We start from the raw sequence: 62,316 nt of genomic DNA, 5'->3' as shown, positions 1-62,316 counted from the left end.
GGTACACACATGCATATGGGCACACATGGGCACATGCACACACAGAGGCACATGCACACAGACACACACACTTGCACACGGGCACACACACCTGCACACGGGCACACATGGGCACATACACACAGACACACACCTGCACACAGACACACACCTGCACACGGGCACACACACCTACATACAGACACACACCCCCCTGCACAAGCACACACAACTGCACACACACACACGGGCACATGCACACAGGCACATGCACACACAGGCATATGCACACAGATACACACACTTGCACACAAACACACCTGCACATGGGCATACACACGGGTACATGCACACAGACACACACCTGCACACGGGCACACACACAAAGGTGTGCACACACAGGCACATGTGCACACACACACTCCCCTGTGGGTTTTGGTTTGCACACGTGGAATCCTGAAAGACACGTTACTCTGCAACTTGCGTCATGCCCCTCAAACCTAACCGGGACACATCCTCCAGCAGCCTGCACTCCTGAGTTGCTGATGGCCCCAGCTGCACCATTGAGTGGGACAGAAGCACATTGGTAGACTTGAAATTCCAATGCTGCAGACATGACCCACCACGCGCATCCATGCGGAGCGCACTTGGGTGTGCTGTGCACACGGCCCCTGCCATGTTCCCTACCCCAGGGCCGAAGCTACAGGCCGGACCACTGGGCACCTTTGGTTTGGATCCATTGGTTTGGATCATCACCACCGCTGTGGTCACCGTTGCTGTTTTTGCTTGGCTTGTACTTCACAACGAAGACTTGAGGCCAAGAGCACCACACACCGGGGTCCTCAGTGTTTCCCCTGAACCTGACTCCACCCGGGGCCCGTCCTAGCTGAAGGGCACTGAGTGAGGAAGAAGATGCCATCCCTACAAGGCCATGCCGAGGATGCTGGAGGAGCTGCTCTCCGAGCCAGGAGAGGAAAACAGAAACACGAGGGAGATTGGGAAAAAGCAAAGACTTTCAAGAAGGCTTTGCCCAGCCAGGCCTGGCCGGTGGCATCTGGAGTTGGGGGACACCTGTGGGAAGAGCCCCGACTGGGGATTGTGAACGGGCGCAGACTTGTGGCCCCTTTGTGGAGCTGACAGCTGTTCACTAGCACGATGTCTGTGGCATCCTGGGGCAGCCATGGGGCTCTCGGGCCCTCTGCCTGCCCCACTGGCCCTACCACTGCCCCCAGGCACAGCTGTCCTCAGTGCTGGCCTCTGATTCACCATTTTCCAAGAACCCTGACCCAGGAGGTGCTCCTGCCACTGGCTGCCAGCCTGGACCCGACCCAGGCCCCTCCCACCTGAGGCCCTGCCAGGAACTGCCCGGCCTGGACACAGAGGAGGTTCCCGGGTGGACATAGGGAAGAGCCTCCCATTGTCCCAGTGGAGGAAGCTGCCCACAGGCCAAGGATGAGTCATGGGTTCGAGGAATCGCATGGCGAGGCTGTGGGCAGGGCTCTTGTCTGCCCTCCTCCTACATAAGGCCCCCGGAGCCCACACTGCCTCAGCATCCCTCTCGCTCCAGACCTCAGAGCCAACCACAGCCGCAGCCATGCAGTGCCTCCTGCTCACCCTGGGCGTGGCCCTAATCTGTGGTGTCCAGGCCATCGAAAGCCCCCAGATCATGCAGGACATGGAGCTCCCAAAGGTTTGAGGCTGGGGGAGCGGGCGCTTTACTGTGGGAGGTCTGGGGCGGGTAGGGGCTGTGGGAAGCCGGTGAGCCCAGGATCTAGAAGGCCGAGGGTCGACAGAGGAGGCTGTGATGTTAGGGCCCCTGTGAGCTTCCCAGGGCTGGCCTCCCGCAGGTTGCAGCCCGAACAACAGAGCTGAATCTCACAGTCCTGGAGGCTGCAAGTTCGAGATCAAAATGTCGGCAGGACTGGCTCTCCTCCAGGCTCCTCTCCTTGCCTTGTAGACGCCGTCTTCCGACTGTATCCTCACAGGGCCGTCCCTCCGGGTGTTCCTGTCCTAATCTCCTCCTCTAAGGACCCCTATCAGACTGGGTCAGGGCCACCCTAATGGCCTCAGTTTAACTTCATCACTTCCTAAACCTTTCTAGCTCACATTTGGAGGCGCTGCGGTCAGGACTTCAATATATGAATCTTGGGGGCACAATTCAGCCCCTAGCAGGGCCTCTCTGTCCCCCAACCTCCCTCCAGCCCCAACCACATGGCTCCCCAGGATCCAAATATTCCCCTGACTCAAGGAGATGGGCTCAGCCAGGTGCTTTTTCGGGCTCAAATGAGTTCAACTGGAACATTTCTGGGGCAGCAGAGTCAGGTCCACAGCCGTGTGAGGCCCCCTCTGACATCTGTCCCACGCAGCAGCCTGATGAGTCCAGTCCAACTCCTGCAGTGGCCTGAGGGAGATGGGGACAGGTGGGACTCAGCCTCACCTGCACGGGGCACAATAAGAGCCATGGTGGCCTGGGGACCCCTGTGCAGCTCCAGGTTCCTTCAGTTGGCAGGGACTTGGCACTCCATGGCCATGGCGGCCAGTGACTTCTCCCTCCTGGAGACCAGGGAGGCCCCTCTGAGGATCTACATCAGCTCGCTGCAGCCCACCCCCGAGGGCAACCTGGAGATTACCCTGCACAGATGGTGGGTTCCTCGTCATCGGGGCTGTGGCTGGCGGGGCTCACTCTCCCGCAGCAGAGGTCCAGGACTGCGAGGGGTGGGCAGAGCCAGGGCCGCCCCCAGGCATTTCCTGATGGTCCAGGGGCTTCACTGTGGGCCCTCCACGGTGCCAAGTGGGGTGGGGAATGAAGCTCAGGAGGTTGTCTGTCCCTTCAGAGCCCCTGCCCGGGGACTCTGGGCCAACAAATGACCACACATCGCAGCCCGGGTCAGTCTGCGGAGAAGGCCGGTGTGGAGGCCAGGCTGGGCTGCTGTGGTCTGTGGTCTCCTGGGACCAGGCAGTTCCTGTGAGGATTGCCTGCCCCCAGAGTCACGGCTGGGGGAGATGAGGACCTGAACCCCATGATTGCTGCATGAACCCCGGGACCACTGCTACCCACGATCATGGCCCCTGACCTCGGGGGCCCAGGGCACTCACTGGCTCCCTCTGGCCTCTTCTGCCTGGTCCCGGGCTACACGTTAGGGGTTTCCCGAGAGCAGTGCTTGTCCTGGTGACCAGCACTAGTGGCCTGGAAGCCCCTCTCTCCTCAGTCCTCGGAGTCTGGCCCCTGCCCCCCTCTCCAGGGCTGCAGATTGGCCACCATAGCGTTTGTGCACACAGGTCACAGAAACTAAGCCCTCTCATAGACAGCAACCAATGTGTTGAGGAGAAGATCATTGCAGAGAAAACCGAGAACCCCATCGAGTTCAAGATCAACTGTAAGTGCCAGCCACAGCCCAGGCAGCTCTGGGGACACTGGCCAGGTTCCCAAGGGGTGGGACAGTGGAGCCTGGCCTCTGGCCTGGCTGTGCTAAGGCAAGCGCAGGTCACGATGGTGACGGCAACTGCAGGGAGCATCACCGCCTTCTGGGTCCCCTCTGGGCTGGTCTAACTCCCTGCAGTGACACTGGGTCGCTTGGGCTCAGCTCAGGCAGCGGCGGTGACCCCCTTAGCCAGCAGCCTGTCTCCACTCTCCCTGCACCGTCCGCATGGCTCCCAACTGCACTCCGCCAGCCGTCTGCTAAGAGTCAGGGCCCCTGTGACCACCGGATTGGAGGCTGCATCTCCTTGGCTCTGTATTTGTTCATCACTAATTCGAGATGCCAGAGAGCCATGAGGGCTCTTTCTCACCAGGCCTCCCCTCCCCAACCTGGAGCAGGGAGTTCCCCGGGAACCACATCCTGCCTTCTGGCACCCCTACTCTCCCCTCCATGTGACTTCCCCCACAGCTGCACACCACAACCACTGAGGCACTTGAAAGGACTCCTGTGCCAGGGCGCCCGCCCAGGGTCTCCGGCATCCCCTGCTTGCAGCTGGGTGGAGACGCTGGCATTTTCCATAGAAGCCACCCTGGTGACACAGCTCTGCCCTGGTGGTGCCACTGGACTAAGTCGGGGGAGCCCACCTCACTCAGCCCCCATCTGAGTGTCTTCGCTTCCCCGCCGCCCTGGCATGTGGTGGTGACTCTCAGGACTCACCTTTGCTGCCACAGCTGGGTGTCGGTCTCACCCCCATCAGAGTAGAGACCCCGTTTCTTAGCCTCACTGGGCCACAGTGTTGACGGTGGCTCGCCCAGGTCGTCATCTGGGTGTGATGGTGAGGGAGGGAATCCCGAGCCAGGGGACGGTCTGTGTCTCCGTGGAGGGTCACAGTTAACAGCCAGGCCTCTCCCAGCCCCGTTTGCCCCTTGGTGTTACTTGTGAGCTGTGCTGGGAGCTCTCTGATGGGAAAGTCACACCATGCCGGGGTCCAGGGGGACACTGGCCCCAAAGGAAGTTCCCAAGGGGGGCCCGCTGTGGGGTAGCTCTGCACAGCCTGGAGTGTGGTGGGAGAGAAATGGGAGGGAGACGCTGGGCATCGGGGCGGACGCGTCCCTCACGGGAAGTCCAGCTGGACCACAGGAGACCGACCAGCACTCCCCTTCCCGCTGCAGCAAAGCGCCCAGAATTCATTTCCGCTCCTGTCTTGTTCTCTTTCTAGATCTGGATGAGAACAGGATCTACCTGCTCAACACCGACGGCAGCAAATATTTGTTCCTCTGCCTGGAGAGCACCCCCAAGCAGAACCTGGCCTGCCAGTACCTGGGTGCGTGCCTGGGCCCCCAGGGTTCCCGTGGGAAATGGACGTAGAATGAGACGCTCAGATCGGTCCTCGAGTGAACGGAAGGCGGGCCCGTGAGGGAACCGTTGGCTCGGCCCTCCCCCAGCCTGCCTTCCCAAGGAGCCCAGGAGCCCCATGGAAGAGGGAGGAGGGGGAGGGGGGTCCTAGTGTTGCATCAGAAACAAGGGAAGTGTTGCACACAGGGACTTGAGGGACAGACACAGACCCCGAGGACAGCAGAGGCCACTGTGGACGCTGGGAAGGAGGTGTCCCTGCAGGTCAGCTGCAAGGGCAGGTGACTTTGACCATCTCTGTGTGGTCAACAGGTGGCTATAAATCCCACAGCCTTCCTGAATGGAGATTTTCAATTATTTTGTCAAATAAGAAGCCAGATACTAAAATGTCTTTCAAACAATCATGTTTGGAAAATGCATATAAGGTGACATTTTCCGCGTCACACCCGCAGTGCTGTTGGGAGTTCCCAGGGCCACTAAATGGACCATTGGCTTTGGGCTGTAGAGACGCCCCTGCTCTACAAATCACCTGTCCTGGGCTGTGGGAGGGCAGCCCAACACGGCGGGGGAGGCGGACACTGTGCTCTCCTCCCGTGACCCTGTAGACACCATCCCGAGCTCTGCGGGCCCCAGTGCTGCTTAGGGTAGATGAGGAGCGGGCCCAGCCAAGGAGCAGGGCTTGGGGACAGGGAGCCTGCAGGCCCGGTGGCCAAACCCTGGAGACCAGTCTGAGAACCTGCTCCAGACCAAACTCTGCCCAACCTCAGAGCACCAGGGCCTCCTTCCCTGCCCTCCCTCCCCAGGCAGGGCCCTTGGAGCTCCCAGGGCCCAGGACTGAGCCAACGTCCCCCACAGCCAGGACCCTGGAGGCGGACGACAAGGTCATGGCGGAATTCATCAACTTTCTCAAGACTCTGAGAGTGCAAATGCAGATCTTCCTGGACATGACCCAGGCAGAAGGTGAGCTGCCCCCAGGACAGGCCCAGCCTTGGCTGGAGGAGAAGCCGCCACTGTCCCGGCCTCTGTAGGACTCAGGGCAGCACCCATCACTCCTCATTGGCCCCTCCCACATTCTCCGCAGGGCTTCCCTGGGGGTGCAGAGGCACCCTGAGGTGGGGTCCCGTCTCCCTCCCGTCATCCCCCAACCTCTGGCCCTGGGGCTGCTGTGTCTCCAGCTAAGTCTCCCCTCCCACTGACACCCCCACTGCCCCCTCTCCTCCCACAGAACAGTGCCGCGTCTAGATAAGCTCCTGCTCGGTCCTGCCTCCTGGGTAATGTACCAGCCCCGCCCATAGCCTGAGGTCACCTCTCTGGGTCCCTGGAACAGACCCCACTGAGTCCATTCCCCAGGGCTGACCCTGAGCAATGGGCTGGAATCCTGGGGTCTTTGGAAAAGCCCAGCGGGCCACGTGCCTGTGTCTCTGGGGTTGGCCACTCCAGATGCCATTTCCTGTGTCCTGGGCACAGGATGAGACCCTCTCCTTCAGGGTGGGGGTGAGTGGCGGGGGCACTCAGGGGAGGGCAGGCCTGGGATCACAAGACCCTCCAGCCTGAGGCTGGGGGTGAGGTGGGGCTCCCCTCACACAAGCAGGGGTCCTACACCCCTAGCCTGGGAGGGGACGCCCCCTGCCCTGCAGGGTTCTAGAGTCACAGCAGAGCCCCTTTGTTCACATCAGTTCCCAGAGCCTCGGCCCCCGTGTGGACGGAGAGGATGTCGCCTTCCTGGGAGGGACGAGGAGGCTGATGACCAAGGCACATTTCCTGGGACCCTGGGACCTCCTGGGCCTCAGCCTGGGGTCTCCTGTCCTAAGTTGTCCCTCTTTGAGCAATAAATAACCTCATCCCCTGACTCTGTGCTGGCTGGCATGTGGGGATGCAGCTGAGAGCGGGTTGGGGGGCTGGGGGACTTGGGGACTGGCAGACTCAGAGGCTGGGGGACTCAGGGACTGGGGGACTCGGGGGCTGGGAGACTCAGAGGCTGGGGGTCTCAGGGGCTGGGGGACTTGGAGGCTGGGGGACTCGGGGGCTGGGGGACTCAGAGCTGGGGGACTTGGAGGCTGGGGGACTCGGGGGCTGGGGGACTGGGGGGCGGGGGGGCTGAGGGAACTGAGTTCATGGTTTCTGTATTGTAGGCCCCATCATATTTGGGGATCAAGACATTATAAGAGACTTTAAAATTTTCAGGAACTAGATAAGAGTGCTCCTGAGATGGCCAGAGCTTGCCATTCATGTTGGAGGTCCAGGTCACACAAAGGACAAAATATGAAAAATCACAGACCCATTCACCAAATAAATATTCCTATGAAAACTTAAATGAGTTATTTACAAATCAAATTCTGCACTATTTAAAAAACACAAACCGCATGACCTCCAGGGCATCACTCAGGAGCATAAGGGAAGTTGCTACCAGGAAGAGCTTTGCTATCAACCTTCATCTGCTCATAAACGCCATTGATCTTTTCTGGGCTAATGTGAAATAAAGAGATTTACCCTGGACTGAGGAACTGAACAAAAGAGGTGAGACATGGGAGAGGAACTTGTTTTTCATTATAAAATATTTTGAACATCACAAAAGGGAGAAGAATATGCAACAACAGAAATAGATTTGCCAATAATAATAACATGCATAACTTTAAATTTTCAAAATATAGATGTTTCTGATAAAACATCAATTACCAATATTGGCTCAAAAAGTAGAGGAAAACTTAGAAAGACCAATCATCGTAGAAAAAAACAGAATACTTCCAGATCTTCTGTCTATGGATGAGAATAAAAAACCTTTATGTGATAGTTCCTGGCTCATACAATCCATTCCAGGGCATAGAAAAAGATGGAAAGTTGCTTACTTCCCTGATAACAAAACTGAATAAGGAAGATGCAGGAAAAGGAGAGTTGTCAGCTTTCAGAATCAAGACACAAATATTTCAATACCTTATTAGCAGATTGAATCTAACAAATGTATTTAATACATCATGATTTAGCCCAAAAAACAAAGGATGTTTAAATATTAGAAAATGTGTCCATAAAAGCTGGGTGTGGTGGCTCACACCTGTAATCCCAGCACTTTGGGAGGCCAAGACAGGCAGATCGCCTGAGGCCAGGAGTTCAAGACCAGCCTGACCAACACAGTGAAACCCCATCTCTACTAAAATTACAAAAATTAGCTGGGCGTGGTGGCAGGCACCTGTAATCCCAGTTACTCGGGAGGCTGAGGTGGGGGAATCGCTTGAACCTGGGAGGTGGACATTGCAGTGATCCATGATCATGTCACTGCACTCCAGCCTAGGTGACAGAATGAGAGTCTATCTCAAATGTATCAATAAAATTAACTAACTTAAGACTAAGGGAGAAGTGCCATATAAGAATCTTTAATTAATTTTTAAAAAGGTTTCAAAAAATATAATATTCCATTCATGAAGGAGATCTTGCACATCAAGAGTGTCATTCAACATTAAATAGCATATGCTGTGCTTATAAGTAACCCTGAAACCCTGAAATGAATGAACCAATCACTGAAAGCACCAAAGAGTTCTTTCTTACTTATACAAAATTTCCTTTGTGGCTTAGCAGGAGAGTCGACTCCTCATGGTCACTCAACAATCCAAGCGATCAAATAGCCACTACCCATGGTGTTGCTGGCCACCATGCCAGAGGGAAAACATAGGCATCAGGGGGCTTCAGACTGTCCATTCAGTGCCCTATCCTGAAAGGGACACCTATTACCTCCCTAGAAGGGGGCTGAAAGTCCAATCCTACCTAGGTTTCCTACCAAAGAATAGAAGGGAACATCCCTAAACTGATGATTTAAAAGAAAAAAAACAAAAAAAAACACCTAACTGCAACTAGTGCTTTATGTAAACATTCAGCTAGACTGAATGCTTTCCCCCTAAGATTGAGAATAAAGCAAGGTCGTCCTTTCTCATTGCTCTTATTCAACACATACTGAAAGCTCCAGTGCGATAAGACAATTAAAAGAAACAAAAAGCATAAACATTGGAAAGGAAACATGTAGTATAACAAAGAAAAAGAGAGAAGACACACATCACTAACACCAGGAATGAATGAGGAGACATCACTACTGACCCTATAGATATCAAAATGATAATAAGAGAATACTGTGAACAACTCTACACGTATAGATTTTACAATTTATTTGAAATGGACCAATTCTTTGAAAAATACAACCTATCACAATTCATTCAATATGAACTACATAATTTTTTTCTTTCTTTTTTTTTTTTGAGACGGAGTCTTGCTCAGTCGCCCAGGCTGGAGTGCGGTGGTGCGATCTTAGCTTACTACAAGCTCTGCCTCCCGGTGAACTACATAATTTTAATAGCCCTTACGACTATTAAGGAAATTGAGTTTTTAATTTAAAAACTTCCATAAAAAGATATCTCAGGGCCCAGATAGTGTCACAGGGTATTTACACCAAATGCTTAAAGAATTAGCACTAATGCCACACAATCTGTTGCATAAGATAGAAGAGGCAGTAACACTTCCCAGTTCATTTTATGAAGCTATTATTATTACCCTGATATCAAAACCATGCAAACCCAGTAATAAAAAGATGGGGTAGGGTGACTACCACCTAGTTTTCCTCATGATTATAGATGTGACAATCCTTAACAAAATATTAGCAAATAGATTTCAGCAATATGTAACAATAATTGTACGCCATGAATAAGAAGGGTTTACACCAGGGAGGAGAAATTGGTTCAACATTTGAAAATTAATCCATGTAACCCACCATATTATCAGGCTATCAAAGGAAAACTATATGATCATATCAATCAATACGGAAAAAGCATTTCACAAAATTCAATATCTGCTCATAAGTTTTTTCAAAAACTCAGAAAAGTAAGAATACACAGGAGCTTCCTTAACTTGATAATGAACATCTACAAAAAAACTTACAATGAATACTATACTCAACTGTAAACAACTGAATGTGTTCCCTCTGTCTTAGTCAGTTCCAGCTGCTGTAACAAAATATGACACACTGGGTTGCTTAAACAACACTTTATTTCTTACAGTTCTGGGAATGATAAGAAAAGGAGCACAGTGCTGGCATATTTCACCTCTGGTGAGGGCTCTCTTCCTGGTTTGCAGATGGCCACCTTCTTGCTGTATCCTCATGTGGTAGAGAGAAAGGTCTCATCTCTCTTCTTTTTATAATGGCATTTGGGAAATAAAAATGAAGCCCTAAGCTCCTCAACTGGCTGAACGAACTCCCTCTTGGCCAAGCAGACCCCAAAGTAACCTTGAAAATTGAGTTCTAAGCCATGACAGGATGTGGGAGATCACACACTCCTCCTTATTACCCCCACCCCCTGCACACACACTTACTGCCATTAGACTTTTCCCTAAGGGCTACATAGAAACCAGTCCTTTCAAAAGACTCCACTGCTGATATCAATCAAGCACCTGACACTGCTTCTCCCTTTTTTTGGTTTCAGCACAATTGTCCAGCATTCCTTCCTGATAAAAGACCACTGACCACAGAGTGGTTCTAGCTGGTCTATGTGTGACAGCAGGAAGCTCCATTGCCCATGTGCATGTTTCTCCTTTCCTAACTCTTCCTATAGCTTATTACATATGCATATTCAGCCATTCTACTGAGCATAAATTCCTGCTCCTACTCCTTTTTCCTCTCTGTGGAAATCTCTGTTTCTGGCTTCTGACCCAAGGCTACACTTCTCAGTCTGTCAGAATGGCCACGTTGCAGGCTGAAACCCCTTATGAGAAGCAAAACTCTCCTTTCCAAATGTATGAACCTCATCATTCTTCAGTTGACATGATTCTTCAGATCCCATGAAGATGGGATCTGCAGAGAGCCCCAGGTTCTCCCAGCATGATTGGAAGTCAATGCACCAAGGTCTTTGGCTCAGCTGTCTCCCCAGCTGACCACACAGGGAAGAAGCCAGGTAAAGTCCACTGGATCTGAGATCTCCTGCTTTTAGATTGAAGACTTTAGAGACTTTTATTTCTCTCCACCCCTTCCCTTTATGTCTTCCTGTTTCCTCCCCAGTCCCTGTCCTGGTTCCCTCCATCTAGACTCCGGAGGGAATGTCTTTGTTGGCCTGGGTTTAGGAGGGGACCTTCCCAGTCCAGTCAGACTCAGCTGTTCCATAAGATTTTATGAGGACTCTCACGCTAAGAACACTCCAACGGACCCTTCCTAAGGTGAGCGTCATTACAGAGAACCCGAGTGCTAGGCAAGAACCTTAGTTCTAAGAGGAAAGCATAGAGAGCCTTAGTTCTAAGAGAACAGACTCTGATTAGCCACCGTAAGAGACCCCAGAGGCTTCCATGTTTAAAAATGATGGGGTGATTGGATTTCCTTTTTAAAAAGGAAACATGATAGTGTCATGGCTAGCCTTAAAAATTCTCTTGAAGAAATGAAAGAGAAAAATCTGACCTAAAACAAAGCCAAAATCTTGGAGGCTCAAACTCCTTACTTCAGATGGCCTGAGGGAATAACAAAAGCCACTGTTCTTTGCAGTCTAATAGTTAAAATTCTGCAATTTCACTGCCATGGCTTGGGTTTGATTCCTGGTCAGGGAACTCTTTTGGTTTGATATTTGTGTGACTTTTCCCAGTTATTAATGCTTTTCCATTCCATTGACAGCTTTTGATTTCTTGTCTTCTGCTTGTGCAGGCATACAGGGATTTAAGGCCTTTGTGTGTAGACCATCAGCTGGGAAGCTAAGACACTAGTAAACATAGCCAGATAGAAATGTGGGTTGTGCCCCATTTGTGGCAAGTGAAACTTTCTTTTCTTGGAGCTGTGATATGGTTTGGCTGTGTCACCACCCAAAGCTCATCTTGTAGATCCCATAATTCCCACGTGTTGTGGGAGGGACCTGGTGGGAAACGACTGAATCATGGGGGCGGGTCTTTCCCTTGCTGTTCTCATGATGGTGAATGGGCCTCACAAGATCTGATGATTTTAAATACGGGAGTTTCTCCACACAGGCTTCTCTCTTTGCCTGCTGCCATTCGCGTAAGATGTGACTTGCTCCTCCTTGCCTTCCACCATGATTGTGAGGCCTCCCCAGCCACATGGAACTGTGAGTCCAATTAAGCCTCTTTCTTTTGTAAATTACCCAGTCTCAGGTGTGTCTTTATTAGCAGCATGAAAACAGACTAATACAAGCTGTCATTTGGGTGATTCTGGATCTTGTGGCGACTGCCTTTCACCTGTTTTGAGATGTTTCATGTATCCTTGGTTAAGTCATAACCTTTGTTAAGGCTTGTTGGTTTCACTTGGAAAGTTACCTTTGGTAAAGAAGTTCAAAAGCCAGAAATATAAGCTGTTTGTCCTGGCTAAAATCTGTTAATAAGATATTTGAATGGATTTTTTTTTTCTTTTAAAGAATTCCAAGGTTAGAAGTCAGATTAATTAAAAGCTGATTGCAAGCTATAATTATATTTTTTTAAAAGTCTTTATGCTGGCCGGGTGTGGTGGCTCATGCTTGTAATCCCAGCACTTTGGGAGGCCAAGGTGGGCAGATCACAAGGTCAGGAGATCGAGACCATCCTGGCCAACATGGTGAAACCCCATATCTACTAAAATACAAAAAATTAGTTGGGAGTGGTGGTGCACACCTGTAGTCCCAGCTGCTCAAGAGGCTGAGTCAGGGGAATTGCTTGAACCCAGGAGGCAGAGATTGCAGTGAGCCGAGATCGTGCCTCTGCACTCCAGCCTAGTAACAGAGTCAGGCTCTGTCTGAAAAAAAAAAAAAGAAAAAGCTTTTAGGGTTTTTCCTTTTTGAATCCTGTTTCTGAAAAATAAAAATTATTCTCAGTCAACTGATTTTTGTCTGTTTCTCCATTTATTTGTGTCTGTACCTCCTTCGTCTTACCACCCCTAATGCTCACATGAGAGGACCTGAGATAGTTTCTAATAGCCTACAGAGTTGAAAGGATAAAATAGAATGATGTCTATTTGCATGTGGCATGGCTGTTCACATAGAAAATCTCAAGGAATCTACAAAAAACAGACAAACAAAGTCCTAAAATAAATGAGTTTACCAAGGTGGCAGGATACAAGATAAAGACACAAAAATCTGTTGCCTTTTTCTACATACTAGCAATGCACAGATTGACAATGAAATGTAAAATACAATGCCAGTTACAATCACTCAGAAAAAAGGTGGAATGCTTAGGTATAAACTGTATGAAATGTACACGATTTGTATGCTGAAAATAATGTTGATGAAAAATCAAGAAAACTCTAAATAAACGGAGAGACTTATTTTGTTAATGGACTAGAAGACTTAACATAGTAAAGATGTCAATTCTCCCAAATTGATAAACAAGCTTAACGCAATTGTCATCGAAATTCCAGCAATCTTTTTGGTAGACACAGGTAAGATTATTCTAAGATGTATGGGGAAAAAGTGAAGGAACACAGCACCCTGGAAATGCTGATTGTCGCATCTCATGTAACTGTCGCAGCTGCTCCCGTAAACACTGTGCTCCCCGTCCCCCGATGGGGACCCCCGTGACCTGGGACAGCCGCCCCACTCCAGCCTGACGTGGCCCCGGCTCCACTAGGCTTCAGCATGATTTTTTTCCCCGTTGACCCCCATCCCTAAACAACCACATAGATGATGAGTCATAGATTCCGCAGCCTCTGGACCCCCTCCCTCTGCAGCTGCTTCTTTCCCAGGCTCGGGGGCCGCATGGACTCCAAATCTCACACAGGCCAGCCCACACCCTGCTGATGGGTTCAGAGTTACCCCCTCCACGGATGGCAGACCTGCCTCCAGGGTTTCCACAACTTAATTCCACTGCACAAATCCAGGGAGGTTTGTTCATTCTTTCCTTTCTTTCTTTCTTTTTTTTTTTTTGGAGACCGAGTTTCACTCTAGTCACCCAGGCTGGAGTGCAGTGGCAGGATCTCAGTTCAGTGCAACCTCTGCCTCCCAGGTTCGAGCAACTCTCCTGTCTCAGCCTCCTGAGTAGTTGGGACTACAGGTGTGTGCCACCACGCCCAGCTAGTTTTCATATTTTTAGTAGAAACGGGGTTTGACCACGTTGGTCAGGCTGGTCTCGAACTCCTGACCTCGAGTGATCCTCCCGCCTCGGCCTTCAGGGGTGTTCTAACTCTGGCGCTGATCCCTACAGAAGAGTGGGGAACGCAGTGACGAATTAGAAGCAAGTCCAACATTGCAGGCAGCTGGAGCTCCCGGGGCTGGAGCGTGGACAGAAAGGACGCCGAGCCCACAGGCAGCCCCTGAGGAGTTTGTCACCTTGAATCTGGAAGGATTTAACTCATACAAAATTCGCCTCACCAGAGGATGCGAGGCCCCGGCCGCTGACGTCCCCACGATGGCCACTGGGTGGAGCCTGAGTCCTCTGATTGTGTGGAAGGGCCCTGGGAAAAATCGGACCAAAGTTTACAGAAATTTTGGTGGAAAATGTGACCCAAGAAATTCAGCCCATCCTGCTTTCATCTGTGTGTGTGACAACCCGGGGGACAGCAACTGTCGGGCAAGACTCGGAAGCCCCACTGAGTGGACCACGTGGACTTTTACCAGGAGTCTTTCAGTGGCTCTAACCCTCGTTCTGAGACACCTGCCATGCCTAGGCCACCCGTCGCTCGCTCTGCAGCCTGAGTCGCAGTTAACTAAACCGGATTCTTCCAAGGTAGGCTTTGCTGTCACCGTGAGACGGATGTTCACTGGGTCTACCGAGCCGCCCACCAAGACACGGTGACCATCACCGTGTGAGCTGTGCACGGGGAGCCCGGCCTCGGAGGCCGAGAAGCTGAGACTCACACGGCTGCCTCCCTGTCCACTGCAGCGTGCTCAGACCCCGCAAGGGCCTGGGGTGCCTCCGTGGGGATACCTCTGAGATCCCAAAGCACATCCCTGGCTGTGTGTGGGGGACACTCTCCTCATGAGGTGGGGGTGTTTGGTAGGGATTCCTGGGGGTGCCCTGTGGGTCAAGCTAATTTGGAAACGCTGCCACGGCACTGGCCTCCCCATGTCCGTGATGGTGCATTGAAGAAAGGCAGCTTCACTTTCGGACACAGGTGGGCGTCATGACCATGACAACCAGCAAGCCGAGGGGGCGTTCGGGACAAGAGGGATGGTGGACGTAGGAGGGCACCTCAGGCTCAGCCCCCCGCAGGCCCACAGCACACAGCGGCCAGGTGGGTCTCAGCCTCCAGGCTGTTGCTGACTTGCTGAGGAGGAAGGAGGGAAGCGGGGGGGGGGGCGGGAGGGAGAGGGGAGGGAGAGAACTGCCGAGCACACCTGCAAGGCAGGAGGCGTTGAAGGAGAATCCTGTCAGCCCCAGGTCCCGCCTCCCTTCTGGTTCCTTCCAGGGGTGACCTGCACAGTGGGGTCCCGGCTCCCTTCCCGTGCCTTTCGGGGGTGGCTGGTGCGTCCCAGTGCGGTGCTTGCTGTCTCGGCAGAATTCTTTTCAGTTTGTGTATTTTTTCCCACTTGTTTTCAGAAAGGAGTTCCAGCCCGGGGTTTCCAGGCCTGTTTGCTATGGAAGAGCAGGCTCCTGGAGCACCGCCAAGGCCTGTTGCCTGGATGGAGGCAGTTTCCACGCGGCACATTTGGGTGGAAACGCCCAGAGGGAGAATCTGCAGGATCTGGGGGCACCTGACACCGGACGCTTCTCGGGCCTTCCGCCGGTGCGGCCGGGCTTGGGCCCTGACTGTCTCCCAGGTGACCTCCATCTCTGCCCCACCAGCCTGGCTCTGGTGACTGAGAGTGGGGTCCCCAGGGGACCATGGGTGTCTCCAACACTGCCTGGGCCATGCTGGCTCCTACCCTTCACACCTGGGATGTGGGCCAGTGGCCCACCATGGCTCCTGATCAGCTCTTGTGTCTCAGGCAGGGTCGCCGGTGGCAGTGTCAGCTGGGGACATCGGTGTGGCAGGGGAAGGTGATCGGGAACTGTTGGGCCTGTGGCTCCTTGATGAGTGGACCCGGCTCCCTCTGCTCAGAGCCTGTTTCCCCTCCGGCCTCCTGCTGTCCCCTTGGGATTCCCTGGGTGGAAGAGGCAGGACCTGATGGCATAGGCTGGGCACGGGAGCTGACACCTGACATCCTGGCTATTTGGGAAGCTGAAGCAGGAGGATTGCTTGAGCCGAGGAGTCAAAGACCAGCCTGGGCAAAATAGGGAGACCCCATCGCTATGTAAAAAATTTTAAAAGACAGAATCTGATGCCACTGCTTTTTTTTTTTTTTTTTTTTTTTTTTTTGTTTTTTTTTCTGGGGAGATGGAGTCTCACTCTGTCACCCAGGCTGGAGTGCAGTGGCACGATCTCAGCTCACTGCAGCTTCTGCCTCCCAGGTTCAAGCGATTCTCCTGCCTCAGCCTCCTGAGTAGCTGGGATTACAGGTGCAGCTGGGATTACAGGCACACATCACCACACCTGGCTAATTTTTGTATTTTTAGTAGAGATGGGGTTTCACCATGTTGGCCAGGCTGGTCTTGAACTCCTGACCTCAAGTGATCTGCCTGCCTCAGACTCCCGAAGAGCTGGGATTACAGGTGTGAGCCAGCACGCCTGGCCTGCTAGTTGTTTTCAGTGAACGTGTGTTCTCTCCAGGCCACAAGGGAGTCACCGTTCTGAGGCTGGAGGTGGCAGCCTCACAGGGTCCCCGTGGAACGGCTCCCAGCTGGCTCCCAACTGGCCGGGAAGGTGTGCAGACGGGGTGGGAGGGGCCACAGCAGAGCAGTGGGGCTTCAGGGACTGGCTGCGGCCCCCACCCCACAGGCAGGCACAGGTCCTAGAGGACACACCTGGGTTTTCTCCTCCTCCACCAGGACCCTGGCCTGCAGAAGGCCCCTCACCACACCGACAGGGGCCTGTAAAACGCAAACCCAGCTGTATCCACCAACTGCTTCCACCACGCAGGTGAAGCTGCCTTCTGCCCAGGGCCAGGAGCTCACGGGGCCTGGTCCGGCCACCTCGGCGACTTCATGGAGCACCACCCACCTTCACTGAGTCCCCACAGCCCTGCGCCTTGGGGACCCACGCCGGCGGGACTCACTCCAGGCGGGGGCTGGGCTGTCGCTGGCTCCACTGGGCACCTCACACATGCTGTTCCCACCTCTGGAACACCGTTCCTGACTACTCCCGTCACCTCCCCCAACTCACTTGGAAAGGCGGGCGCCCGTCACAGCCCCACCCCCACCTGTGTAGCTCTGTGTGGGGCCCTGGCCCCGCTGTAAGTTCCAGAAGCCTCTGTGGACCGCGCGGGTGGCCATCTCTCCCCATGCCCAGCGCAGTAGCCAGCACACCCTGGAGGTGCACGCAGTGTGTGCCAGGTGAGCTGATGTCTACAGAGCTGCCACCTGCCACTCTGCCGTCCGCCTGCATTATCGAGTTTCTGGGCCTTTCCTCCCATTCATCCTTCAGATGAACACAGTCGCTCTCCTCCTTCCTGCTTTTTCTCTACTCCGAAAGCCGCCTTGCTTCAGTGTCCAGGATCTGATGGGTAAAGTCTGATTTCACACTCAGTCCTCTGTGGTGCCACGGACCGTCCAGGGCCTGGCCAGGTGGGAAGACCCTACTGCAGACCGAGGAAGACCCTACTCTCTCTACCCAGGTGTGCAGGGCTCACAGGGCAGGTGGGGACCCTCCCAGAAGCTCCCACTGAGGTCTCAGGAAGAGCCAAAGCCTCCTCCCACCCCAGATGGCATGAAACTGGCACCCAGTCTTGGTGCCCCGTTCCTTGTCTCCAGTCACCCCTCTGTCTGCCCCCTGCACACACAGCCCTGCACACATATACACTTGTGCACTCACACACCCCTGCACACACACCCTGACCTCACACTTGTACACACACCTCTGCACTCACACATCTGCATTCACACTCCTGATCTCACACTTGCACACACACCTGCACACACACATATGTACACTCACACATGCACACCCCTGCACTCACCCCCTCCACTCACACACACCTGCATACACACCCCTTCTCACACACCCCTGCACTCACACTCCTGACTTCACACTTGCACAGACACATCTGCACTCACACCTGCACACACATATACACACGCACCAGCACTCACACACTTGCACACACCCTGAATTCACACTCATGCACTCACACTCCTGACCTCACACTTGCACACACATCTGAACATACACACGTGCACACTCACACACTTACACATGCACACCCCTGCACTCACACACACCTGCATACACACACCCCTCCACTCACACACCTGGATACACACACCCCTGCCCTCACACACACCTGCATACACACACCCCTCCACTTTCACACACCTGCACACGCACACCCCTGCACTCACACACACCTGCATACACACACCCCTCCACTCACACACACCTGCATACGCACACCCCTCCACTTTCACACACCTGCACACACACACCCCTCCACTCACACACCCCTGCACACGCACACCCCTGCACACACATACACTTGCACACTCATCCTTGCACACAGATCTCAGGCCAGCACCTGGCCACCAGGGAGGTTGGGAAGTAGAGGAAGGTGCCCAGAGGCAGAAATCATAGACCCAGGGCAGCAGCTGGGCCCTGGAAGGTCCACAGGGAGCGCTAGGACCCCCTAAGGCCCAACCAAACGGCAAACTTGAGGTTGAGCGTGGCTGCTGCTGAGTGACATCCTGCACCCAGAAGGAGGAAGAGGGATGGAGGCCAGACGCTGCCACCCTGCACTGAGCCCTGCCTGGCCCTGGCCCCTTCTGGAACCTGCATGTGGGTGGGGCCTTCCCAGGGCGCAGGGGCTGTGGGTGGGGTGCGAGATGCTGTATTGGTCCCTGGCCCCTTGACTCAGGCACGGCCAGCTCAGCGTTGGAGGGTGTGTGGGAGCCCAGACTGAGTCAGCCATGGGTGACAGCTGCTCTGTCTTCCAGGACATAGGGGACAGGCCCGAGGTCTCCTCAGGCCCACCTGAGTCCCTGTGTCTGCGGCCAGGGGTGGGGAATGAGACTTCATCTTCTAGCCTGGCCGTTCCCAAGGCTGACCTGAGAGAGCTGCCTCACCCTGGCCTGCTGATGGAAGCCTCCAGAAAGACCCTGCAAATCAGGCCAGGCCCTCCCCAGCCCGGGCTTTGGAGCCTCCCCGATGGGCTGGGGGCGTTTCATGCAAACTTAACCGGACCCTTGGCAGGACCTTTGGCCGGGAGCTGACTTCACAGTGAGCTTATGAGGGGCAGGCACTCAACTAAGCTCTTTTCTTTATTACCTGACTCCGTCCTCAGAGCACCCTGCACAGACCGTGTCATCCCTGCCCCCTCTCCATCTTTGGAGAGAAAACAAGCTCAGTGGGTTGAACTTGGGACTGCCCACATCCCATGGTGGGGGGTGGGGTGCGTCACTCCTAGAGTTAACCCTGCAGCACCAGCCCAGAGTAACCCCCTAGTGTGTATCTAAGAACCCTGGGGCCAAGCCAGTGGTCACCCTGAGGCCAGCGGTTCTCCTCAAACCAGAGCCCAGACTCCCTGGAAGCTGGAACGTATGGGGGCCGGGCAGCCTCTCCTCAGCCCCATGCAGCCCCAGGTAGGGAGGAGGGAGGGCAGGGCGGGCGTGGGGTACAGAGGCAGGTGCCACATTCAAGGGCTGGCAGGCATCTCTGCAGCTGCAGCAGGGAAGGAGGGAGTGGGGCCTGGAGATCCACACTTAATCCAGATGGCAAAGGAGGATCCAAGGTGGGTGAGCAGGGAGCACCTGACCTGACCCCACACTGGCCTCTGGACACATGAGGGCAGGAGGATGGGGCAAGAGAGAGGCTCATGGCCTGGGCTGGGAGTGGCTCCAGGGTTGGAGAGAGGTGGCTGGTGGGAGACATTTGCTGTAAGCAGGAACAAGGGGCAGACGCCCCGTGAGGGCTCAGTGCCCAGCACGTGCCGAGTGCCATCCCAGGGCTCGTCTGTGTCACCCCCTCCACCCTCCCCACACCCAGGCAGGCCCCACCCCCTCCACCCTCCCCACACGCAGGCAGGCCCCACCCCCTCCACCCTCCCCACACCCAGGCAGGCTCAACGTGAGCAGGAGGTGAACAGGGATGTGAGCGTGATCCTGGCATTCGTGGCCCCAGCAGCCGGTGGACAAACACACCGGGCACCAGGGGGCCTGGGGAGGAGGGGCTGCAGGCCTGAAAGAGCCCACATCCTCCTCTGCCCTCTTCCCAGCCCCCCTCAGGCCACAGGCCTCATCCCAGAATCCAGGACAGACGTGCAATGCAGTTAAACTGCCCCGACAGCCACTCCACACCCAGTCCACACAACAGCTTCCCATCACTTTAGACACGGGGCGGTGCCGGGGAGGCGGCGTCATTCCTGGGGTAGGGTTGCAGAACTTGGAACTTTTAGGTGGCCTGTGGGAAGGTGGGGTGGGTCTGGGCAGCACAGAGGAGGGAGCTGGTTGGGGGCACTCTCCCTTCCCCGGAGTCATGGCCCTGGAGAAAGGCCCTCTCCTGCTGCTGGCCCTCGGCCTGGGCCTGGCGGGTGCCCAGAAGGCTCTGGAAGAAGTGCCGGTACAGCCGGACTTTGACGCGCAGAAGGTAAGTGTCCTGGGTCCAGTCCCCAGACTCAGGCTTGGAACACGGGCTGGGGATGACACGAGTGTCACATTGAGGAGGTGCAGGGGGTGGGGGCAGGTGGGCGGGGGCTGGGGTTTGGGCCCTGCCTGACCCTGCAGCAGCTCTGGAGGGTGAGCTGCACCTGGGCCTGGGTCCAACCCAGGCAGGAACGGGCTCTGTCCTCCTGCACAGCCGGAACCAGCGGCCACTGATTAACCTCGGGGCCCTTCCCTCTCTCCTGGCTGTGGAAGCCGGGGCACAACAGCAGTCTCAGGAGAAGGCTGCAGGGCAGCGTCCAGTGAAGCAGAGCACCCAGACGCTGGGCCCAGGCAGGGAGCAGGGGAGGGGTTCACCCTGGGTGACATGAAGAGGCCAGCCCCGGGTGCAGGGAGGGTCCCAGTTCCTCCTCCCTGTGTGGCCCCTGGGGTCCTGGTGCTGCTGGTGGGAGTGCAGGGATGGAGGGACGCCCAGCACAGAGCCAGACCCTCCCCTCTACCCTCCCTGGCCAGGGGAACAGAGCTTGGATCAGGCAGGGGCAGGGGTGCAGGGCTGAGGGAAGTGAGGGTAGCAAATGTGGAAAGGGATTGGACAGAGATCTGAGAGAAGGGGACGGGAGGTGGCTCTTCCCAAAAAGGAAGCACGGCTTATCCTCCACCTGGATCCACAGATGGGCATTTGCCAATATAGACCAGGAAGAGGGAACGTTTGCCAATGCAGCCCCCTGGGAGGGGCACGACCACCTGCTGACCATGCTCAGTGCTAAAGCTGGGGCCTGAGAGCTCAGAGGGTAGCCTACTGGTGCCCACAGCCAGGCACTAGCCGGCCTCTCCCGCCCCAGTCCGCACCCCTGCAGGTGGTGGGGTGCCACACGACTGGGCACTAGCCAGCCTCTCCTGCCCTGGCCCACACCCCTGCAGGTGGAGGGGCGCTGGCTCACCCTGCAGCTGGCAGCCAGCCATGCAAACCTGGTCTCTCCGGCCGACCCTCTGAGGCTTGCTCTCCACTCCATCCAGACCAGGGACGGTGGGGACATGGACTTCGTGCTGTTCTGGAAGTAAGCACGGCTCCTGCCACCCCTCTCAGGCGCTCCTTCTCAGACCCAGGGACCCCCAAGGGACAGTGACACTGTTCCGAGGCAGAGGAACACATCACACCAAGCTGAGGCCCAAGACCCCGCTCCAAGAGGGGTAAACTCGGAAGCTGCCAGAGGCAGGCGGGCAGGAAACACCAGCCCAGCCCCGGAGGCCACGTCCAGTCCCAGCAGACATGCCCACTGGGCCATGGGCCTGTGTTCCAGCTGTGGAGGAAGCCGGGGTCTGGCGTTTTAAATGTGCGATCTCCAGCGTTTGAAAGTTGCCTAATTCCCAACAACCCTCTCCCAAGGACCACAGCCACCCGGGTCCACGCCCCTTTCGGCCCCGACGTAAGTCAGGGAATCCCAAGGACAGCTGCGCTGTCAGCAAAAGAAAATCGGCCCTGGGGACAAGCTGCGCTGAGCCCAGTGACACCGACAACAAGCTTACATTATTCCACCTGCACCCACAGCTCTGAAGGCAGTGAGACCCACATCCTAGTAGCCACTCAGTCATAGACACACCGTGCGGGGGCCTGCAGAGTCCCAGGGGTTGGCGGGTACCCACCCCAGATGAGAAACTGAAGACCCCAGAGCAAAGGGCATGGGAGTGAGGGGGCCTCTGTGCACAAAGGCAGGAGCGTGGGGGTGAGGGGCCTCTGTCTACACACAGAGGCAGGAGCATGGGGGTGAGGGGCCTCTGTGCACAGAGCCAGAGCAAGTGGGGACAGGCAGGACAGTCAGGGTCCCAGCCCCCAAGACCTGGAGTTCAGAGCCAAGGCCAGACTGGGACCAACCCACTTCAGGAGGTTTGGTGTCATCCCAGAAATGAGGACGACCCCACTTCCTCACTCCGACCCCATCCCCAGCACCCCCTGGGCATCGCCTCCTCCTGGCTGCATGACCCTGGTGCCTGTGCCAGGACAAGGCTGACCTTGAGCCTGGGAAGCTGACCCCCCAGGGAGGACAGGAGGGCTCTCAGCTGGTGGCAGCCCCAGTGTCCCCTGGTGGAGAGCCCTGAGAGGGCCACAATATCTTGGGGCAAGACAACAGGACAGAGTTGGAGGCTGACCAGGCCCTGGTTCCCTTCTCCTTTCCCAGGGGAGAAGGGGTGTGTAAAGAAGCAAACATCACCATCCATCCAACCCAGTTGCAAGGCCAGTACCAAGGCTCCTGTGAGTGCCCCTGTCCGGGATCCAGGCTGGGCTCTGAGTGGGGAGGGGCGAGCAAGGGACGCTCGGACGCCCAGTCCTGGCCGCAACACTCAGGGGGGGCTGTCGGCTTTGGGAGAAGAACAGGTGCTGGAAGGAGGCCGTGCATCCTCTTGGTAGCACTGCACTGTCCACAGGGCATGGGGGGGTCCAGGGCCTGGGGGACAGAGGAGTGAGGCATCGTGTATCACCCGGCCCCGGGGTCTCCCACAGTTGAGGGCGGCAGCCTGCACGTACGCTTCGTCAGCACCGACTACAGCAACCTCATTCTTTACGTGCGCTTTGAGGATGACGAGATCACCAGCCTGTGGGTGCTGCTGGGTAAGTGGCCAGCTCTCCCCAGCACTGGCCGGTGCAGTGCCCCGGTCCCCAGACAGAAGGGAGGAGCTGCCGGACACTCCTGGGTCTGTGCGGAGACTTGCCATCCTGTCTGGGAGGGGGCCTTCTGTGCAGGGTGTTCTGAAGGCACAGGCAGCCTCGGGCTGAGCTGCAGCTGAGCGCACCCTCAGGGAGGGTGTCCCCACGCAGGACGTGCACTGCGGGTCGGCTACGAGGTGGGCCCGGCTCTGGGCACTGCACTGGGAGCTTGAATTATCTGTAGATGGAACTGAGAAAATCCCTTCCTTGTCTTCCTCCTTATCAAGCAATGTCTCGGGGTCCTGTGGGTCTGAAAGTAAAAGCACCATGAAAGAAAGGCTCAAAGGGCACAGGGGACAGAGTCGGGGGCATCGAGGGGCTGCAGTGTCCTGAAGACGAGGTGGAGATAGATGGGCCTGGGGGCATTTCAGGGTGGAGGATCAGCCGGAGCCCAAGCCCAGGATGGGGTGGGGGAGCGGGACAGCAGCAGTCAAGAGGCCCCAGGGCTGAGAAGGTCGAGGGGGTGGGAAGGGTGGCGCCAGGCCGGAACTCAGGACCCTCTGGAGATCTCCACTGAGGTGGGCCAGGCCTGACTCCCTCCTTCCAGGGGCACTTTACCTGCCGAGCTCAGAACAGACCTGTGTTTAGAGAAGACAAGGTTGGGGCAACTGCAATCAGAGCTGGCCAGGCCCGGGAGGTCGCAGAGAGGGTGCTGCCGTGGTCCGACGAGCCCCCAGCCCATGGCAACTTAGTGGTGGGCTGGCAGGTGCCCAGGGCCTCTGCCTCCCCATTGTTCTCCGCAGAGGAGGAGGGCAGAAAAGACAGAGGCTCCAGGCCTCAGTCCCTCACTGTCAGCTCCTCTGATTCCAGCCAGAAGACTGCTGGAGGACCCCAAATGGATGGGAAGATACTTGGAGTACGTGGAGAAATTCCACCTACAGAAAGCCGCGGTCTTCAACATAGATGGTGAGCACTGCCCCCCAGCCACGTCCCGGAGCTGGACGGGAGGAAGACTCAAGGGTCTGGGGCCTGGTCTTCCCAGCCAGCACCACAGAGGGTGTAGCCCATCCCCACTCCCCTTACGGCCAGGCCTGTGCGGGCTGCTTCAGCGGCTGCTGGATCTCACCAGCGCCCCCTGACACAATGATATAGGCCTGATGCCGTCTCCACTCTACAGATGTGGCTCAGACATGTTCAGTAACAAGGCCAAGTTGCACAGCCAGGAGGAGGAGCTAGAAGGGATCCAGATCTCATGCCTCCTGAGCCAAGTGCCCAGCCAGCCTCTCCCCTCTGCAGCCTCCCAACACATCATTCAGTCAATCAACAAACACATGGGCCAGGCCTGTTCTGGGAGTTTGGGATTCACTTAGAACAAGACAGATGCATCATCTAGCCCTAGTGCAGGTTACATTGTAGCAAGCATTGTAATTACCTGATTTGTTAGAGGCAAGGGCTACAGGGGTGGGAGTGGGGGCTAGAGCAGGGTTTGGAGAGCCTGACCATGCTGTGTGAGTACAGGCAGCCAGAGTGGGTGGCCCTGAGATGGGATGAGGTGAGGAAGGCTCCCTGGAAGAGGGGTCATTGCAGATGGAACAGGAGTCGAGCAGAGGAGGGCAGGGATGAGCTCCAAGGCTGAGTGGGGCAGTGGTGGGGCCTCGTGGGCCCCCAAGGGAACTGGGTTTCCACAGAGCACAGGGCCCTGGCAGGACACAGCCAACATGCGGAGGCAGAAGGCCAGGTGACGCCACTGAGGGACGGCTGTTTTGTGCTATATGATTGATTGATTGATTTCAAAATGAATGAGTGAAGTCCTCAGAATCACCAACTTTTTCTTTTCTGCTCCACAGGCCCTTGTCCCCCACCCCAAGCCTAGGTCCGGTGGCTCTGGAGTCTTCCTGCCTGGGCCCCTTACCCCTCTGTTGCCCTCAGCCCCCCTTCCACCTCCTTCACCTTGGTTTGTGGCCTAGATTTCCCCAGATCCCCGCTGGAAGCCCTTTTGCATCTCAGGGACCCAAGGAAGCTCCCCAGCCTGGGGCCCAACCCTGCCTGTCTCTTGGTCCCCTCCCCTGCTGGGAAGGCGTCTTCCTTCTGTGGGTCTCCAGGTCCTACCAACCAACAGCATGGGCCAACAGCCAAGGGCCACCTGCCAACCAACAGCCATGGGCCAACAGCATGCCCCAGCCTGGCCTGTGGGCTTGGCGCACACCCAGGGTGGTGAGGACGGGACACATGGCCCCGTGAGCTCCTGCCCACAGCGCCAGATGCCTCCAAAACATATACAATGAGGGGAACACTGTAGCCCCAGGCGCCTCCGATGCGCCCCCCGAGAGCTGCTGGGGTGGCCCCCACGTGTCCTTCAGGAACTTGACCCCACGGAGGCTGTTCTCAGACTCCAGCTCCTCTCCACTCTGACCCGCCTCACCTGGGTCTGCTGGGGACCCTCTAGAGAGGCGGCCTCCACGCTCCATGAGCAAACACATATGTCCCTACCGAGGTCTGAGAACCCTGAGTGAGCCCAGCTGCAGACCCTGCTCTCCGTAGGAGTCCAGCGGGGCCGCCAGGTAAACAAGGAGTCCATCACCGCCAGGTGTGGCAGGTGAGACCGGCCAACGCCCACTCCTCCGAGCCCAGGATTCTGAAGGGCAGCACCTGCTTCTGCTCCCGGCGAGCCAGGGCCGCCCATCGGCAGGGCAGGCTCTGAGGAAACTGGGTCAAGGACTTGATACTTGTCGTCTGGAACTCCCGAGACAGGTATGGCCAGAGGCTGCCCTGAAAACGCCTCCAGTGAGGCCTCCCCCTTATCCCCCTTCTCCCCCTTCTCCCACTTCTCCCCGACGTGGGATAAACACAACGGAACGAAACCCCCAGAGCTGGTGGTGAAGCTGATGATGAAGCCCCACGGTTCTCCTGAAAATCAACAAGCCCGGCTGGAAAAACACAAGGAAAAACGACACTCACAAAGCACACGTGTAACAAGAGGTTTATGGAATTTGTAAGATCATAAAAAATAGCTTTTTCTGGGGCCCTAAAATGAGGGATAAATAGTGACGCGAGAGTGCTGCGTGTCTCTCAGCACCGTTGAGTTGATAACCTCAGGTTCACCCACACACTTCAGCAATTCCATTACTCTTCCAGTGGGATTTTTCCCCAAGCTGCAGATCTGTATCTAAAATTGACGTGAAGGAATAAAAGTTTGGAAACATTTTTAAAAGAAGCATCATGCATGGCCGGGCGCAGTGGCTCAAGCCTGTAATCCCAGCACTTTGGGAGGCCGAGACGGGCGGATCACGAGGTCAGGAGATCGAGACCATCCTGGCTAACATGGTGAAACCCCGTCTCTACTAAAAAATACAAAAATCTAGCCGGGTGAGGTGGCGGGCGCCTGTAGTCCCAGCTACTCGGGAGGCTGAGGCAGGAGAATGGCGTAAACCCGGGAGGCGGATCTTGCAGTGAGCTGAGATCCGGCCACTGCACTCCAGCCCGGGCGACAGAACGAGACTCCGTCTCAAAAAAAAAAAAAAAAGAAGCATCATGCAGATGGCTCTACCATTGTATCCTAATATCCAACAGCAGTGATGAGAAGCGTGTGACATTAGCTCAGGGCAAAAGAACAGCAAGAAACTGGGTATCAAGTCAAGGAATGAACCCGAATGTATACCACACCTTCAGAGATGGTACAAATGGCCTGTCCTAAAAAAGCGTTATTTATTCAATAAATAGTGTTGAGGGAAATGGGCAAGACAGATAGGGGGAAATAAGATGGGCTATCTCACCTACACATTATCTTAAAATTCGTTCCTGATCAATTCTGAATAAAAGGAAGGAAATCTTGAGACTTCTATACTTTCTATAACTTGCGGATGGGGTGCCTACCCGGACAGTATCAACACCAGGGGAAAGGTTGAGCGCTTTAAACTCGGCACATCAAAGACATCTTCAACACTATCAAAATGGAAAGAACAATCTGAAATTAACATTTGCAGCAAAAGTGACGAAGGGTTCATATCACATATGTAAATACATATGTAAATCAGAACTCCTTAAAGGGCCGGGCGTGGTGGCGCATGCCTGTAATCCCATCACTGTGGAAGGCTGGGGGCCAAACGATAGCTTGAGCCCAGGAGTTTGAGACCAGCCTGGGCAACATAACAAGACCCTGTCTCTAAAAAAAAAAAAAGTTTTTAAAAAAGCAGTCCCAAATAAAAAAAAGAAAAAAAAAAATAGCTGTGCATTGTGATATGTGTCTATAGTTGCAGCTACTTGGGAGGCTAAGGCTGGCAGATCCCTCCAGCTCAGGAGTTTGAGGCTGCAGTAAGCCATGATATCACACCACTGCACTCCAGCTTGGGCAACAGAGTGAGATCCTGTCTCTGAAAGAAAAAAAAAGAAAAGAAAAAGCACTGAGCAAAAGATAGAAAAGGCTATTTGCATAGATCAAAAGGCTGATTAAAAGGTTTGACTTCAGCCCGGTGCAGTGGCTCATGCCTATAATCTCAGCACTTTGGGAGGCCGAGGTGGGCAGATCATGAGGTCAGGAGATCGAGACCATCCTGGTTAACATGGTGAAACCCCGTCTCTACTAAAAATACAAAAAATTAGCCAGATGTGGTGGCGGGCACCTGCAGTCCCAGCTACTCGGGAGGCTGAGGCAGGAGAATGGCGTAAACCTGGGAGGTGGAGCTTGCAGTGAGCCGAGTCTGGACTCCAGTCTGGGTGATAGAGCAAGACTCCATCTCAAAAAAAAAAAAAAAAAAAAAAGGTTGACTTCATAAGTAATCAAATAAAAAAGAGAGGCCATTTATTATTGCTCATCAAATTGGCAAAATTAAACTACTTCTAGAAATCAATTTAGCACCCACCGTGAGGGAGGCACAAGCTGGCTGGTGGGGACAGACGTTGGCTTTTCTGAGTGACCGGGTTTCTAAGCCTCCTAAGCAGGCTTGCCCTGGCACCTGGAAATTCTAAACATTCGCAAGCTTACCTGTTGTTCTGCCATGCAAATCAAGAAATTTGCAATGCTTTAATATTGATTCCACAATTTTTAAAAATAAAACTTCAGAAGCCTTCTCAGTAAGTCTTCTAGCCTCATCCATAAATTGGCAGGAAAAAAAAAGAAGTTTTGTTTAGTTCAGTACACCCCACCCTTTCCAGATCTGGCCCAAGTAATTACTAAAACTGTATATATAGGGTTTGTGGCTAATGTAATATCTATTTTCACCCTTTTGAAACTTTCATAGATTTTTTTTTTTTAATATGAGAGCTACTGTGTGAGATGCAAGAATGAGTCACCAAAAAGATCACCTTCTTTTAGTCAAAGGAGACAGCAGCAAAAAAGAGGGAGGGTGAGCTAAGGCTTGACAGACAGGTTGTTTAAGACGGTCCCTGTCATGAACAGGGCATGACGGGGAGGCCGGGTGACATAACGAAGGGGACCCTGAGGTGGTAGCCCCAGGTCTAATTATGAACCCAGGGAGGCTTTCCTCAGGCTCTATCTTCCATCCCAGGAAACGGTGGTCACCACTCCTTGCAATCCAGTGTTTGAACTGCCATTATTTTTGGGACACCTACTGGATTAGTTTGCTCAGGCCACTAAGTTAGTGTCCACACATACATGTTCGTAAGCTAGTCTCCCAAACAAAGGAACATGTGTGACATCCATTTGCCAAAGAGAATTGGGTTCCAGTCCTTGAGGATTAACTCCTCCTGTAAAAGATGAGGAATGCACCATTTGGCAAGTTGGGCATTGCTGGATAGTAGCTTTAGCTTCTTTCCAGGTAATGCTGTATCTGCATTTGAGACCAGAGGCATTCACTTGGGTCAAATTGTGAAAGTGTCGAGCATTAGATATTGCAGTAGCATCTAGGCGATCAGGCATTTGATTCCCTTCAGTCAAAGGTCCTGGAAGAGGTGTATGAGCTCTAATGTGAGTGATGTAAAAATACATTCTACTCCTAACTGCTGTTTGCAATTGGGTAGATAAACTCAACAGTTGTTCATTTGTATGAAATCATAACTGAGCATTTTCAATTAACTGGGTGGAGTGAACCACGTATGAAGAATCAGAAATCACATTAATAGGCATATCAAAAGCAGTCAATGTTTCAGTTACAGCTACAAGTTCCGCTTTTTGAGCTGAAGTACAGGACGTCTGAAAAACTTTACCTTTTGAGCCGGAATAAGAAGCTTTACCATTACTAGACCCATCTGTGAAAACATTTTCAGCACCTTCAATTGGTTTAAATTTAGTTATTTTAGGGATAATCCAATTAGTTAATTTCAAAAACTGAAACAGTTTTGTTTTAGGAAAATGATTATCGAGAATACCCGCAAAGTCAGCTAAATGGGTTTGTCAAGTAGACTATTTATAAAAGCTTGCTGTATTTGTGCCTTCGTGAGAGGGACAATAATTTTTCCAGGATCATATCCACGTAATGTAATAATCCAAGTTCTCCCATTTCCTATCATGGCAGCGATTTGATCCAAACAAGGAGTTAGAGTCTGTGAATTAGTATGTGGAAGAAAAAGCCACTCTCCTAAGTCCTGTTCTTGGACAACAACACCAGTAGGTGAACGCTGAGTTGAAAAAATTAGCAAATCTAGAATCTTCTCTGGATCTATTCTATTTATCTGAGCTTTATGGACTTGCTTCTCAATCAGTTATAACTCGACCTCAGCCTCCTTTGTTAATTGCCGAGGGCTAGTGAGACTAGGATTTCCTCTAAGGATAGAAAACAGATTACTCATGGCATAGGTAGGAATGCCTAGAGCGGGTCGTATCCAATTAATATCTCCTAGTAATTTTTGAAAATCATTTACTGTTTTTAATTATCCCTACGTATGGTTACTTTCTGTGGCACAATGGTAGTGTCATTTACTAAGGTCCCCAAGTAGGAGTAAGGAGTAGTAATCTGAATTTTGTCAGGAGCTATAATTAAACCAGCACGAGAAATTGAATTTTGCGAGTGATCACAACATTGGCTAATAGTTCTCAAGTGGGGGTAGCACAAAGTATATCATCCACATAGTGAATAATGTAATTGCTTGTCCCACATACGTCTGGCAAATTGTTGAGCTGTTTGACATGCCCTGTGGCAACACTTTCCAGTGACAATGCTTAGCAGGCTGCAGGTTGTTTACTGCAGGAATTGTAAATGCAAACCGTTCAGTCTTGCTCAGCTAAAGGGATAGTAAAGAAACAGTCTTTTAAATCTATGACTATTAAAAGCCAATTTTTTGGAATTATAGCAGGAGAAGGCAACCCTGGCTGTTATGCTCCCATAGGTTGTATAACTGAATTGATGGCTCTTAAGTCAGTTAACATTCTCCATTTACCTGATTTTTTCTTAATTATGAAAACTGGAGAATTCCAAGGAGAAAATGTTGGAGCTATGTGCCCATTTTCTAATTGTTCCGCAACTAATTTCTCTAAAGCCTCCAGTTTTTCTTTACTTAGCGGCCATTGCTGTATCCAAATTGGCTTATCTGTTAACCATTTTAAAGGTATAGGTTCTGGAGGCTTAACAATGGCCACCATCAAAAATGATATCCTAATCTTTGGCGGGAACTTTTTCCATTTGAAGCGGTTCTTTCAAACCTTGCAAATTTTTTTCTAGTCCCATACCAGGGACATACCCCATTTCATGCATTGTATGTTGACTTTGAGGGCTATATGATTGTTCTGGAATTAGAACTTGTGCTCCCCACTGTTGTAATAAATCTCTTCCCCATAAATTTATAGGTACAGAAGTTATAATTGGTTGAATAGTCCCAGGTTGTCGTCGGGCCCCTCACAATGCAAAATATAACTACTTTGATATACTTCAGGGGCTTTACCAACTCCAACTGTGTTAGATTGAGTAGGTTGAATTGGCTACGTGGACGGCCAGTGCTGTAGAGAAATGATTGAAATGTCCACTCCTGTATCTACAAAACCTTTAAATTTCTTTCCTTGAATAGTTATTTTACAGGTAGGATGTTTATCAGTAATTTGACTTACCCAATAAGCTCCTTCGCCTTGTTTCTTTGTGCTTCCAAATCCTCCCGTTCATTTAATTTCACTTTTTCCCATTCCCACATATGGCACAATCAGGAGTTGTGCTATGCGCTCTCCTGGCTCTGCTTTCCAGGGAACAGAAGCAGATACAACAACTTGAATTTCCCCATTGTAATCTGAATCAATGATTCCTGTATGTATTTGTACGCCTTTTAAACGTAAACGAGGCCTTCCTAAAAGTAATCCTATTGTCCCTGCTGGCAAGGGTCCACAGACTCCTGTTGGGACCTTTTGCGGGGGTTCCCCAGGCAGAAGGCTCACAGCTTTTGTGCAGCATAAATCTACTGTGGCACTGCCAGCTGTGGTGGGAGACAGACATTGTACAGGGGTGAGGGAATGGCCTGAGCTGGAAATGCCCCGGTTTAGAACAGGGCCCGGGACGGGCCCCTCATGGCGTTTCCCGAAATCGGGTTCCCTTCTTTATCAAACTTAGAGTGACTCTGACCAGCCCAGTGTTTTCCTTTTTTACATTTTGGACATATTTCAGGCTCAGCAGTTTTCTTTTTTCCCCTCTCTGGCAGCCTGACTTGCTGAATTTTTCTACATTCTTTTTTAGTGTGACCATGCTTCCCACAGTCAAAACAAGCTCCAGGAAATGGAGTATTTCCTTTATCCACTCTCAGTCCTGCCATTGCCTGTGCCAACAAAGTAGCTTTATGCAGATTACCTCTGATACCATCACAGGCCTTGATATAATCAACTAAATGTGCTTTCCCTCTGATAGGTTGCAGAGCAGCCTGGCAATCGGGATTAGCGTTGTCGAAAGCTAATAACTGCAACCCTATATCCTGAGCAGCCGAATCTGCAATCATCTTTTTAAAGAGACTCCTGTAACAGAGCTATAAAATCCACATATGGTTCCCTTGGTCCCTGTTTTATAGCACTAAAGGAAGGGTATTGTTCTCCACCTGAAGTGATTTTTTCCCAAGCTCTAATGCACACTCCTCTAAGCTGTTCTATGGCATCATCCTGCATGACGACTTGTGCATCTAAACCAGCCCAGCCACCAACCCCCAAAAGTTGGTCTGCAGTTATATTAATTTGAGGTTGGGCCTGGGCATTGTGAGCAGCCTGAATGGAAGCTTCATGTACCCACCAAGTTTTAAATTGTAAGAACTGAGCAGGAGTTAGACAAGCTCAAGTAAGAGTGTCCCAGTCAGCAGGAATCAGGAATCATCTGACAACACTAACATTCTTTAACAGTCCCATTACAAAAGGAGAACCTGGTCCATACTGATTTATTGCTTCTTTTAATTCTTTGAATAATTTAAAAGGAAAAGGCTCAAATGTAGCTGTAATATTTCCCTGTTGATCTGGGGGGTGTATTCTAACAGGGAACTGCCAAGCCTCTAAATCACCCTCTCGTCTAGCTTGCTGCATTCCTGCCTGAATAGAACTAAGAGCCGTCACTCGAGGCGCTGCTCCAAGTCACTGGGGCAACTACTTTTTGCCCAGTGTCCTCCGGAAAAGAAAGATCTGGGGGGCGATTTTCTTCAAAATAATAATGAGGGGGTGCAGAAGGGTAGGGATAAACCTCTCCTTCCTTTGCCACTTTAGCTTCAGCTGGCAAATAAACATGCTCTGTAACCTCTTCAGTTACTTCACTATACTCTTGTTCCTCCTCATTATCAGTGTGAAAAAGTTCCAAGGTGAAAAGAACCAGACCCCATATCTGTCCCATTGTTACCCTGACGCTTCTGAGCTCCCCTTCTTACTCACCACGGGGACTGCTTTAAGAGTACTCGGGTATCCTCCAGCTAGTTTTCCATTCCAACTGTCGCTCTGGTGACCCTTCGACCTGGATTCCAGCCCCCACGATGGACGCCACTTGCTGAGACCAGCTCAGCTGGGGAGACCCTAACCCAGCGGCGCTAGAGGAATTAAAGATGCACACACAGAAAAATAGAGGTGTGAAGTGGGAAATGAGGGGTCTCACAGCTTTCAGAGCTGACAGCCCTGAGCAGAGATTTACCCACATATTTATTAACAGCAAACCAGTCATCAGCATGGTTTCTATAGATATTAAATTAACTAAACGTATCCCTTATGGGAAACAAAGGAATGGGCTGAATTAAATGAATAGGTTGGGCTAGTTAACTGCAGCAGGAACACACCCTTAAAACACAGATCGCTCATGCTATTGTTTGTGGCTTAAGAATGCCTTTAAGCGGTTTTCTGCCCTGGGTGGATCAGGTGTTCCTTGCCCTCAATTCCTGTAAACCCACAACCTTCCAGCTTGGGCATTAGGGCCATTATGAATATGTCACAGTGCTGCAGAGATTTTATGGCCAGTTTTGGGGCCAGTTTATGGCCAGATTTTGGGGGACTTGCTCCCAACACTCCCTGTGTCCTCACAGTCATCCCTCTATGTGCCTGTGTCCTAATCTCTTAATAAGGACCTGTGGGATTAGGGCCCACCTCAGTGACCTCATTTTACCTTAATGACCTCTTTAACGGCCCTATCTCCAGCAGACACAGTCACATTCTGAGGTACGGAGTTAGGACTTCAGCATAGTAATGGGGTGAGCCATGACACTTACTAAAGCTGTTCATAGCTGCCGCCACTGCCCCCGGACTTAGGAACACTCTCGCTCTGTGACACACAAAGCGTCTCGTGGAGGTGTTGACTCCCTGACCACCACAGAGCTCAGGTGACCATCTTCCTTGTCACTTTTAGTACCCTGAACATGTACTCTTAGCACACAGCCTCAACCCCTGCTAGACTGTGGGCTGCCAGGGACACAGGTGTTCCAAACTGTCTTCTATTCCTGTCTGCATCTGGCAGAGCACCTTTACCACTGAGCTCAGTAAATATCTTTTTAAAAAAATAAAATACCTACAGTTTTTTTTTTTTATTTTGAGACGGAGTTTCACCCTTGCCGCCCAGGCTGGAGTGCAATGGCGCAATCTCACCTCCACCTCCCAGGTTCAAGCAATTCTCCTGTCTCAGCCTCCTGAGTAGCTGGGATTACAGGCACATGCCACCACACCCAGCTAATTTTCTGTGTTTTTAGTAGAAATGGGGTTTCACTATGCTAGCCAGGCTGGCTGGTCTCGAACTCCTGACCTCAGGTGATCCACTTGCCTTGGCCTCCCAAAGTGCTGGGATTACAGGCATGAGTTACCACAACAGGCCAATACCTACAGCCTTTTAACAAAAGGAACTGAATATCTCACTTTGAAACCATAATAGTAAGACATGGCTTTGGCTGGATTCCTCTAGCTCACCTGTGTCAAATCACACACTGGACAGACTGAGACAGTACGCGAGGTTGACCACAAGCCACATGTATCCCAGTGTGGAAAAACACAGTGAAGACTTAATGAGTGGCCTGGCATTTATTTTTTCCTTTGCATGAGCTACTTTTCCATTTTATGAGTGTCTTTTCTCAACTAGAGTCTTTCTCCATTAAAAAAAATCATTCTATATCAAATGCATTTTCACATTATCTACAATACATAGATAATGACATTACTGTGTATTCATATTAAGTAATTATCCTTTTATTCTTTATCCTATATTAGCCAAATAAGATGGCTCAAAATGGCAAGAAGAAACATTTATTTGGGAAGGATGTAAATTTGTATGTCTCTAAAAATTGGAGGGTTTTAAGACTTCCCTCATTTATAAGAAATTGCCATGATTCGTTTATTCGACATAAACCTAATGGCGTAATTCATAATTTCCTCTGGGAATCATGTGCAACCTTGACGTATTGGATCTGTGGAGGAGGAGAAAATGTAAGATCCCAGCTGTATTCTGGTGATAACAGCTTGGTGGGTTTATTGAGGTAAAAATACTTGTTCAGATGCTTTTCATAGGTGCTATTGAGTCCATTTTTGATGTCATGAATAACTCCGTTCAGATATTCTTCGATGAAGTCTAAAACATTATGGGGCGTGCCACCAACCATCAAGCTGCCATAATAGAAATCCCCCTGTCCAAACGGGATGCAAGCTGCTGAGGTCGGCCTCCTCTCGTAAGGGAAGTTCTTGGTGTTTCTGAAATACCACCAGGCATGGAGCTGGGCCACCAACGGGCCCAGCGTCTCCACCCCGAACTCATTCTGGAAGACCTGGTTGACCGCCATGCTGAAGAGGAAGTCCACCTCATCCTGGATGTGACTGGTGATATGTTCACCCAGACTCTTCATGTGCATGAGGGAGCCGTCGAGCCACCACCTCTCGGTGTCCACTTCAAATGCTTTGAACGTTCGAAGAGGACTGGGCTCTATGTCAGGCAGCTGGAGGAAGGCGTCCACCATGATGTAGAAGATCACTCGGTAGCCTGTCATGAAGTGCTTATTCGCGGAGTGTAGGAACAGCCTCAGGTACTCCTCTGCAAACCTAGGTAACACACACCGGAGAAAAGACTTACTTTTCTTTTTTTTTTTTGAGATGGAGTCTTGCTCTGATGCCCAGGCTGGAGTGCAGTGGTGTGATCTCGACTCACTGCAACCTCCGCCTCCCAGATTCAAGTGATTCTCCTGCCTCAGCCTCCCAAGTAGCTGGGATTACAGGCACCCGCCACCACGCCTGGCTAATTTTGTGTGTGTGTGTGTGTGTGTTTTTAGTAGAGATGGGGTTTCACCATGTTGGCCAGGCTGGTCTCAAATTCCTGACCTCAGGTGATCCACTCGCCTCAGTCTCCCAAAGTGCTGGGATTACAGGCATGAGCCACCATGCCCGGCCAACACTTACTTTCTAAACATGATCAGGAGAAGAGGTGGCTGAATGCACTAACATGGGTGTCCTCTGATGCTAAGGAACTCGGGATGTATAAGCGTGGAAGAGTCGGGCCCACAGCTTCAGCTGAGTCGGTGAGTGGGAAGGAATGTCCTGACTCGGAGGGCCTGAAAAGCCACCGTGTTTTGGAATGGCTGTTGTGAAGAAAGGGAGCAGGAGCTAAATGGATATAAGTCAAAAGATTCCCACTGGTGTTAAGGACTCGGCCATCGACAGAGAAACCTAGCACACCTTTTGTACAGGCCAGCCAGAAATTGAAGGAAATCATATCTACAATAGTCCATTTCCAAGACAAAGGGCCTTAAATCGGCTTAGGTCAGCAAACTACAAAAGAAACAGGATATACTAGGCCCCTGCTTATATAGCCAATGCCTGCTTGTTGGCCTCCCACCTTAGTTGCCCTCACCCAAACCAAAAAACTTTAGTCAAAAAAGTTTAAAAAGATAAAACTTTACTAGTCTGCAAAATAGCTTGCTTTGTCTGTTCTTATCAGCCCGCTCAGCTACTTAGGTCCTAAGTCAGATACTTGAAGAGCCCCTGAGCTGACCATGATTGCAATGCATTGTGGGCTGCAACAAAATGCAGCAACACCACCCTAAAGAAAACACCTAAAACCCCTGCCCAACAACCAATAGGTGACGTCTGGGAAGATTGTGAGCCCGCCCCCTCCCACAGTACTCAGCCTATGAGCAACTGGGGGAGGGGCCTGCGCACTAGGGGGTAAACGGTTTGTTGAAGCTGTGCTGGGTGTGCCTGCCCATCAGACACCCGATCTTTCAAGACTGTCATTAAAAGTTTCACTTTCACTGTTCTCCAGGTCTCTGAGTCCATTCTTTGGTTTTGGAAGGGTGAGTTCGTTTCTCACAGAAATCATGGCTATTGTTATCGTTAATTATGCTTAATTATGGTTGGCTCTTTGGAGGTCAAAGACCCGTGAACGCTGATCCACATTTTCCCAAAATAAAAAAGGGCAAAGGTGAGTGGCACCTACCTGCCAGTAGCAAAGACAGCCAGGCCCACGGTGATATTCCGCCTTCTGTAATGTTTTTCCAGGACCTGCCTGTCGAAAGTCCCTTCCCATACGATGGGAGCAAGCCAGTCTGTTTTCGTTATAACATCAGGGCGTTTTCTGTGGAACAAGAATCAAATTAAAACAGGGCTTGCTTTACGGAGGCGCCGGCAGCAGGTACCGAGCAGTAATGACTAATGCTTAGAAAGCACCAACCACACGCCCGGCTCTGTGTTTGAGTGCATTATCCCACTGGATTCATCTTTGCAATGCCCTATACAGTGAGTGCCACCACCCCTGATCTCCACATGGGGAACCAGAGGCACACACGATTGAGTAAGTTGCCCGACATCGCACAGTTAACACGTGGGGATTAGGATGCCACACCTAGCCCACCTGGCTCCTGGGTTTGTGCATTCCTCCCCCAACCACCTGCCTTTGAGCCCAGGAGCTGCCTTTTCTGATCTCTGACTGCAGCTCAAAATTAGGCAGCCCAGAGTCAGAACACTCTCCGATCATTCACTGAAGCCAAGATGGGAGGCAGGAGATCACCTCCCTTATGCAATGCCTTTATTTTTCCCTCCTTCTCTGCTTTCTTTTTCTCTCTCCCCTTTTCCTACAAGTTTTTTTCAGCTTCTCCCTCATGCTTTAGGCCCATCAGTGCAATGCAGCAGAAATGAGAGATGAGTCCAAAAAGGGAGAGAGCCATCTGATTTGCCTTCAATACAACAAGACCACAGCAGGATTTAAGACAGGCTATTAAACATCTGAAAATCAATGAATGTAAACCACCATATTGAAAGATAGAGAAGATCAATCACATGCTCAACTTGGAAAAAACACCCTACAAAGTTCAATGTCGATTCATGATAAAAGCTCCCAGAAAAAATGTAATAGAGGGGAATGTCCTCAATTTGATAAAGAACATCTACAAATATCCTCTAGCTCACACACTTCATAGTGAAAGACTGAATGCTTTCTCCCTACAATGAGGAATGTGGCAGTTTCAACATAGTGATGACAGTTCTAGCCACTGCAATAAGGCAAGAAAATGAAATAAAAGCCATCAGATTGGAAAGGAAAAAAATAACACTGTCCCTATTTGCAGATTACATAATTGTCTACATAGAAAATCCTAAGGAATCTAAAAACAACCAAAATCTCCTAGAACTAACAAGTGAACTCAGCAAAGCTTCAGGATACAAGGTCAGCACATTAAAAAAGTAATCTCCTTACTATGAACAATGAACATGCAGAAAGTAATATTTAAAACACGATGCTATTTACAGTTTCTCCAAAGAAAATGAAATACTTTAATATATCACTACTGAAAAGGAGTCACTCCCCATTCCCTTCTCCCTACAATCCCTGCAACAACTCATCTACCTTCTGTCTCTGTAGATTTGCCTGTTCTGGAAATATGGTTGAATAATATTCCATTGGATGGCTAGACCACATTTTGTTTATCTGTTCATTAGTTGATGAACATTTGAGTTATTAACACTTTTTAAACCAGGAAAGCTAAGCCAGGTAGAGTGAATCTGCTTCTTCATGACCACCATCATCGCCTGGTTCATGATCAACGGACCCTGGTTTGTTTATAAGAGCCTCGAAAATAAAACTCCAATTCTGGAAACCTCCCAGGAGAGCTGAATTTGGTGACTGGGGAAGAAAAATCTATCATGTCAAGTTGAGGTATATCGTTTGTGAGTGCATGCAAACAGGCATTTTTGTTCTTACCTAGGATGAAACCAGTCTGAGAGCCGAAGTTCTTCTACCTGGTGATTCCTGGGTACAAAGAGAAAATCGAGTGATTACAGGGAGCCTGTTCAATGTTTATTGAGCCTACAATGGGCAGGCCCTGTTTGGCATTTTGTCAACATGTGTCAACCCAAATCAGAGTCAGGGAAGCCTCCTGGAGAGGAGATATCTCAGCTGGGTGGGGAAGGGTATGAGCTGGTCTAGGAAAGAGATGTAGGGAAAGGAGGTCATGGCCACAGGCAGAATGTCAGGAAAGAGTATGGGTGTGGGGAGGAAGATTTTTTTTAAAAAAAGGAAATGGCCGGGCACAGTGGCTCACGCCTGTGATCCCAGCACTTTGGGAGGCCGAGGCGGGCGGATCATGAGGTCAGGAGATGGAGACCATCCTGGCTAACACTGTGAAACCCCGTCTCTACTAAAAGTACGAAAATTAGCTGGGCGAGGTGGCAGGCGCCTGTAGTCCCAGCTACTCGGGAGGCTGAGGCAGGAGAATGGCGTGAACCCGGGAGGTGGCACTTGCAGTGAGCCGAGATCGCGCCACTGCACTCCAGCCCGGGCAACAGAGCAAGACTCCATCTCAAAAAAATATATAATAAAAAATTAAAAAAGGAAATGAACAGATCAGGTAAGAGAATGTATATTCAGACAAAAACATAGATTTAATTAATTTATTTACCAAACATAAGCGTCTTTGCTACATGTTGTAAAGAGGTGGGGAGGAGGCATCCAAAAGTTCGTCTTTGATTCTGTTTGCATTTATTTTGTTATTTATTTTAAGAGATGCATTCTCACTTGCATGATCACAGCTCACTGCAGCCTCAAACCCCTGAGCTCAAGCTATCCTCCCACCTCAACCTCCAAGGTATACGGGACCACAGGCACAAGCTACCTCCCTTTGCATTTCAACACTGCATTCAACTAGAGTGTAATTGTGCTTTTAAGCTATTAGCAAGCTTATTAGGCAACCTCTGTTTCGTAACCCTAGGAGGAATTTTTTTTTTTTTTTTTTTTGAGACAGGCTTTCACTCTGTCACCCAGGCTGGAGTGCAGTGGCACCATCACAGTTCACTGCAGCCTCAACCTCCTGGGCTCAAGCGATCCTCCCCCCTCAGCCTCCCAGGTAGCTCAGACCACAGGGGTGTGCCACCGTGCCTGGCTAATTTTTAAATTATCTGTAGAGACAGGGTCTCCCTGCGTTGCCTAGGATAGTAACTCTGGGATATTTTTAAGTAAAATAAATGACTTCAAGACTGTCTCCTTTTATGGCATTCTCATGAGTGTCCTTAGCCACAGACATTCCATGATTGGATTCCACAGGGCAAGACACATCAAAATCCAAATTGTCCACACCAGACTTCAAAAACATGAAGTGACAAAGGGGGGACTTAATTAAAGGTCCTCATTCTTCCACCATACTGGTCTTAATTTCTGGGGCCCTGCAGAATGACCAGAGCAGAGAACATCCTGGCTGAAGAGGGTTATTGTAACCTAAAGAAAAAAATCACCCTTGACAGAGATTTTTTTTTGTCGAGACGGAGTCTTGCTCTGTCGCCCAGGCTGGAGTGCAGTGGTGCAATCTTAGCTCACTGCAACCTCCACCTCTTGGGTTCAAGTGATTCTCCTGCCTCAGCCCCCTCAGTAGCTGGGATTACAGGCACGCGCCACCACACCCAGCTAATTTTTTGGTAGAGATGGGGTTTCACCCTGTTGGCCAGGATAGTCTCAAACTCCTGACCTCAAATGATCCACCTGCCTCAGCCTCCCAAAGTGCTGGGATTACAGGCATGAGCCATCATGCCCGGCCTGTCCTGTCCTTTCTGTAACCAACCCCCAAATCCTCAAGCTCACCACACACACATGTGCACACACACACACAAGCACACACACATGTGCATTACATACACACCAGCCTACACATAACACAGACAGTGGTGTCTTTAGGAACTAGAGCTGTCTTTGGTTTTCTGTTTCCCTTGCTTCTCTCGCCATGAGGAGCCAGTTGACCCCCTCCAGCCTTGCTTTGCAGTTTGTGGAATATTTAAACAACAAATATTCTCACCAGCTGAGATGCCTTTTCTATTTTTTTATTTTTATTTTTATTTTTATTTTTGAGAGGGAGTCTTGCTCTGTCTCCCAGGCTGGAGTGCAATGGCACGATCTCAGCTCACTGCAACCTCCACCTCCCGATTTTTCCTGCCTCACCCTCCTGAATAGCTCAGATTACAGGTGCCCTCTGCCACGCCCAGCTAATTTTGTTGTTGTTGTTATTGTATTTTAGTAGAGATGGGGCCATGCTGGTCTGGAACTCCTGACTTCAGGTGATCTGCCCGCGTCGGCCTACCAAATGCTGGAACTACAGGCATGAGCCACCACACCTGGCCTGAGATTCCTTTTCTACAGAGAGGTTTGCCAGGCAAAACACAGGATGTCCATTCAGTTTACAATAAGCAATGAATAATTTTTTAGTGTAAATATTGCATGGGACATACTTCCGTTAAAAATGACTCACTGTTTATCTGAAATTCAAATGTAACTGAGCATCCTGTATGTTTATTTCCTAAATGGATCAACCCAACCAGTGAATAACTCCTTATTCTTTAAATAAATGTAAAAAAATTATTTAAGTTTTTAATTTGATCAAAGACCCATTGCAATTTCAGTAACAAAATATCTTGAATCAAGATCCATTTATTTATTCATCTCTTACCAAATAATGAGTGAGCACCTCCTACATGCCAGGCCCCCGGCTATGGTTCTAGGGTAGATGGCAGAATCTGTGCCATGGATTAACGTGTGGGTCCCTGTCCCCTTTCTGCTGAAGATTACCCCATCATTATCCTCAAACAGATCATCTGAAACCCTTTATAACTGGCCATGCATCCTTTTCATTAAGGTACAATCCTCTAGAGGACAAACGACACAAAATACATGGCACCAAAGCAGTGGGGGGGTTATTTTGTTTTGTTTTTTGAGACAGAGTCTCACTCTGTCTCCCAGGCTAGAGTGCAGCGATGTGATTTCAGCTCACTGCCGCCTCCCAGATTCAAGCGATTCTCCTGCCTCAGCCTTCCCAGTAGCTGGGATTACAGGCGCCCACCACCACGCCCTGCTAATTTTTGTATTTTTAGTAGAGACAGGGTTTTGTCAGGTCAGCCGGGTGGTCTCGAACTCCTGACCTCAAGTGATCCGCCCACCTCTGCCTCCCAAAGTACTGGAATTACAGGCGTGAGCCACCGCGCCTGGCCTTGTTTTTCCTTTCCTTTTTTTTTTTTTTTTTTTTTGCACGATTTACTTTTACTTTATTTCCCCTTTTTCATTTCAATCAACTTTATTTTTAGAGCAGATTCAGCCTTACAAAAACATTCTAAAGCTAGTGTGTGGAATCTCCTGCACTCACCCAGTTTCCCCTATTATTAACATCTAGCTTTAGTAGGGTACTTTTGTTCCAATTCATGAAGCAACACTGATGCTCTATTATTAATGGGAGTCCATATTTTGGTTGGATTTTCTTGTTTTCCCCTAATGTTCCTTCTCTTTTTCAGGGTCCCACCCAGCACGCCACACTCCACTCAGCCTCCTGTCTGCACAGGTTCCTCTTTTTTTTTTTTTTGAGACGGAGTCTCGCTCTGTTGCCCAGGCTGGAGTGCAGTGGCCGGATCTCAGCTCACTGCAAGCTCCGCCTCCCGGGTTTACGCCATTCTCCTGCCTCAGCCTCCCGAGTAGCTGGGACTACAGGCCCCCGCCACCTTGCTCGGCTAGTTTTTTGTATTTTTAGTAGAGACGGGGTTTCACCGTGCTAGCCAGGATGGTCTCGATCTCCTGACCTCGTGATCCGCCCGCCTCGGCCTCCCAAAGTGCTGGGATTACAGGCTTGAGCCACTGTGCCCGGCCAACAGGTTCCTCTTGACTGCAGCTGCCTCTCAGACCCCATCATGACTTCCTGTTGATGCTGACCTTGTCCGCCTGGCTAGGGTTGTTTTCAGGTCTCTCCATGCAAAGACTGCTCTTTCTCCCCGCTTTCTTTATAAGGAAGCACTGCGCACAACTCACATTTCAGGACTGGGGCATCAGGTTCTGTGTCCTTGGTAGTGGAGAATCTACAGACATGATTTGGAATTCTTCTGCATACGGGAGATTTGTCTCTTCTCCCTTCTTCCTTCCTTCTATCCTTCCAACATCCAGCCAACCTGTCTTCCTTCCTTTCTTCCTTCTTGTTTTTCCTCCAATCATTCATTTACATCAGTATGAACTTGTGGAAATTCGTTTCATACTCTGGGTTGTAATTCAATGTTACTTTCTTTTCTCGCTCAAGTGGCTCCAGCTCTGGCCATTGGGAGCTCTCCCAGTTAGCTCCCATGTCCCATTTAAGTGGCTTACTCCCTTAAATATAGAATTTGTAAAAAATCCCTTCCATCCTTCCTGGCACTGAGATGCTCTGGGCTCATCTTATAAATCTCCTGCCCGATTCTAGAACCACCCACTTCTCCAAGAAGCCTTGGTTGCTTTTCTAGAGAATGGTGCTAGACACCAAGATCTGGGCATCAGGTGTGCTCATTGCTACTGGGGTGTCCTTCCTCCTAGGCCCTCTCAGCTAATAGAGCAAGGAAATAGACACTAACCTGTGTGTATATCCACATATCTTCAAACATCTTGACACATAAACATCTCTGTTCATAGTAAGGTAAACGTGAGTTCATGCTGAGGTCTCCAGCTTCAATCCATTCCCACCTGGATCATTGCGGCCCCTCTCTTGCTTATCTATGAAGTCCCCTCCAACAGCAAGAAACCTGCTCCCCCATGCCCCATTCATTTATTTAACTGATTCAAACATACATGTATAGCAGCAGCAGAACTGTTAACTCATTCTCCTGTGGGAAAAAACCTTTATCGGCCCACACACAGTGCTCATGTGCAGTTTCTATTGCTTTTACTTTTAAACTCCACTCATTCCCAGCTGGGCACTGTGGCTCACACCTGTAATCCCAGCATTTTGGGAGGCTGAGGCAGGCAGATTGCCTGAGGTCAGGAGTTCAAGACCAGCCTGGCCAACATGGTGAAACCCCATATCTACTAAAAGTAAAAAACAACCCAGGTGTGGTGCCACGTGGCTGTAGTCCCAACTACTTGGGAGGCTGAGGCAGGAGAATAGTTTGAACCCAGGAGGCAGAGGTTGTGGTGAGTCAAGATCGTGCCACTGCACTCTAGCCTGGGTGACAGAGACTCTGTCTCAAAACAAAACAAAACAAACGCCACTCATTCCCAAGTTATTTTAGGTCAGCAGCTTTTTCTCTCACCCCTTCCAGTGGGCTTGTTCTGTACATGTGGGATACAGATTATTGTCTCACAGTCTGCATTGCTTCCTACGATACCTCGAACTTCCTGATTTTTTAAATTTACATATGTTAATTTCACTCTTCATGCTGTAACATCCTGTGGGTTTTTTTTTTTTTAACTTTAAGTTCTAGGGTACATGTGCATAACGTGCAGGTTTGTTACATACGTATACTTGTACCATGTTGGTGTGCTGCACCCATCAACTTGTCAGCACCCATCAACTCGTCATTTACATCAGGTATAACTCCCAATGCAATCCCTCCCCCCTCCCCCCTCCCCATAATAGGCCCCAGTGTGTGATGTTCCCCTTCCCGAGTCCAAGTGATCTAATTGTTCAGTTCCCACCTATGAGTGAATGCAAAGTTACATGTGTCCCTGGTGACACTGTCATACAGAACAGTTTTGCTGCCCCCCAAAATTCCTTTGTGCTTCACCTATTCATCCCCTCCCTCATCTCCACTCCATGGCAACCACTGATCTTTTTCCTGCCAATATAGTTTTGCCTTTTCCAGAATGTCACATGAGAATTATACAGCATGCAGCCTTTTCAGATGGGCTTTTTGCACTTAGCAATATGCATTTAGGGTTCCTTCATGCCTGCTAACAGTTTTGATAGCTCATTTCTTTTTTTTTTTGAGATGGAGTTTCACTCTTGTTGCCCAGGCTGGAGTGCAGTGGCGTGATCTCAGCTCATTGCAACCTCCGCCTCCCGGGTTCAAGCGATTCTCCTGCCTCAGCCTCCCGGGTAGCTGGGATTATAGGCCTGCACCACCACGCCTGGCTAATTTTGTATTGATAGTAGAGACGGGGTTTCTTCATGTTGGTCAGGCTGGTCTCAAACTCCTGACTTCAGGTGATCCGCCTGCCTCGGCTTCTGAAAGTGCTGGGATTACAGGCATGAGCCACCGCACCAGGCCAGCTCATTTCTTTTTACTGTTGGGTGATATTCCATTGCACGGATGAGCCACAGCATGTTTATCCTTCTCCTGTTGTCTGTTGGTTTCTGGTTTGGAGCGCTTCATGAAGCTTGTTTATCATTCACCTGCTGAAGGGCATCTAGTTTGTTCATGGTTTGAGGCATTTATGAATAGAGTTTCTATAAACATCTTGTGGGCCGGGCGCGGTGACTCAAGCTTGTAATCGCAGCACTTTGGGAGGCCGAGACGGGCGGATCACGAGGTCAGGAGATCGAGACCATCCTGGCTAACACGGTGAAACCCCGTCTCTACTAAAAAATACAAAAAACTAGCCGGGCGAGGTGGCGGGCGCCTGTAGTCCCAGCTACTCAGGAGGCTGAGGCAGGAGAATGGCGTAAACCCGGGAGGCGGAGCTTGCAGTGAGCTGAGATCCGGCCACTGCACTCCAGCCTGGGCGACAGAGCCAGACTCCATCTCAAAAAAATAAAAAAATTAAAAAAAAATAAACATCTTGTGTAGGGTTTTGTGTGGACATAGTTTTTTAATCAGTTGGCTAAATGCCTGGGAGCACAGCTGCTCCATGGCATGGTAAAGCTTTGTCTAGCTTTCTAAGGAACTGCCACACTGTCTTCCACAGTACCGTTTTGCATTCCCACCAGCAATGAATGAGCGTTCCTGTCGCTCTACTTCCTCACCAGAAGCTGGTTTTCAGATTTTAGATTTTTGGGTGTTAGCCATTCTAATGGGTGTGTAGTGGTATCTCCTGTCTTCATTGCAGTTCTCTGATGACAAATGAGACTGAGAATCTTGGCGTTTGTTTATTTCCCATCGGTATATCTTCTGTTGTGAGATTCTATTCAGTTCCTCTGCTCATTTTTAAATGTTTTAAAAGCCAATATTTAATTTTTAAATTCAGGTGTTTGTTTCCTTATTGTCGAATTTTAAGAGCTCTTTGCATATTTTGGATACAAGTCCCTTACCAGTTACGTATTGTGCAAAGCCTTCCTTTTCAAAAACCATTATCTCTCATGATACTACTGCTGTTCAAATAGCCTCTGGAAACACCGCATTGCTTATGAGGAAGACCATGAGGAGTGGTACAGAGAAAGCAAGAATTTGAGTTTTTCTGGATGAGAGAATATTAGCAGATGTGTGAGTCTGTTTTCATGCTGCTGATAAAGACATACCCAAGACTGGGAAGAAAAAGAGCTTTAATTGGACTTACAGTTCCACATGGCTGGGGAGGCCCAGAATCATAGCGGGAGGCAAAAGGTACATCTTCCATGGCGGCAGGCAAGAGAAAATGAGAAAGAAGCAAAAGCGGAAACCCCTGATAAACCCATCAGATCTCATGAGACTTATTCATTATTACGAGAATAGCACAGGAAAGACTGCCCCCCATGATTCATTACCTCTCCTGGGTCCCTCCCACAACACGTGGGAATTCTGGGAGATGCAATTCAAATTGAGATTTGGGTGGGGAAAACAGCTAAACCATATCAGCAAGTTTACAGATGTGTCTTCTAGTACATGTTTCTATATGCATAGACACAGGTTGACTTTAGTCTTTTTTACATTAAACACAAAGATGGAAACTTGAGACAGTTTATAATTCCTCTAAAATGGCATGCTCACCTTTATTTTTTATTATGCTTGTTTTATAAAATATTATATCCCTGGCATTGTCTGTCATGTGTGTACTGTCTACCTTCTCTAAATAGAATGGAAGCTCCCTGAGGACAGGCACTTTAGTTATCACTGCATCCCCAGCACCTAGAATAGAGCCTGGCACCTAGAAGGACTCAATAAATAATTGTTGAATGTTTAACAATGAAATAATTAAAATATGTATATTTTCCTTTGTCCCACAAAGACGAACTTCTGATTTATTTAGAGAGTAGTATTGATATCTTTGGACAAAACTCAGCAGTTTAGATTATCTCTGCCAGCCTGGGCAACACAGGTCTCTACAAAAAAATTTCAAAAATTAGTTGTGTGTGGTGACATGTGCCTGTAGTCCCACTTACTCAGGAGGCTGAGGTGGGAGGATTGCTTGAGCCTGGGAGGTCAAGACTGCTAATATGGCACCACTGCACTCCAGCCTAGGCAACAGAGTAAGCCCCTGTCTCAAAAATTAAATCAAATTAAATCAAATTAGATTAAATTAAATTAAACTAAATTAAATTAAAACCACCTCTGCCAATCACTAAAGATCATGATTCATCAATATTTTATATTTACCTGAAATAACGCTCAACCAACATCAGCGAAAAAGCAAATAAAACCAATAACAGCACTCTTTTGGAATTCATTCTCTCCTAGGGAAAAAGGGAGAAAAAATTAGATTTTAATCAATAAAAAATGACATATTTGTCATCTTCTAACAATGAGTTAATGTATGGGCCTTGGACACCAACCTTAGAGATTGCTTCTAGAATATTCAGCTGTCAGGAGACAGCGACTTGAGTAGGGAAGCCTCTCTTCTCCTTCAAGTGCCCGGGGCTGACTGTTCCTTGTGGGCCAGCTTCATGTGCACTCTGTCTTTCCCTGCATTCGTATCAAAGTCTGCCTTGATTGCATAAAAGAAACGCAATAAATCTCTCCACTGCAGGGCTGTGAAAACAGAATGAGGTCTTGATGAGGAAGTCATCTTGACCTAGGATAATGTATTCTGCCCCCAAAGTTGACTTTTTATTCTTTCTTCCTCAGATCATAAGATGAGTAATCTGTTCCCAGACTATGCCGGTCGAAAAATTTACAAGTGCTCTCAAAGGTAGATCTTGTAAACAGGGAATGAAGTCTAAGTTAAAAGCATTAGACTTTAAGATGGAAATCTGGATTCTCACCAGTGCCTGAGTTTGTGACGGAGGCTTCACATGGGAATAGGTTTACAAGCCCATCGGGAGCACGCCACTGGGCTGTGCGTCCACACAAAATGCAGGTCTCTGATTCTCTGATTTTCCTTCTTTTTTTTTTTTTTTTTTTTTTTGAGATGGAGTCTCACTCTGTCTCCCAGGCTGGAATGCAGTGGCAGGATCTTGGCTCACTGCAACCTCTGCCTCCTGGGTTCAAGCGATTCTCCTGCCTCAGCCACCACACCCAGCTAATGTTTGTATTTTTAGTGAAGACAGGATTTCACCATGTTGGTCAGGCTGGTCTTGAACTGCTGACCTCAGGTGATCCACCTACAGCCTCCCAGTTATTTTCATTTTTGAACACTCATTTAACAAACATGATGCTTTAGTTCTGCACTGATAGCCATAAAGTAGCCACTTGCCACATGCGGTCCCTGAGTGTGTGAAATGAGGTAAGCTGCAAGTGTACAAAACACATGGGGTCTCAAAGTCAAACACAGTGGGAAAGAAAAGAATTTACCATCTCACTCATAACTTCATATCGATTCCACACTGAAATGGTAACAGTCTGGGTGTTGTAGTCTGGAAAGAGTGAGTTAAATGAAAAATAAATTATGAAAATTAATTCACTTGTTTCTTCTTACTGTTTGTAATGTGGCTACTAGGAAACTGGACATTGAAATGTGGCTCACCGGCCAGGCGCGGGGGCTCACACCTCTAATCCCAGCACTGTGGGAGGCTGAGGCGGGTGGATCATGAGTTCAGGAGTTTAAGACCAGCCGGACCAACATGGTGAGACACTGTCTCTACTAAAAATACAAAAATTAGCTGGGTGTGGTGGTGCACACTTGTAATCCCTGTAATCCCAGCTACTCAGGAGGCTGAGGCAGCAGAATCGCTTGATCCCAGGAGGCGGAGGTTGCAGTAGGCTGAGATTGTGCCACTGCACCCCAACCTAGGTGACAGAGCAAGATTTCATCTCAAAAAAAAAAAAAAAAAAAAGAAAAGAAAAGAAAAAGACAGAAAAAGAAAGAAAGAAAATGAGGCTCACATTGTATTTCTATGGGGGCAGTTCTTCATATAATCCCATCCTGGGCAGGCTTCAGTTGGGCCCAGTTCTTGTGCCTCTGCAATTTGAAACTGACCACCTTTTAAATTCAAGATCACTAGAAATGCCATGCGGATGGGGTAAGACAGGCCCATATAGCCAGATTTTCTGCAGCAGCATTCCCTCCTCCATAACATCATCCCTAGGCACCCTCCTAGCTCTGTTGATGAGCTGCCTGTCTGTCAATATCTTTCTGAGGTCAAGGTTAGGGGATGACCCTAACCCTGATTTTACCACAATCATCCAAACTCTCCTAGATCTCTCTTTAAAAGTCCTTTACCCTGGGTTAGAATGATGTAAAGAGGTAGCCAAAGCCATCCCATGAGGAGAGGTATCTTCCAAGCATCATATCTTTTGCTGTGTGTTGCGTCACAAACCAGCTGCCATCTACTGCTCTCCTGGCGCTGGAGTCTTCCGTTGGTGCTGACATCACTGGGCTCCTTTGATGATGCAAGTGTCACAGTGATGTCTCTGCCCACAGGTTCTTCCCATGGTTATGAGGATAAGACTTTGTCCCATTTGAAAAATTAAAGGATAGGCTGGGTGCGGTGGCTCATGCCTGTAGTCCCAGCACTTTAGGAGGCCAAGATGTGTAGATCATCTGAGGTCAGGAGTTCAAAACCAGCCTGGCCAACATGGTGAAACCTCATCTCTACTAAAAATACAAAAAAATTAGCCAGGCGTGGTGGTGGACGCCTGTCATCCCAGCTACTTGGGAGGCTGAGAACAGAAGAATTGCTTAAACCCATGAGGCAGAGGTTGCAGTGAGCCAAGATCATGCCATTGTACTCCAGCCTGGGCAACAGAGCAAGACTCCATCTCAAAAAAAAAAAAAAAGAAAAGAAAATAAAAGAAAGGAAAAGAAAGAAAGAAAAAAGGAAGGAAGGAAGGAAGGAAGGGAGGGAGGGAGGGAGGGAGGGAGGGAAGGAAGGAAGAAAGAAAGGAAAGAAGGAAGAAAGAAAGGAAAGAAGGAAGGAAGGAAGGAAGGAAGGAAGGTTAAAGGAAATTTGTAAATATCCTTTTGCTTTTCATTTCCTTTGTTGTGTCTCCTTACGTCATAATCACTGATTCTTACTTATGGAGAGATATTTTGAATGACCTATGTTTATGTTCATACAACAGGAAAAATGCAGCATCCTTCCCCTCCTTCATCCTCTTTGAGGTTCTGTCTGATCACCCCAAGAGAGTAAAACCCTTCTTATGCTGTCTGAGGAGGTCATTTAAGTACTTATTTTTCTGATTACAGAAACAACATGTTTTTGTGTTATGAGTCAGATGCCTCACTGCACAAAGGAAATGACAATCGTACATAATTCCACCATCTTCAGACAGCCACCTTCATTCGTGGTCATAATAGGAACGTTTATTTATTTCACCCCTCTCATTTGAAAATAAAATAGTCTTTCGTACTGAAAAAGTAGGCCAGGCACAGTGGCTCATGCCTGTAATCCCAGCACTTTGGGAGGCCGAGGTGGGCAGATCACAAGGTCAAGAAATCAAGACCATCCTATCCAACATGGTGAAACCCTGTCTCTACTAAAAATACAAAAATTATCCGGGTGCATGCCTGTAGTCCCAGCTACTCAGGAGGCTGAGCAGGAGAATTGCTTGAACCCAAGAGGCGGAGGTTGTAGAGCTGAGATCAAGCCACTGCACTCCAGCCTGGCAACAGAGCAAGACCCTGTCTCAAAAAAAAAAAAGAAAGAAAAACTAGCATATGTACATGTTAGTTTCACATAGCTGCCATAACGAATTAAACTGAGTAGCCTAAAACAACACAAATTTATTATCTGACAATTCTGGAAGCTAGAAGCCCCAGATCAAGGTGTCTCCAGTGTCTGATGCTGCAGCCTCCCTTGGCTCCCTTGGCTTGAGTACGCATCCCTCCTCTCAGCCTCTGTCATCACACAGTGTTCTCTCTCTCTCTCTCTCTCACCCTCTGTGTGTGTATGTGTGTGTGTGTGTATGTGTGTCTGTGTCTTTCCTCCTCTCCTTAGGACATCGTCATGTTGCATTAAGGGCCACCCTACTGCAGTGTGACCTCATCTTAATTTACACCTTAACGATAATCCTCAAAGACCCGATTTCCAAATAAGATCACATTCACAGATACCAGGGGTTAGGACTTGGGCATGTTTTTAAGGAATACCATTTGACCTAGCAAACTTGGTTAAAAAAAAAAAAAAAATCAAAATAAAGCATCTGCCAGGTGTGATGGCTCTGGCCTGTAATCCCAGCTGCAGAAAAGAAAAGAAAAGAAAAGGAAAGAAAAGAAAAGAACATGCACTTGATTTCTCTGTGTGCCTCCTTTCTTAAAAATTATTCTTTTATTTTTCTTCCACCCTATTTCTCCCCAAAAGGGGAAGCCCTTTTGCCATCTTTGGTACCAAGTGGAAAAAAAAATGTCTAGAGAAGGGTTCTAATTGAAGCAGCATCATTGTCTGAGGCAAATACCCGAGGTTCATCATCTCATACCAGGGAAATCGAGGATGCAGACGCACAAGAAGTGAGTTTAAGAGCAGAGGCTTAATAGGCAAAGGAAAGAGAAAAGAGGATAGCTCTCTCACCTGCAGAGAGAGAGGGGCACCCGAGGGGGTCTTCCAGGTCCTTGGTGAAATGCATGGGGTTTTATAGATGAGCTTGAGGAGGTGGTATCTGATTTACATAGGACATGAGAGGCTGGTCAGTCTAGGCGTGTCATCTGCATAGTGCACGAAGAAGCTGGCCAACCCACCCTTATCTTTTATTATCCAGATGAGGTCTCTACCTGGCTGGTGTCATACTGCCTGCTTTTTACTGCACAGGTGGCGACCAAGAAAAGGGAAGGGGGAACCTCCATGTTGAACAGACTTGGCCTCCAAGGATCCCTCTTCTATCACCACAGCTGCCAGCATTTGCCTATGTAAACTTTTAGCTTGCTTATCTATCTATGCAGTTTGATTTTTCAGGCTGCTTTTTGTTAGGAAAGAAATAATTTGGGGACTGCTTTTTATTAAAAGGAAACTTTGCTGAGGACTCTCTTACCCTCCTTATCTGCCTAAATTTCTTTCTAGCTCCTGTATCATAATGACTGGGATCCTTAAATAACTCAGAATAAAGGCACCACTCACCCGGTGCGGGGGTGTTCTGCTTTCTTTGTGGAGTTTTCAGAGTCATGGCAAATTCTTCTTAGGTCTAAAGTTCTGCTTTCCTGTATTGTATTATCTGAGTTCTTCAGCTTTTAGAGATATCAGAGATTACTCTGTACTGTGAGAGGATTTGACCTTGGCGTGTGTAATGGCAGATGAGAGCTAAAACGTTAGGGAAGACTGAGGACAGTTTGCAGAAATTGGTCATTACTACGGGGGCCACTCATTGCACATTTAGATCAGAACATTGTGCGTGCTTTCTTGGCTCTGTTCCTTAGAGGGCTCCACCCTAAAGCCAATGATCTAATCAAGCTCAGCTGAAAATACTACCTATCAAACTAGGTCACTTCAGTAAAATTCTGTGTAAAGGAAATGTACGTCTTTAAAGGAAATTTCCATTTTGTAAGGACATCTCTGTCTCTGCATCTAAACCACTAGGAACTTTAACTAAGGGGGAGACAACCGCTTCATTTACATGACAGACTTTGCCTTTCTTAGATCCAAGTCTGTACCTTTGAGATGTACATTTTTTTGCCTGGCTTCACCTAAGTCATGTATTTGGAGATGCAAATTTAGAGTTGCTTAACCTTTTTTTTTTTTTTTTTTTTTGAGACGGAGTCTCGCTCTGTCGCCTAGGCTGGAGTGCAGTGGCCGGATCTCAGCTCACTGCAAGCTCTGCCTCCCGGGTTCCCGCCATTCTCCTGCCTCAGCCTCCAAGTAGCTGGGACTACAGGCGCCCGCCACCTCGCCCGGCTAGTTTTTTGTATTTTTTAGTAGAGACGGGGTTTCACCGTGTTAGCCAGGATGGTCTCGATCTCCTGACCTCGTTGATTTGTTTTTCTAAGACAGCCGAGCGGGCACAAAAGAACCAGCGGGTAGGCAAGGGTAACAGCAAAACTGCACATTTATTTGTGGTCACTTGTGTGGGGGAGATGTCTATCGGCCTCCGGCAAAGGAGGCCGACAGAGTCCCCCCAGGGGCTCTCGGGCAGGGTTCCCACAGTCCCGACATCCCGACAGGAGTGGGGCTGTGAGAAGGCCGCGTGGGACCCTGGCCGACAGCGGCTTTTCTAGGAGTGGGAGGGCAATAGGCGGGGCACAGGCGTGTCCGGGGCGTTCCGCAGGTGCGACCAGGTAAATCTTGGTCTCTTCGGATTGACGTCACCTGGCGCATGCCCAGTTGATCTGCACCTTCCCGGGCGCCGGCTGCATTTTCGCCGGCGCCGGAAGAGTTGGTGGTGAAGAAGAACCCGGAAGTGCACCATCTTGCCTCCGTTTGTCCAAACACTCGTGATCCGCCCGTCTCGGCCTCCCAAAGTGCTGGGATTACAGGCTTGAGCCACCGCGCCCGGCTAACCTTTTTTTTAGACATGGAATAGATAATCAAGAGATTAGTGGTCTAAAGTAGGGAAGAAAAAAATTTTGAAAAAAGGCAAGTGAAACATTTTAAATCTCTAAGATTTGCCTCTGTCTGGGTCTGTGTGTTCATATGTCACATGGAAATAATATTTCACTACCAATCATATGAAAGAGCTCTAATTAGTTGACTTAAAGAAAAGTAAGTGTTTGTCAGACTAATAGAAGCTAGCCCAGTGGCCTTTCAACTCACATGACTTTAGTAATCTTTGGTAAGATTAATTTGGTAAATTTACTCTCACAATTCTCTCCAGTAATTGAAAATCTTAAAGTCATGTTGTTTTAAATTAAGTCATCCTAGGTTTTTCACTGGAAATGAGGGTTTCTAAGAGAATAGTAGGAAGGTAAGATGCGTTTTTGGTGAAGTTTATAAGAAAACATGAGGATGTAGCTATAAAAAAACATGAGGATGTGGTTTTTGCTTAATGAAACATATTTTTCTTTCTAGTTTAGAGGACCTTTCTGCTGGTGTTGAGATAAAAAACACTATTCCCATCCAACCATTCTTTCATAAACTGGTGAGTTTGCATTGGTACCTCCTGGTTGGAATTCCAAGGCAAAAGCGATGGATCTTTATTTGTGTGTGTGTGCGAGTGTGTGTGTGCATGTGTGTGTGTGGTGTGTGTGTGCATGTGCGTGTGCAAGTGTGTGGGGTGTGTGTGATCTGTGCAAACGTGTGCATGTGAGTGTGTGGTGTGTGCACGTGTGTCCATGTGCGAGTGTGTGCATGTGTGCGTGAGTGTATGCAAATGTGTGTGTGTGTGTCAGTGTGTGCATGTGTGTGTGCATGTGAGTGGGTGGTGTGTGTGCATGTGTGCTTGTGTGTGCATGTGTGCTTAGGTGTGTTTATGTATAAATGCATGTGTTTTGTTGTGACCACAAGGTACCACATTGGCTTAAAAATAACAGTGCTAATAATTTAAGTAAATAAGTGCAAATACTTTCAAGTTCATATGACTTCAGTAAATCTTCAATAAACTAGCTTTAAAATCATTGGTAAAATAAAATTAGAAATGTCTTCAGATTTGTCAATATACGTTATTATTTAGATTTATTGGTCCAATATTGTTGGTTTAATAAAAACAGTAAATCCTGAGTTATTGGCCAAAAACAGTCATTTATTTAACCTTAAGATTCTTACTTAGGGAAACACCTGAAATTCACTGGCTGTAAAAATGGTCAACAGGGAAATAACTTTAAATGATGATTGTAAACCAAAATATATCTGAGACAGGTCCCAACGAATTTAGAAGTTTCTTTTGCCAAGGTAAGGACATGCCCATGTGAGCCCCCAGTGATCCAGCCGGGCAGGCTAGATCCAGCCCCACCTCCCAAATGTCCTGTCCTGGGGAGGAGTGACTCGGTCAGGACTGCTTCTCAGCAGCCACGGGCAAAGCTCAGGGAAGATTCCACTTCTCCGCAGGCCTCTCACCACACAGGGAACGAGAGGAAGCCCCTGTCCCGGCTCTCTGCCCTCCACCTCTCCAAGTTTAATGCTGACGCCGCCCCGGCTCACTGTCTTCTGCCTCCTCTCTGTGCCTGGTCATGCACCTCCTCATTGCTGCCTCTGCAGCACTGCACCTTCTGTCTCTCTGCCTGGTCACCCTTCCCCGGGTCTTGCTGAGGCTCCTTCACACAGAGGCCACAGCACGAGAAGCATCCTCCCCTCTGACATCTCCGGAGGAGGCTCTGCTGTGCCCCGAGTTCCTGAGAATCCCTCACCCTCACCCAGACCCTCTGCCTGGGGCCCTCAATGCTTTCACCTCCCTCCTCTGTCCTCAGACTCAGAAAGCAGAGCAGGGTGGGGGCTGGTCAGAGGCAGCCGCTGCTGCCCATCAGGTTTCCCCAGGGAACTTGACAAAAGAGGGCTTGGTGGGGGTGGGTGCCCCTCTCTAAGCTCGAGGGCTCAAGCAAGTGGATCCCAGATGGGAGGGCCCCAGGGTGCTGCGTGCAGAGCGGCCCCAGGCTGGACCCCCCAGCCAGGCCGAGCACTGAGCACACCCTGTGTCCAGGGTGGTGAATATCCATCCTCCGGACCCCACCTGGAACCAGGCTTCAGCCTCCCTCCTGGGACACTTGGAGGGTCCCCTCCAGGGCACGGCCCTCTGCAGGTGTGCACCCGTGGGCAGCATCGTTTCCTGGCCTATGAAAGAGGAGATGGAGTTAGGGCAGGTGTGGCTCCACGCTGTCGTGGCAGGCCAGGTTTCACTAACAGCTGAACAAGCAGGCCCCCTTAACAACTTTCAGCACTGACTGAGTGATTATGTCAAATATTAAAAGCTGGCCAGGCGTGGTGCCTCGCACCTGTGATCCCAGCACTTTGGAAGGCTGAGGCAGGCGGATCACCTGAGATCAGGAGTTCAAGACCAGCCTGCCCAACATGATGAAACCCCCGTCTCTACTAAAAATACAAAAATTAGCCGGGCGTGGTGGTGGGTGCCTGTAATCCCAGCTACTTGGGAGGCTGAGGCAGGAGAATCGCTTGAACCCGGGAGGCAGCGAGGCAGAGATTGCAGTGAGCCAAGATCGCACCACTGCACTCCAGCATGGGTGACAGAGCAAGACTCTGTCTCAAAAAAAAATTAAAATTAAAATTAGCCGGGCACGGTGCCTCAAGCCTGTAATCCCAGCACTTTGGGAGGCCGAGATGGGCGGATCACGAGGTCAGGAGATCAAGACCATCCTGGCTAACACGATGAAACCCCGTCTCTACTAAAAAATACAAAAAACTAGCCGGGTGAGGTGGCGGGCGCCTGTAGTCCCAGCTACTCAGGAGGCTGAGGCAGGAGAATGGCGTAAACCCGGGAGGCAGAGCTTGCAGTGAGCCGAGATCCGGCCACTGCACTCCAGCCTGGGCAACAGAGCGAGACTCCGTCTCAAAAAAAAAAAAAAAAAATTAAAATTAAGAGGTGAGAGAGCCAGCACCCTTCTACAAAGGTTAGAATGTAACAAAAGCCCACCAAGAGTTTTGCCCAGGCCTTTCCTGGGCCTTGAAGCATGACAAGATAATGAAGGAAATCTTAACGGGACCCATTTAGGATTTAACAAGTTGTATTGGGGTCTAAAGGAATGCCCCCAACCTCCATGATTTAGCAGGAGACGAGATAAGGTTCTCGTCTCCTTATCTCTCCCTGCACCTGGACCCCCCTAAATTAGGTACACTTACTGAGGCTCCAGAGGAAGGTCTTTAGGATTCAGGCTTTAGTTATAGATTAGAAGGAATTTATCACATATGTTTTAGTGGAATGCACACGTACACATAGACACATAGCTTCAAAGGTATAAGCTCCGGAAAACTTAGTAATTTTGAGTTGATCTGGTGCTATTTTCCCAGCCTGCTCCCTCGTCCTATTTACAGAAGCAAACTCCTTTCTCAGTTCATCTGCATCTCATTATCAAGCCGTGAGAATTAGCTGCCCAAACTCAGTTCAGCCTGGGTACAATTTGGTGAGCCAGCCAGGAGAAAGCGGCTAAGCGGCCTCGTAGGTATGGCCGGATTTTGTCGGATTTGGATTCCTAACTATGGATTAACGGGAAAGCCCTTATGAGCTGTGGAAAGGGGCCGACCACAATCCTTTCGAGTGGGAAGAAAGGCACCAACATTTGATCAACAACAGAAGTGTGAGTGAATCTCCACCCCCGCCTTAGGGATTCCAAATCCTCCTCAGCCCTTCCAACTGGATGTGCACGAGAGACTGGGTTTGGCACTTGCAGTCTCAATGCAAAGGTGAGGCGAGCGTTACACCCCAGAGCATACGTTTCAAAGCAGCTTGCCGCGGTAGCCAAGGGCTTGCTGGACGCCTGCCTTCGAGCAGTTGTTGCTGCTTGCCTGCTACTCGAGGGAGCTGAGAAGCCGACCGTGGGGCGGCCTGTCACAATACATGCGCCCCACCACAAGTTAGTGTTACTGGAGCAAAAAGGAGGTTATTAGCTGACAGCAGGCCAACTGGGTAAAGCTATGAAGCCATACTTTTAGACGACCCCAAAGTAAAGCTGCAAACCACCGGACTCTAATCCCTGTTCCACTATCCCCTCCCACCAAGGAGCCTGAGAAACCCTACATAACTGTCTAGAGGTCGTAGACCAAGTGATCTCCGGCCACCCGGACCTAAAGGCTGTTGCCCTCCCACTCACAGACTGGACCTTGTTTGCAGACGGGAGTAGATTGGTCTCCGACGGGAAGAGAAACACCACGTATGCTGTGGTGACCTCCTCAGAGGTAACAGAGGCAAGACCTTCGTCGGCAGGAACCTTGATGCAGAAGGTGGAGTCAATTGCCCGTACAACTGTCCCAAGTTAAGAGTGCCAACACATACGCTGAGTCCAAGTACACATTCGTGATAGCTCACGCACACAGAGTTATCTGGAGGGAAGGAGCATGGCTAAGGGCGGATAACACCAAAGTTAAAAATGCTCAGCAAGTGTTAGCATTGTTAGAGGTGGGCCAGGAGCAGTGGCTCACGCCTGTAATCCCAGCACTTTGAGAAGCCGAGGCAGGTGGATCACTTGAGGTCAGGAGTTCGAGACCAGCCTGGCCAACACGGTGAAACCCCCGACTCTACTAAAAATACAAAAATTAGCCAGGCGCGGTGGTGCATGCCTGTAATCCCAGCTACTCGGGAGGCTGAGGCAAAAGAATCTCTTGAACTGAGGAAGTGGAGGTTGCAGTGAGCCAAAATCGTGCCACCACACTCCAGCCTGGGCAGCAGAGGGAGACTCCGTCTCAAAAAAAAAAAAAAGTTAGAAGCGACAAAGACCCCACAGGAAATAGCCCTAATGCATTGCCGTGGCCATCAACGCAGTAATTCCGAAGTGGCAAGGGGCAGTGCTTTCGCAGACCGCACCACCAGGCATTCAGCCAGTGATAGCATCGAAATCCAGGCGCCCTTAATTCCCCAAATAGACTTCATGGCCCTCGAGCCCTGGTATGCTTCTGAAGATGAAAAGGCTGCGGAAGATAAGGGATTCAAACTAAATGAGGAGGGTTGGAGGCATAGAGAGGAAACAGCACAGGCATAGTCTGGGCAGCAGTGCGTCTCGTCCGCCCGCTGTTAAAGTACGTTCACGATAGCCTGCACTTTGAGAGAGACGCTTCGCTGGCCTTTGTACAAAATTATTTGAAAGGGAAAGGACTAAAGGCCCACTTAGAGGGTATTATTTAACACTATCATCTGTGCGCCCGGAATGAGCCTAATAATCATAGCCAAAGGCAGCCTGGGCAACAAGAAAGAGGAAGGTACTCACTAGGAAACCAGCAAATAGACTTTACACAGATGCCACCAGCCCCTGGGGACGCAACTACCTCCTAGTTCTAGTGGGGACTTTCTCTGGCTGGGAGGAAGCGTGCCCATGTCGCTCTGAACAAGCAACCGAAGTAAAGTTTTGCTGAAGGAAAGCATACCATGATACGGGCTCCCTGATGTAATCCAACATGATAATGGGCCTTCACTCACCTCTGAGATAACTCAACAAATGAACAAAGCATTGGAAATGAAGCGGACGCTGCACTCAGCATGGAGACCTCAATCTTCCGGACAAACTAAGAGAATGAACTGCAGCCTAAAAACATTCATTGCCCAGTTGTGTCAAGAGGCTCCATTGAAAAGGACTCAGGTACTTAGCATAGCACTGCTCCCTGTAAGTGGGATTAAAATAAGTCCCTGTGAAACTGTCTCTAGGAGACCCTTTGCAGCTAATCTGTCTCAGGCCACCAAAGTGCCCCCAGATAGGGAGTTGGCTATTAAGAATCATGTTGCTGACTTCAGAGAAACTCCTTTTTTTTTTTTTTTTTTTTTTTTTGAGACGGAGTCTTGCTCTGTCGCCCAGGCTGGAGTGCAGTGGCCGGATCTCAGCTCACTGCAAGCTCCGCCTCCCGGGTTTACACCATTCTCCTGCCTCAGCCTCCTGAGTAGCTGGGACTATAGGCACCCGCCACCTCACCCAGCTAGTTTTTTTGTATTTTTTTAGTAGAGATGGGGTTTCACCGTGTTAGCCAGGATGGTCTCGATCTCCTGACCTCGTGATCCGCCCATCTCGGCCTCCCAAAGTGCTGGGATTACAGGCGTGAGCCACCATGCCCGGCCAGGACAAACTCTTAATGTTTTGCATAAGTTTGCTTCCAACAGGGATGCGGTGAATTCCACAGACACCTGCCACCCACTCCTACCTGGCAATCAAGTACTGCTGAGGAAATGGAAGGAAGCCGTGACGGGAGAAATGGAAGGGCCCTACCACGTGCTCCTTCCCGTGGGCGCAGCGCTGAAGCTGGCAGGCATCAATCCTTGGGTCCATCACATGCGAGTGCAAAGACCCCTGCTGGCCGAGAGCCCTGCAGCAGAGGAGTCTCCCACCATGGCTGGGAAGCAGAGCCCCTAAAAGGCCTGACGTTTCCGTTCAGAAAACACTAGGACTTTCTCTTCTAGCGCTCTGTCTTGCGATGCCTCTCATCATTCCTGCTCTTACCTCGCATCTTCCCTTACACTGGGCACAGAACTATGCACATAACCTGCAGCCAGCCTCCTGCAGGGTCTGTGGCCTTTCCAGCACCTCAGGGTTGCCTTGGCGGGGGTCGCCCATCCAGGGGAAGGACTGGATTTACCGGCCAACCTTTCTGGGAAATCTAAAATCTCGGACTGGGTCACAAATGGCAGGAGTAACCAGGGCAAATGTCTCAGAGTGGCCCATAAACAAAACTTTAGAAGGCCCAGGGCACACAAGGCCATTCTCAGTAAACAAAACAAGGGATGATGCAATGGTTTTCACTATGCCCTTGCCGAGTCTGAAGGTGGATGTCCAGGCTATTATACCACAAAATGTCCGGTATAAAGACGGCTTGCTTCGAATTTGGAATGGATTTATTTGACTAACGGCCTCCACCGGACATTGAAACCAAGTAGCCCCCTTATGCTGCAAACACCAGAACCCCTCCTTTGACCACTGGCTTTAAAGTAACTCGAATCCTGGGATGGATTCCGCCACACATTGACCATCGGCCTAACATAACTCGGATCGTGGCATGGATTCCGCTGCACGTATTAGAGCGCTCCAACAAAGAGATCCGAGTTTTCGCTTGTGTTTTGTTTTTTGGTTTTTTTTGAGACGGAGTCTCTGTCGCCCAGGTTGGAGTGCAGTGGAGCGATCTCGGCTCACTGCAACCTCTGCCTCCCAGGTTCAAGCGCTTCTCCAGCCTCAGCCTCCCGAGTAGCTGAAATTACAGGTGCCTGACACCACACCCGGATAATTTTTATATTGTTTTAATAGAGACAGGGTTTCACCATATTGGCCAGGCTGGTCTTCAACTCCTGACCTCAAGTGATCTGCCCGCCTCGGCCTCCCAAAGTGCTGGGATTACACACGTGAGCCACTGCACCCGGCACACAACAAAGATTTGTTTGCCACTGACTGGTCCCAATGACCTGGCCTACACTGGTATGCCCCTGAAGGAACCCAGTGGCTTTGTGGCACCATTTTATGGCCATGGCTGCCCTCGGGCACGGTGAGACGCTGCACTCTAGGCCTCCTATGGGCACAGGGACCCTGGTAAAAACCATCCAAAATCCAGCCCAATCCCCCACCTAAGCGTAACAGATGGACCAGGTCAGTCTTTCACAGGGACAGTGAAAGACTGCATCTGGCTGCAATCTTTACGCCCTCAACAGGCTTAGAAATGGTCATACGGCACCCAGAGGCTAATTTTCCTCAGCGAGCCTTAAACGACAGTCTCCAAAGTGTTTCCCGTGAGAATGCTGAAATGCACCCTAGGTGGAAAGCTACCTTGCAAAATCAAACGGCCCTAGACATTCTAACAGCGGCCGGGGGGACCTGTGCTCTCATCAGAACCGAATGTTGCATGTATGTACCTGACAATTCCGGGAATATTTCTCTGGCATTAAAGGGACAATCCCGGGAATATTTCTCCGGCATTAAAGGCTCTGCATCCACAGATGCAGGTCATCCCCAGCCCTAGGCTATCAGTGAATGGCCGGATCGCATCGTGGCTTAGCGGAGGGTCTTCCTAGGGGCTGAGCATCCTTTGCACAGCAGGCCATCCTTGCAGGCACCGGCATCATTTACGTCGCGGAATGTATTGCTGTTGCATATTGTTCCAAAACATCCCTCCAGCTCATACTATTTCAGCAGGTGCTGCCTCTAGGCCCCCGAAACAGAGAGTACTACTAGGAACAAATCAACCTCCTTCACTCCAACACTGCATTCGGTGCCCCGTAACAACGACCTCCTATCAGCAGGAAATAGCCAGAAAGACTATAATGCCCCATGCCCCCATGATTCTCATAATAAATACATATACAAGCATGATAGCAATCATGCAAAATCTTTTTTTTTTTTTTTTTTTTTTTTTGAGACGGAGCCTCGCTCTGTCACCCAGGCTGGAGTGCAGTGGCCAGATCTCAGCTCACTGCAAGCTCTGCCTCCCGGGTTCACGCCATTCTCCTGCCTCAGCCTCCCGAGTAGCTGGGACTACAGGCGCCCGCCACCTCGCCCGGCTAGATTTTTGTATTTTTTAGTAGAAACAGGGTTTCACCATATTAGCCAGGATGGTCTCGATCTCCTGACCTCGTGATCCGCCCGTCTTGGCCTCCCAAAGTGCTGGGATTACAGGCTTGAGCCACCGCACCCGGCCAATTATGCATAATTCGACAGTGGGGACTGCGGCAGGCCAGGTCTCACTAGCGGCTGAATAGGCTGGCCTCCATGACAACCGTCTCAGCACTGACTGAGTGGTGAAGTTAAAGATTAAAAGCTGAAAGAGCCAACGCCCTTCAACAAAGGCTAGAATGTAACAAAAGCCCACCAAGAGTTTTGCCCAGGCCCTTCCTGGGCCTTGAAGCATGACAAGATAATGAAGGAATTCTTAACGGGACCCGTTTGGGATTAAACAAGTTTTATTGGGGTCTAAAGGACCTCCCCAAACTTCCATGATTCAGCAGGAGATGAGATAAGGGTAATCACCCCAGCACCTGGACCCCCCTAAATTAAGTACATTTCCTGAGGCACCAGAGGAAGGTCTTCAGGACTC

General features: G+C 50.0%; 3 protein-coding genes across 3 annotated transcripts; 2 read left to right on the top strand and 1 right to left on the bottom strand.

The window, feature by feature from the left end:
- The first annotated feature begins 1,573 nt into the window (after positions 1-1,573).
- Positions 1,574-5,993, top strand: PAEP (progestagen associated endometrial protein). Its single transcript, XM_023227660.1, has 6 exons — positions 1,574-1,669; positions 2,482-2,621; positions 3,259-3,356; positions 4,618-4,722; positions 5,607-5,711; positions 5,977-5,993. The coding sequence occupies exons 1-6, from the start codon at positions 1,574-1,576 to the stop codon at positions 5,991-5,993; spliced, it is 561 nt and encodes a 186-aa protein (XP_023083428.1).
- Positions 5,994-20,184: 14,191 nt separating this feature from the next.
- Positions 20,185-24,826, top strand: LOC116418446 (beta-lactoglobulin). Its single transcript, XM_031934109.1, has 6 exons — positions 20,185-20,295; positions 21,231-21,367; positions 22,487-22,560; positions 22,810-22,917; positions 23,824-23,919; positions 24,801-24,826. The coding sequence occupies exons 1-6, from the start codon at positions 20,185-20,187 to the stop codon at positions 24,824-24,826; spliced, it is 552 nt and encodes a 183-aa protein (XP_031789969.1).
- A 9,504-nt stretch (positions 24,827-34,330) lies between these two features.
- Positions 34,331-47,439, bottom strand: GLT6D1 (glycosyltransferase 6 domain containing 1). Its single transcript, XM_023227544.2, has 5 exons — positions 47,191-47,439; positions 47,015-47,091; positions 38,502-38,549; positions 36,744-36,881; positions 34,331-35,353 (listed from the first exon to the last, which is right to left on the bottom strand). The coding sequence occupies exons 2-5, from the start codon at positions 47,083-47,085 to the stop codon at positions 34,684-34,686; spliced, it is 927 nt and encodes a 308-aa protein (XP_023083312.1). The 5' UTR covers positions 47,086-47,091; positions 47,191-47,439; the 3' UTR covers positions 34,331-34,683.
- Between the last annotated feature and the right edge of the window lie 14,877 nt (positions 47,440-62,316).

This window comes from Piliocolobus tephrosceles, chromosome 14, assembly GCF_002776525.5.
Source record: "Piliocolobus tephrosceles isolate RC106 chromosome 14, ASM277652v3, whole genome shotgun sequence".
In the NCBI taxonomy this organism is placed as follows: domain Eukaryota; kingdom Metazoa; phylum Chordata; class Mammalia; order Primates; family Cercopithecidae; genus Piliocolobus; species Piliocolobus tephrosceles.
This window is presented reverse-complemented; position numbering and strand designations above follow the sequence as displayed.

What these genes read in the sequence shown, in the direction of transcription:
- PAEP (XM_023227660.1), top strand. Translation starts at nt 1,574, where the DNA reads ATGCAGTGCCTCCTGCTCACCCTGGGCGTGGCCCTAATCTGTGGTGTC. An exon ending in CATCGAGTTCAAGATCAACT is followed by an intron (nt 3,357 to 4,617) that starts GTAAGTGCCAGC and finishes TTCTCTTTCTAG; the next exon opens with ATCTGGATGAGAACAGGATC. An exon ending in CCTGGCCTGCCAGTACCTGG is followed by an intron (nt 4,723 to 5,606) that starts GTGCGTGCCTGG and finishes CGTCCCCCACAG; the next exon opens with CCAGGACCCTGGAGGCGGAC.
- LOC116418446 (XM_031934109.1), top strand. Translation starts at nt 20,185, where the DNA reads ATGGCCCTGGAGAAAGGCCCTCTCCTGCTGCTGGCCCTCGGCCTGGGC. An exon ending in CGGACTTTGACGCGCAGAAG is followed by an intron (nt 20,296 to 21,230) that starts GTAAGTGTCCTG and finishes ACACCCCTGCAG; the next exon opens with GTGGAGGGGCGCTGGCTCAC. An exon ending in CGCGGTCTTCAACATAGATG is followed by an intron (nt 23,920 to 24,800) that starts GTGAGCACTGCC and finishes TCTGCTCCACAG; the next exon opens with GCCCTTGTCCCCCACCCCAA.
- GLT6D1 (XM_023227544.2), bottom strand. Translation starts at nt 47,085, where the DNA reads ATGAATTCCAAAAGAGTGCTGTTATTGGTTTTATTTGCTTTTTCGCTG. An exon ending in TTGGTTGAGCGTTATTTCAG is followed by an intron (nt 38,550 to 47,014) that starts GTAAATATAAAA and finishes CTTTGTACCCAG; the next exon opens with GAATCACCAGGTAGAAGAAC. An exon ending in TCAGACTGGTTTCATCCTAG is followed by an intron (nt 36,882 to 38,501) that starts GTAAGAACAAAA and finishes CTTGTTCCACAG; the next exon opens with AAAACGCCCTGATGTTATAA.